We start from the raw sequence: 72,089 nt of genomic DNA, 5'->3' as shown, positions 1-72,089 counted from the left end.
GTTTAGTGCAACTTATCCCTTTTTCCTCCTGGTCAGGTTTCTCAGAAGTCAAGAATTTGTGACTTTTTGGTCTTTGGAAATTACTCTTGGGATACCCTAAAAGTTTTGGTCCTATTGCTTGCAAGCTTTCTTCATAGCTATACTTGACTCAATTTGGAGCTGTTTATCCAAAGTTAGAGCAATTTTAGTGAACTGCACTTGAAACAACACTCAAAACAGTTTTAGGACCAGAACACAGAATATTTGGCTTATATCTTGGTCTCCAGAAGGTATTTTTAGCTCAAACTTGAGATTTGGGATGTTCTCAAGTATGTCTACAAGATCATGAAGTCAAATACCCCCACTATGCTAAGGTACATGGATCGCGATCCATGTTCCTAGGTCAAAAAAAAATTCCAAATTTTGATTGTGTGTAGACAAGGTCATGTGCAAGCTCTGTGCCAATTTTCATAAAATTTTGAGGTTGAGGTACATGGATTGCGATCTTGTTTTGCTTCCTTTTGACCCAAATTTTCTCAATTTGTTTTTCAAAATTGGATTTGGTATGTTCCCTTATGTATACACTACTAATGTAGAAAGTTTTAGTTGAAGCTGTCACTATAGGTACATGGATCGCGATCAATGTTTGGAGCCCAAATTGACTTCTCTTGGTACCATCAGAATCAGCATGACTAGTAGGTCCTATGGTATCAAAATTTTTGAAAATGGACCTCTAGATTGGAAGTTAGATCTTCTGACACTTTGTCAGAGTACTTAGCAGTTCTAGGCTTTTGGTCTGGTTTTTGGTATCCAAATTCAATTTTGAAAAGTCAAAATTCAATTTTGAAAAGACTACTAGACTCCTTGTGATGTCCTCTAGCTAGGGTGTAAGTTTGGTATCAATCTGTGACAAAGGAACATGGATCATGATCCATGTATCTATGTGTCAAAAGGTACTAAAACTTGGCACACAGCTTGTCCTTGGTCTCCTGAAGCTAGCTATATGGTTTTTATGTGATTTGGATCACTTTAGGTCAAGCAAAAGTCACTTCATAGGTCTGTTTTAGGGTTTTCACCTTAAACTGTTTTTTGCCCTTTTGACCCATTTTTTGAACTTTTTTGACAATGCTTTTTTGGGGACTTTTGTTCACAATGGTCTATACTACATACTGGAAAAGCTTATGTCCAATAATTCCTCAAGGGTACATGGATCGCGATCCATGTTCCACCACTTTTGTACTTGATCTTTGGTGTGCTGATAGCTTATGATGTTTGTAGCTTGCTCCACAAAAAAAATTGGATTTGGATCAGTTTTGCCCAACCAAGACTGACTTCTACAATCTGATGTGACAGTTTTGAGAATGTTCTGTTTTTGGCTCTTTTGACCACTTTCTACACTTTTTTTGCAAATGGTTCTTTTGGAAAAAGTGTTTGTCTATGTCTCAGCTACCTACTACTCAAATCTCAGCCACAATTTTTTATGAGGTACATGGATTGCGATCCATGTTTGACCTCATTTTGACATGAAACTTGGTCATCTTCTAGTCCATGTTATGCTGGTATTGTTCCCCTAATCTTTTTGAATTTGAATCACTTTTTCCTAGTCAAAAGTGAGTTTTTTTGTTTGCCTTGCGGTTTTTGGCTATCTGGAAGAATTTTGGTGTTTTGATCAACCTTTTTTCAATTTTTTTTGTGGTTCCTTTTGGCAAATTTGTTCCACTAGTTATCAAGGATGTACTTGTCAAATATCAACCCCAAATGTCAAGGATCGCGATCCATGTTTGGAAGCAATTTTTCATGAATTTTGTTATGTTGGTTCTCTATTCCCTGTAGAAGCCAAATCTCACCCCTTTTTGAATTTGGATCTCAAAAAGTTGAAAAATCCCAAATTTTGTGTTTGAAATGCCTATTTTGCTGTTTTTGCCCTAACAATCAATTTTGATGTGATCTTTTAGTTTTTCTTTCAAGAAAACTTGATTACAGCACTATCCAACTGATACACACTGTCACTGATCACTTTTCCACCAAAATGGTATTTGGGGTATGGATCACGATCCATGTTCCTCTACAGATTCTTGCCAAACTTTCTGGATTGCTTCTAGAGAGTCTGCTAAAGCCCTTGATCTACAAATTTTTGAATTTGGATAACTTTTGAGGTCTCTACCATCAAATTTTAGATTTCAGAGCTATGGTCATTTCGACCAAAATATGGTTTTCATCCTCTTTTCCCTCAATCTTTTAGCCCAAATTTGATGGTTGTAGTTTCTACTTACCCTACTCCTAAGTACTGAAATGAAACATGAAACAAAAACAAACAAAACGATACAAAAAAAAAGTCAAAAAATGAAATTGGAACAGCACTCTGAAAGTAATGAGAAAATTGGAGAATGCGTGTCTAGTTGCTTCACTGCTAAAGTGTAAATGGAATGGAAGACAAATCTTTGAAAAAGAACGCTCTAAATACGCACTAGGTCACTCACCATCTAAGGATCGTATCCCCAGCAGCGGTGCCAATGTTAGCGGGTCGCTGCGATGGATGTCTGTAGCATAGTGATATGGCACTAACATAATGTCAATACGCAGGGAAGTGACTTGGATGGGGCATGGAGACTCTTTGAGATCGTCAATCTCAAGAAGTGAACCTTAACAAGCAAACATACTAACTCAAGAAGCAAACCAACACTCAATGATCAGGAAAATATGCCTATGTCCTTTCTCACAGCTCTAGCTCATCATGCCATTTTGGCACTCGAACGGACTCGAAATGCAATGAAACTTTAGGAGGAGGTCTAAGACACCTAGGGACACTATCCTACCAAGTATGGTCGCAATCTTACAAGGTACCAAAATCACAATCCATCATAAAAAAAGGTCCTGAAAACTGCAACAGAACTATCCAGAAAGGTCGCCCTATGGTCTAGGAACACTCTCCTATGATCAAAATGACTAAAAACTGTGATTTAAGCACTCAAATTTACAATTAAGTCTCACAGATGCATAGCCGCAAACCGCAGCAAAATTGACAATGCTTACACTTAATTGAAAGAGCAAAGAGAGAGGAACACAATGCAAGTTTCAGATTTGAAAACGGATTATCCAATCATTAAAAAAGTCGATTACAAGTTGGAGCAGCTTTGTAGCTTGAGCACACGTACATTAGAGCTATTTCTTCCTCTAAAGATATGCCTCCCTTTCACATTAAAGTTATTGACCTTTATACCTAGGGCTTTCTAAATGGCCAATGGCCAGTTCACATGGACCTTTACGAATATCATGACAACATTACAACTCAAGGAATTGATCCACTACTCTAGAATCAAGATTTACACAGAGTATTACTGCACTAGCTTGAAAAACTAATAGATTACAAATGTGGTGTCCGGCTACATGTCTGACTAGTTGGGCGCCTGTTCGGTCTGTCTCTTAACATTCGGGATCAAGTATGCAAACTTCATTGATCAAGAATGTATCTTATCATAGCTTGAACTAGACAAAGCGTACAACCAAATTGTTTGGTTGTACATAGAAAAAATAATGAAACCATTGGGCTATGATCCTCAGCTATGCTAGATAATTCATACCCTAGGAGCTAGAAGTCACTCAAATTTATTGTTTAGTAGAAAAAAATTGGAAGCCTTCAAAGTTCAAAGGCTGCCCACTAGCCCCTTTGCTAGTACAAGGCTATCCACTAGCCCCTCAGCTATTTGCTATCAAATATCATCCCATGGTCACCATGGTGGAGGTCAATGCTGCTAGAGGGAAAATTCAAGGGCTAGCTCTACCTAGTAGCCAATGACTCTTGGCAAATCTATTCACTGAAAACTCCCTCTTATTCTTGAAAGCTAACACAAAGTTACTAAGGAAGGTCTTGGAGATTATCCATATGTTTTCCATAGTCTCTTTATCTAAGTGCAATGTGGATAAATCATACTAATTTCACTATAAGAAAATGACTCATTTTATCCATATGAGTAGTAAAGAGAGATTGTCTCAAAAGGAAATGCCTTTTGCCATCTTGGAGTCCCCCCTAGGAGTGGGGATATCTCATAAGCAAAAGTTTCAATGGGCGATGGACAAAGTTTTGAGCAAGGTGGACATATGTCCTCCTCCCTTTCCAGGTGGACATATGTCCTCCTCCCTTTCCACAACAGAGTGAAAATGATCAACTCATTTATGATTCCAAAACTATCCTTCATTGGGCCTCTCTTAAATTTTCAAAAATGCAATTTAAAAGAATTTTTGAAACCGGTGAAAACATACCTATGGAAAAACAACACCAAAGATATAGCACTCTAGGAAGTGGCTAAATGGGAGTGTGTTTCTAGACCCAAGGAACAAGGAGGTCTTGGGATCCTCAACCCTATAGTTCATGTTGAGGCCCAATATGCTAAATTGTTGGTCTCCATCACCAAACAAGATCAGGTGTGGGCCATCACGACATGTGATGATCAACAAGGAGAAGCTAATCTCCCAAGGGAGCTCATGAAAAGAGGTCGGGCTTCATGACAAACTATTGGCACAGAGATGGGCTAACCTTAAACTAGGCATAACAACATAAGCGAGCTGGTACGTAAGTGCACAAAAGCAGTAGGGTCACTTGAATGGAGGGAGGCAGCTAGATATTTCAAAAACTTCATAAAACATTGGTCATCTTGGCTTTCAAAAGTGGGAAGTGATATGTTGAATCCATTTTGGAGAGAATTTTCCAGAAAAGTCAATAACAAAGGACTCAAGCACTTGACCACATTATGGGATAGAGGCAGCATGCGTTGGAAAGAAGTTGACCAATTGGCTACCTAGTACAATCTCAACAGAATTAAAACACTTCTAATCAATAGAGTTGTTGAAGTTCTTAGCAATGTTCTTAAGCCCACTTGTGAGGCTGAATTTGATTAAAAGGCATGGCACTGGCTTGAAAATAAAAATTAAGACAAACTACAAACTGAGGAGGTCTACAACAAGCTCAAGTTCAGAATAGGTTGGTTCTCCACACTCAATTAACAGTGGCAAAAACACCTGCCAGAATCCAGATGGGCATCAACAGCAAGAAACATAATGGACCCCCACTGGCCCCATCTAACTATGGAAGGTGCTATGGGGAGCTATTCGTACACACCCATCGGTAGTTGCTACTTGAGCAACGAGCTTGAGTGCAGAAGGCCTACTCTTTTGACAGGAAGGTATCGGTACCTTGAAGGTACTTGACAATTTTTGAAAATTCTTTGGCAAGGCCTGAGAATTTCAAGAATTTTTGGCTTAAAATTTATTTTCTTCAAGACTTCTTATCAAACAAGGCATGGAAGGTGACGGTTTTCAAACATCATTCTTAATGCAAATTCAACAAGTGTTTTGGGCAAACGGTGACTTTTAGTGTTTGCAATCAACATCGACAATTCATTACAAATTGACAATACCAATTTAGCAAGGCTAATCAAATTTTTTTGTGGTTGCTCATAGCCTGTTGCGGATTGTTTTTGATAGAAAAATGTTACTACTATATACACCTTTTCTCTTGCTACCACAATACATTACGCCATGGATTCAAATATTGACATGTAGTATATACATTTGATTTTGAGAACCCTACCCTTGATTCCACTTGTTGTTGCTGCCCCATGATTTTCCACTCTCATGGAGGGGCCCGCGTGGAAATGGGGCCAAATGATAGCATTGAATTGCTTGATATGCAAGAGTTTAGAGCATTGCAAACACGTGTGACTATTTGAGAGTCTAATTTCGCATAGTTGAATGCAAATTTCATTAAGATGTTTGTTATGCTTGCACAATTCATACAGCAGTTAGTCAAGGGCCATGTTAATGAGTAGAATAGGTATCTACGACATCCATGCCTGGTCTATAGGAGCAAGGCTCCAAACTACAAAGGCTGCACCTTCTCTCTCAAAAAGAGATGGATGGCTTGTCAAAGAATAACAAGCCACCAATTTTTTGAGGAGAGAAAAAGGAGTGCAACAAAGATGCTATGATATGGGATTCATGATCTTAGACACACTCCAGATACATTCAAGGCACTGCAAATAAGTTTGACACTAGAGGGTAAGGCCTACAAATGGTGGATGTCACTGAAGGAGAAGGGCATCATACCACAGACTTTGGAAGCCTTTGAGGATGTGTTTAGGAATTTCTACCCACAAATGAGTAGACAAAAAAGGGTCTACATAGGACAAGTGATCCATGTATCAGCATAAGGCACTGTTGGAGTATATCTTGCACTATTGTGATGTGATTCTCAAGCTCGAAGAAAAAAGTGCTCTATGTGTTATAAGACACTATTGGAGTATATCTCGCACCATTGTGATGTGATTCTCAAGTTGGAAGGTTTAGATACCTTTTAGCAAGTGCGTGGGTTCATCTCTGTGGGTTAACATGAGAGCTTAAGAAGCATGTTAAAACCCAAGACCCCAAGATGCTTGAGGAAGTCATAGTGCAAGTGCATGTGACATGACAATCTTGATGAAAAAACATTGCATAATACGTGTCTGACACTACACATGAAAATGCATGAACACGGCATAATAAGAGAAAATTTCCAGTAGCTACATCCAATGCTCCAAGAAGCCCAAGGGACCATTTGTCTAGTGAATAGTTTCAGAAAGCTAAAAAGAAAAAGATATGTTTTACATGTTTAGGGAGTGGACATGGAAAAAAGGATTATTCCAAGTAAAAATCTATTACCCAAGGTAAGGAGAAAGCAGTGCATATGGTGCAATTGATGCCTCTCAAGTCCTCCTCTTTCTTTTCCAATGCGGAAGTAACACACACCAAAGTAGTGCATGAGTGCTATATCATAGCCTCAATGTGGAAGTCAACCTTTGGTCCACACAAATTGGTGCACATGCATGGGTTTATCCAAGGTCACAAGGTGAGAATCTTGGTAGACGATGGTGCTTCACAAAATTTCATTAACTATAAGTTAGTGAAGTGGCTCAATTTTCCCCAGAATCCTAGTTCCCCACCATTGCAAGGTAGCAATGATTGATGACCATGATGCCAAGGTGTGGGATATTGATTAAAGGATGTATCATTGGAGATTCAAGGATGTCACACGTCCTTGAATCTCCAAGTCATGAATATGGATCAAGCAGGTGTGCTCCTTAGTCAAGAGTGGTTATATGGTTTAGGATCATAATTAATACGTAGCTATGAGCAAAATAGTTTGATGTTTGAATCCAATGGCATGCATGTGCTCCTGTGGGGGGGAAGGATATTCCTTCCTTGCCACTTATTTGTATAGTTGAGCTTATGAAGCTTTATTCTCAAGATAAAATAGAAGAACTCTTTTTGTGATACTGGCTAAGTCATTTTTTGTCAGAGGTTGGTAATGTTTTAAAGGGCATTTCCTCAATGCATCATTCTTCTCTCTCTTGTCTTCCAACTATGGCCACCAACTATGGCCACTTCTCTTTCACCAGAATAAGCAAATGTTGCTAACAAGTTAAAATAAATATTAATGGAATACAAAGATGTGTTTCCAAATGATTTTATCACCAAGCTTACAATTGACACGTGATGTGCAACAAGGCGTAGACGTGGTTGTAGGCAATAGGCTCGTAAGTAAACAACCCTCCAGAACGACTCATGTTGAGGTTATTGAGGTGGAATTTTAGCTTGCTAGCTACCTCAATAAAGGGTTTTACACAACCCGGTTCCTTCACCATGGTCCTCTATCATCTTGTTGGTGAAGAAAAAGGATGGTAGTATGTGCATGTGCATAGATTACCATGGCCAAAACACGGTTACTATTAAGAAAAGTTATATGCTAAGGAATCCAAGTGTGATTTTCTCAAGGAGGAAATTCATTATTTGGGGCATGTAATTTTAGTTCTTGGACTCCATATGGATAAATCCAAAGTGGATGTCATTTGGATATGGTCTTCTCCCAAAAATCTAGAAGAGCTACATATTTTCTTAGGATTTGCAGGTTTTTATCAATGGTACGTTAAAAACTATGCTCATGTTGTTTTGATGATGAACCAAATAAAAGCCAAGGAAAAAACCTTTCATTGGGGAGAAGCTCAATAGAAAAGTTATGACACTCTCAAGGTCGTATTAGCTACAGTTCCAATTTTAGCTAATGTGGACCCTATGAAACCGTTTATGTTAGAAAAGGGCAGAGGGTTATGTAGAGATGTATGGGATTGATTATGAAAAAACATTCAGCCTTGTAGCATTCATGTGTTTGTTGTAATGGGTGAAGCTTTAGGATGGGTGTTAAAACAAATGGATGTAAAGAATGCTTTCTTGAATGGAAACTTAAATGAGATTGTCTTTATGGATCAACCATAGGGTTATGTGAACATGCATCTACCTTGTATGAAGGTTAAAGAAAGAATTTTATGGAGTGAAGTAAGCACCTAGATCTTGGTATGAGAGGATTATGTCATTCCTCATCTCTTTGGTCTTTTGGATGTCTGATGCATATCACACTTTGTATGTGCAAAACAATGATGAGGGAATTGTGGTTATATGCATCTATATGAATGACTTGATTGTTGATGGTGATAATATGGCTAAAGTAGAGAGTTTACATGCTCTACTTATGTAGGAACTTGAGATGAAAGGTTTAGGAGATTTGCATTATTCTTTGGGCATTGAGATTATTTGCACACAAGAGGGTGTATGGCTATCACAAAGGCAATAGGCTTTGGGCATGTTAACAAAGTATGGTATGGGTGATTTCAAGCATACTTCAATGCCTTGGATTAAAATTTGAATTTGGGGAATGATGTAGGTCAAGTACTTGAGAATGATACTACGTACACAAAGATTGTGGGTAGTTTGATCTACATGACCATCTCACTTCTAGACTTGAGCTACACATTTGTGGATTGGTGAGGTAGTTTATGCAATTTCTCAAGAAGCCACATTTGTATGTAGTGAGAAAATGTGCTATGTGAGTGCTACTTCGGATCGTGCACTCTTTTATAGGACTGATGTTGAGTTGCAGCTCTATGGGTTACACAAATGCAGATTGGGTTAGTAGCACATGTGATTTGAGGTCTACTAGCAGATTCATGTTTCCACTTTGAGTCTTGCTATCACATGGAGTAGCAAGAAGAAAACTATAATTACTTTATCTAGTACAAAGTTAGAGTACATGGGTGCCGCAATGAAAACTAGTGAAGTAGCATGGTTGCAATTTCTACTTTAGGACTTTGGAGTATAGGTACAAAGGATGGTTGTCATCTACTGGGAAAACCTTAGCATGTGAGGGAGCATGGTTGTGATTGCTAATTCAAGACTTTGGAATATAGGTACTAAGGACGGTTCATCTATTGGTGGGACAAACTTAGCATCATACAGTTGGCTTGGAACACAATGTTTCATACGTGAGGATGAAGCACATTGAGGTGAATTATCACTTCATCAGAGAGGGCCTTGGCAGGTGACATCGACCTTAGCTTTGAGTGATTCTTGGCATACAAAAGATGACATTGAGCTTGAGGAGGAGTATTGAGATGTCAAACTTAGTATGTACTACTCTTGGATGACTATCACCAATAGTCATCATCACTGGTGCACTCTGGTGGTCACACATATCTTTGCCATTGATACCACAATTGGACTACACCAATTTGGTCTATCGACCATAGTGATGGCACACTTATCCATCTGAATCACTCACTAGTGGCTCACACTAGACCGTTGTACTAGTTTTCTCCATTTTTTTTATTTTCTCTTTTATGCATTGCAAGCTTCTTATCTTGATTTACTGAAGAAGAAAAAGAAGTAGTATTTGCCTCCATATTTGTGTGTGTGTGTGTGTGTGTGTGTGTGTGTGTGTGTGTGTGTGTGTGTGTGTGTGTGTGTGTGTGTGTGTGATTGCTCTCCTTCTTTATCTCTTAACACTTCTTTGTAGCAAGGGTTTTAGCCCTGACCCGTAGATTGCTTCTTGAGCTTTGGCATATTCAGAAGCCTTACTTGGACTTGAGCACTACTACTTGCTTCTCTATCTTTGGCTTTGTCGCATGCCTCACAATATTCTTCTCCATTGCACTTTGAGAACTAGAGGCTCCTTAAAGTTTTATACATCTCAAGTGAATGCCCAATGTGGTCATAGTTATTGATTTGTCTTTAGGTATTCATTTTATTTATTGACAAGATTCTAGACAGGGAAATCTCCTTTGGGTAGTATATAGCAAACCCAAGGTCCCCTTACACGTACACTCCCTTGCATGTTGCTACAAAATCTGGTAACTTGGTGGCACTATGGTAGTGACCGTCCTCTAACCTCTGGCAATAGGGGCCACCATTAGTTCAAGGTAATGCAAGTGCCATTTGTAGTCTATAATTCAAGGTAGCACAAGCACAGTTGGAAACTCACATTGGGAGAGGAAGTGGAATTGGAAACCCCATGTTGGCATCCTTCTTATTCTTAAATAATATAGAAGACTATATAGAGGTAGAGGCATCCATGGCTACAAGCCTTTGTAGCCACATGGAGGAGAAACCTATCTTTTTAATGTATATAGATAGATGGTGCAAGTTAAATGTAACAACTTTCCAGTAAGACCCCACAACCATGAAATATATAAAAAACTCAGCTCTTTGATAAACTTTTTGATAGTTGAAGACCTTAGGAGACAAAGCCTTAAGTAAAAGAGGAAAAGTCACTAGCATTCCTTTGGAAGGTCAGATAGTGAATCTAATAGTATTACAAAGTGATGTCTTCTAATTTACACATCCTATGAGTCTAGAGTCCATAGCCTTTCATAGCATATTAGGCTATTGAGCTTATGGCTGGCTAGAATGTGATGCACAAGAAATAGCCAAACAAGAAATCTCAACTCAATCCAACTCATAATTTTTGGGTCTTATCGTTCTTAGAGCACTTGTGGATGATTTTGTTGTGACATATAAGAGCTTCTTGTGGTAACTAATCGATTAGACTCATGTTGTCATGAAGGATTGAGCTTTTGATAAGTGACATCCTTAGTGCATGGCTCAATTCATTAGTAAAGGGAACACTATCTTAAAAGATAAACATTGTTACAAGCATGAAAAACCAATGATCATGTCCATATGATGATACCCCCAACATTTGGCATCATTGCCAAGGACGATGGCCTACACTAGTGTAATTATGGCATAATCGGATGTGTTTCCTCACTAATTTATTCATTAATTTCACTTGTGTGTTTATGATTTTGTGGATTTTGGATGTGTGTGCATGAAGCAATGTGTTCATTTTTCCCTAATTTGTCACCATATCTTGCCAATTGTGTGCCTACACACTCTAATTTCACACTAATCCCTTGCTAATTTCACTAATTTTTGCTAACTTACACACTAATTTTCTACTAAAGATTGGAGCTTCCAACCGTTCAACCGATCTTCATTGGAAAGGTAAACAAGGTGGTATTCTCAACCTCCATAGAATCTAAACATGTGTAGAGATGAGTAGAGATGCCATGATGATACTATGTTATGCTATGCTAATTAACACCATGTTGATGCTATGTTATGCTATGAAAATTTTTGAAATGTTCATTTTCATACCGTCGTAATGCCGAAATTTTTCAGATTTGGAGACGTATGAAATTGACAATTCAATTGTTAATTGGTGAATGTACATTGCTAGTTGTGTGCCTAATTGATCTAATTGCATGCTTGAATGGTCAATTGCAAGTGTGTGTGCACTAAAATCAAGTGTGTGTGCATTCTAATTGAGTGTGTGTATGCCTAATTTTAGGTGTGTGCACTATTTTGTCCTTGTTTGTGCACCTAAAAATCAATGTGTGCTTAATTATTTTTCAGTTGTGATGATTGATTTGTGTTGTGGTCATGCCCAAGTAGAGATTTGTGAATTCAAATTGCAATTTCGACAAGATTAACCCTTTTGTGTGCGCACCTAAAAATTGGTAAAAACTACCAACTATTAGTGTATATGTGTGTGTGTGCCTAAAACATGCTTAATGTGCATGATTAATTCAGTGTTTGATTGCATATTTGATGTGTGTAATGGTTAATTGCTGCATTTTTTAGCTCAAAACAAGGATTTACACACTCCAAATGCGCCAATTTTTTACCTAATTTTGCTGATTTTGATTGCCTAGTTTGGATTTTATTGATAAAATTATTTGCCAATTGAATCGATGTGATTATTGTGATTTGATTTGGTAGCACTAATTCCCTATAAGTAAAGAATTTTCAAAAAAAATCGGTATTTTTTTGGTAATTTTTGTATTAATTTTTGCTTAATTCCGTAAAAAATTAATATCTTGTGATCTTGACGAGTTATTTTGTGTGCGTATTTAAGCATCATTTTGAGCGCACTTGTACCCTCCCTAGTCAAGTTTTGAGCGTTTCGCTATTTCCGAGGGCCGGGTTGTTGATTTTGTTGTAAATTATATTTTCGTTAAAACTGCTATTTTTGGTGTGCTTATGCAAGTCAAAAGTGTTCGATCGTGATTGTTGATGATTTTTTGAGATTTCTAGAATTTTTTTGCTAATTTTTTGGATTTTCGGGTGATTTTTAACGTTTTCGGCTAATTTTTGGACGAAATTTGTCATTTTCGAGCATTTGAAAAATTTAAAATGGAAAGATTTTCTTCAACGTGAGCGCCGGTGGTTGATCTCGAGCTTGGGTGCACGTTCATGCAGATTTTGACAGTTGTGCAGACTCGGAGGTCAAATTTTGAGCTTCGGCTTTGGATAAAGCGAACCTATCTTTTCCAGAGCCCTTCTTTTCGGTGCATGAAAGCTCTCCCACTTGCTCTCTTGTCTTTTCCTCTCTCTCCTCTGTTGACAGTGGAAGTCACCAAGGGAGTGGACCCCTCTCTCTTGTCTCTCTCTCAACTCTCCTTGTCGGATAGATCTTTAAGGTCTCTTGGGATAGTTTCCTACGACGTTAAAATACTCTTCTTCTTCTTCTTCCTCTGACTGTTGCCAAGCCATACTCTCTCTCTTTGTCTTATTACGCACACACACACACACACTTATACTCTCTCTCTCTCTCTCTCTCTCTCTCTCTCTCTCTCTCTCTCTCTCTCTCTCTCTCTCTTTTCGTGGCGTGAACACACTCAACCACCACACTTACACACACACACACCCATTCTCACTCTCTCCATGTGCGTATCTCGGCTACCCTGCTACTATCAACGCTGACATCTCTCTCTCCGCCACGTGGTGAGTAACACACACACACACACACACACACACACCGACTCTCCCTTTGCCTCGATCAGCCCCGCTGCATAAACTATCTCTCTTCTCTCTCTCCACTGCGCCCCTCACCATCCACGGTCCACCTGCTGCCTCTGCTGCACGCCATGACCCCGTAATGAACGCCGCATCATCGTCATCATCGCCATCAGAGCTGCTGGTCAACCTGCCAGGTAAAAGGTTTTTTTTTTAAATTTTATTTAGTCAATTAATTTATGCTTTATTGTTTTTAGTCAATTTAAATTTAAACAAAAATATAAAAAAACCTTAAAAACTTACATAAAAACAATAAAAAACCAAAAATATATATATAAATTTATAAAAAAGACACCAAAAACTTATAAAAAATAAACTTTACACAAGATTCCTTTTTTTTTTAATTGACCAAATAAATCACAAAAAAATCGTAAAATTAATAAAACACTCAAAAAAATCTATAAAAAATAAAATAATTCATAAAAATACCAAAAAAAGTTAGAAAATTTAAAATTTTCCAAAAAATAATAGAAATAAGGAGAAGGGAGTCGGGAAAGAAAAAAAAGGGCAAAAAAGAAAAAAAGCCGCCAAAATTTCACACTGCAAGCAAGAAAGTTGAAAATCGAACGAGACGATTAGAGAAAGCTAGAAACAACAGAAAAACGTGAAAACCCGAGCGAAGCGAGCAATGGCCGGTCCTGAAATCCCAAAAGTTATCGAAAAAAGCAAAAATCAAGAAGTTGAAACCAAACGATTGAAAACTCGTCAAAATGGAATCGAGCACATAAAAGTGCAGTTCGAAACGGATTTTCAGTAAAATCAAGTCATTAGGGTAGTTTGACCTGTGAAAATTGCGACTTGGGGTTGAAAATACCAGATTTTGGGTGTAATTTAGCAAGTGCGAGTTGCAAAACTCGTGAGAGTTTCAAATTTGGACCTAGAAAAAGGGCAATCATCAACAAACAATTGGTAATCATTCGAGCCGAGATCATCACGATCTAGCCCAGTTTTGAAAGGTGTTGCCACAATTCAGTCAAGAAGCTAGAATTGATCGTGTACGCTAAAAATTGGCTAGTACAAGTAATTGCACTGCAAATTGAGCTTCCAGTTGGACAAACAGGAACACAAATCACGGTGGATTGCAGATTAGGCTATTCAAAACCCAGATTTCATCATTTCAAAGGCTACAATTCTAACACTTTTGAGCTAGAGTTAATCAACTCTTGTGAGTCTCAAGAGTATTGAATTGCCAACAATGCTTTGGCAAAATCAGACTTGTCAAGCTGAAGCAGGAGAAATTCTGCTAATCAACACCAAAATCTGCTAAAAGACAGTTTTTATAGATTGAGCTAACATGGACTCAAGTCAAGCCGAGAGTTCAAATGCACGAGAACCAAAGCTAACCAGTAGCAGTGGCACACAGGTACAAGTGCAACAGAGCAAATTTTACAACTATATGGCTACAATGGAGATAAAGTCTTATATGCAGATTTAGAAGGCCATAGATACTTGATAAGCAGCAAAAGCAACACAGGAGCCAAGATCCTATTGATCATAGTAAAGCAAGATTCACAGAACTCCTAGATGTTCACAAACTTCAGTGGAGCTAGGTATTGCAAGCTCAAAGATGAGGTGCAGATAGAAGTGCAAAAGATGGATCCAAGTGGTTATCCAAAAACTGCACAAGCCCGCAAAGCATCCATTTAGTGCATATGCAATCAGGGTCTTTGTACATGGATTATTGGTCAAATCTACAATCGAGAGCCAGTAATGGAAGATCCAACAGATCAACCAATTGAAGCCAATCTAATTGGAGAACCGAGTCAAAGACGATACAAAGATCAAGATGGAGCCGTCTACAGCTTGATGCTTAGTGTTCTAAAAGAAGATGCCGACAAATTGGCCAGCATAAAAGTAGAAACCCCTCTTAAAGAGGTTTACATGACAAAGCCAAATGAAATACCACCAGTCATGGCGTATTGCTCAAAATGTGGAAGAAAAAATGGATATTTTTTTTAAGATTGTCCAAGAAATCCAACCAATCGAGACACAGAAACCACAAAGCAAAGCATGGAGCAAATTGGAAATGCGAATCTCGATGTAAGTGCATCTAACTCATCACTTTTAATGCAATCAGATGATTCAGCATTACTACTAGAAGCACCGGTAAAAGCACTGCAAGTTCAAAATCAGCTGAAAAGCTTAAAATTGATTCTTTTAACAACAAACTCCTGCGTGAATTTGGTCAAGGTGTCCAAATATCACCGAATGTTGAAAAGATTGTTAGGTTTGCAAATGATTCTGCATCCACTGCCACAAGTGTGTAATCATTCACGAGTCTAAGGGACACATCAAGCAAATGATGCTAGCTTTGTATCGCACACATAATTCATATGCACACTATGTAGACCAAAAAGGGCAACTGTAACAAAAAGGATCAACCAGTGTTTGAACGGCCCATATCCCAACTCATAGAAGTGCGTCCAATGATAGATCAAAAAGGATGGTTCATTTCAGAGGAAAGAAACTATTATATCCCATCCTCTCTAGAGTTCAAAGATATTACTCGAGTGAACCCAAAAATATGTTCAAAGCCAAACTCTCCTCCATAGAAAATCAAGCTTCGACGTTGTGACCAATCGAGCACATACTTTGACCAAAACAATCGTAGAGATAGACGAGAGTCTAAGATCTTAGACGAGAGTCTAAGATCTTAAACGAGAGTCTAAGATCTATGATGCCTTGGGTCCTGAAACCATAGAAGCTCATATCATAGAAGACCCATGGGATAGACAATATTAGGGAAAATATAATGCTATATACAGCTTGACTTGGGGAATAATTTGTCATGTTTCACAGAGATCCATAGGAAACTATGCATAAACTTTACAGATGTCAAACATCAACAGTGCTACCCAAAGTGTGCCATCACATTCCCAAAAGATGAGACTAAACCAAAGCCAAATAGTTTTGAACTCTCATAATGAAGTAGGCTATAGTGATCACCCTAGCAAGGGGGAGCTGCAAATCCATCAAGCTCAGCTCTAGTGCTAGGAACTGCAATGTCAGTTAGAAGCCCTAGAACTTCTAGCCAACAGACCGCTTCAAAGCATAAACCATTGAAAGATCATATGGTTGTTGGAAGTTTCCAATTCACCCAGATTCCATCAGAGTCTACAGATAAATGCCTCTATGAAGATCATTATAGACAAAAGTTTCAACAGATCTCCACAACTTAGAGTCAAAAGCCGACAAATCCAATAGTGTTCAAACAGTTACATGTGACCAAGCTCACATATGCATATCGAGGCGCACATGGTAACAAATATCAACAAGATCATGACCTTCTACAAACCCATACGCATGGCCCGACTGAAGTCAAAGACTATCTGAAGATGATGCAAAGCCTCAAGCTGCCAGAACAGGTGACAAAAAAGTTAATGAATGAAAGCTAAAGTCCAGAAGGCTACACAAAGGTCACCACCAAAATCTCCTTCAAAGAGACAAATTCTGCCGACAGTACAATGGATCTTCTAAGATCAAAGGTTACTTAGATGCACACAGATAATGCTCATTAGTTGCAAACAAAAATTGCAATATTATAGCCAATGGAGTCAACATTGATTGAAGCAGGTGATCAAAGCAAATAAAATATTGATAAAGCTCAACCAAAGGACAACCACAACAAAGTTACTCATTTCAGAAAGAAATCTCGAGAAGATCAAGTGCAACATTACTGGTGAACACGAAGAAAAGTTGTCAAGTGAACTAAAGCAATATTTTCAGCTAGACAAGAACCTCATGTCTTTTTGCACTTTAAAAAAATGTGGCCAACCATAGCTAGAAGATGCTCTTGAATTTGTTAGCATATCAAGAAACAAACGAGCAGAATGTTGGGGAATCATCTCCACCACCATTGAAGTAAGTTTACATAACATTATAGCCCAATTCCATGTGATCACAATAAAATATGTACCTGATGGCCTCATATTGGGGAAGCCACTATCTCAGAAGGTTTTAGAGATACAGAATGCAAACAAGATGCAGTCTTCAGAGACAACGAAGAATGAAGACCGACAATGGTCACCTACAGACGACAGCACAAAGTCCTCAAGCACAGTTAAAGTGGAGACTGATATCAAAGCACGTCTTATTGAAGATGATTCATCTCCATCGAACAGAACTTCACAAGAGCTAGAAGCAGATCAGGCAACAATAGGTGCAGATCAAAAAGAGAAAAAAATACCATCAAAGCAAGAAGTAAAGAAGATCGAGACTCCAGACACCCAGAAAGCAATAGGAATTCCAAAGATCCAGACATTGCCATCCAAATCAGCTGATGAAAGCCAGATTGGAAAATAGAGTCTCAAGCCACCCTCCATAGAGACACATTTAGATCAAGATGAGACCATGACAAAAGTAGGACAGAATTCAAGAGCACCTCCAATGAAAATAGTTGTAGTTCTCAGCAGTACAAAAGGAGCAAGTGTTAGATGCAATGCTCTACTGGATAAAGAAGCAAAGTGCAATATGGTTGCAGACAACATCTAGAGCATTCTAGAGATTACTCAGGGCAAGCCAGATAATAGAGAAATCATGGGTAATGCGACAAGTCAAAAAGAAATGGTTGCTACTCTTAGCATCCAACATCATGAAGAGCAGGTAAAGTTTCAAGTAAAGCCTTCAAAAGAAATGATTGCAGATGTTATCCTTGGACATCAGTGGTTAGACCAGCACAAAGCATACAAAGAAGACATAATGCTATTACTTTCTTTTCCAAGTGGTAGCAAGCAATGGTTACAAATACCATTAATGATAGATTCAAAGTTGCAAAATTCACAAGAATCAAAGACAAATCTTGCAGACAAAGGTAAAGCTAAAGTGGACCTTCCACCGAGTAGCAAAGAAGGTGTGACAGCATATGCCTCTACATCAAAGAACCCTCATGGATCAGCTTCTTCAAGCAATTCAGGTTTTCAAAACTTCATGTCAATTTCCGACCCAACTGAAACCTCTAAGGAGACACCCAAAAAAGTAAAGATATTTCAGCCAAAGTACTCAAGAAAGAAAAATATAGTCAAGCAAGTGTTTGTTCTAAGTAGTTTAGTCAAAGTCAATGATCCGATTTGGATTAAGGACAAAAAATCAACACAAAAGTACAAACACATGGGGGAGCTTAAAAGAACAAGAGTACTATGGAGGTAACAGACAGATATGGGTACCAAAACCGCAGGTTAGAGCATATGAAGTGAAATCAAGACCCTCCCAAGAAAAAAGGCCCATTAGATATCAATCTTGACAACATCCTAGGATACCTAAATAGAAAGTATACAACTGAACAACATCGAGAGATTCTAAAGTCTACCACAACTCTCAAGAGGATACATAACAAAGACGGATCTCAAAGAATCTTTCTCTTGGACAAGGATTCTACACAGGTTATACAAAGATTTGCTACCAGTCAACCACAAGCCAACTGCAACTACACCAGACCTTCATGAAGATCTCAAAAACTCAACAAGACCTAGAGTGAAGCAAAGTCAACAAAGGAGTTACAAAGGTCCTCAAGAGATTTGGACTCCTAAGTCTTCCAATGAACCGAGTCAAAAGCCAAATATCGACAGCCAACAAAGGCCTACAACAACATCAAAGACTCCTATCAACATGCCTAATTGTAGAATCAAACAAATAATGGAATCTTCACAGTCAAAGAAGGACAACCCAAAACACACGAATGTAGATTCAAAGAAGATATAACAAGTATGGTAAAAGAAACCTTCAATGCCAACTTGGTTCTTCACTAATCCTCTTTTTCAGGATTCAAGCATACTTTTACTTGAAGAAATGTTTCTAGTAAGCACAAGAATGTAAAAAGTCAAGTTGCCAGGGTGTAAAAAACACTCTTTGGCATAGTCAGAGTCAGGTTGCTGAGCCAAAAAATGAGCAAAGCGTTAGTCCCGAAGCTTCATGTCTTAATAAACTATGTGCTAAGAGTCGTAGTTATTAGGCTTACGCTCAAGCTGGAATAGTTGAGCATATCTAAGTCATGTCGCTCATGCTGGATGAGATGAGCATAAGAGTCAAAGTCTATTAACTTACAATTGGTGGAGTGTCATAGAATCCAACACTCACGCATAGTGCACAGTAAGATGAGAGCACATATCCTCGACAACAAAAACCATTCTTAAAGGGGTGCCAGCTTGCAAAGCCATGTCATATGCTTTTATAGCTACAGCATCTTTCTGAAGAACCCCTCAAAATCTCTCTTGCACAGCATATTGTTTTCCATGCATTTTCGTGTATGCATATATAGGAAGTCCCACCATTGGACATATGCATTGGATACTCTTTTTTGCTTCCACCTATGCACCTTGAGTGGACTACAACAGGCAAACCAATGTTCCATCATGCTATCCTCTCATATTTGTTGCCTTTTTTAATTCCATATCTATCAGCAAATAATCCCTTGAGTGATTTATTAATATTTCCCATGCTAATAAGTACTCCAATAATGCGCGTATCCCAAAGGCACTTTTTTCCCATTGGGTTTTTTCCCTTTGGTCATCTAGGTATTAGACCCTAATCTAGATCCTCATTGTTCTACTTCCCTTGTACATACTTTTCATAAGTAAACAACAGCCTCATCGTTATGCTATTACAAGGGACAAATGCAACATCATCTCTCACATCAGACATATTTGGACCAATCAAGATGCTGCAGCAAATTGAACCTCAACAAATTCAACGACAAATGAAGACGATCATTCCATCAACAACTAATCAAAAACCTTCCACAGCCTCCACGGACACTTTTCAACAGTGCTCGAGGACGGGCACTAAACTCGAAGGGGGGAATTTTAACTAAGACGACATCAGTTAACAGAAGATGCTAAAGACCCGAGCCTTATGGATGCACATCGAAGATCAACATGAAGAAGTAGTGAAGATTTGGGTCACACATTTTTTACAATTTCCCAAAATGGTCATGTATTGTAAATTCTCAATTATTTCAAGCCATTTTAATATTTTTAATGTGTTACAAGCTCAATGGGAGTTCCAAGCTGTAAAGAACAGGTCAGTTAGTGTGTCTAGGTTACAGATTAAGTAAGTGGTGAAGCCCTAAAGGCCTTGGGCGCCCGGACATTGCATATTTTACGCTAGGTATATAAGGTAGTGTGTAAAAGAAATGAGGGTTCTCAAGCTCATTTGTTGAGACCACTCTTTGGTGAGAGCTCATGAGGTGTAAGGTGATGGAATCCTTGAGCTTCTCCTTGCTCATTTGACTTGATTAACACTAAACAATGCTTAATTCTCTTTCACTATGCCTCTCTCATACTTCTTGTGATTGCTAATGATGCTTTGATGATTGCCCTCTTTTGCTTGTGTGTGCATGTAGGTTTGATTGGAGTGTGGTGCTCAATACATCTATGTGTGGGTGCTTGTGATTAGTGTGTTGCATGATAGGATTAGTGATGTGTGCATCTTGCAATCGTTAGTGTGTGTGATTGGGTTGATTTGAGGTGAAGGGAAGTGGACGTGGAGATTGCCAATCATTGCGGCTTAGCTCTTCCATAAACCGAGAAGCTCACCTCATAGAGTCACCATTTGTGTTGCCATGATTAGCTCACTTATCGTGTGAGTGTTTCCATGCCCTAGCCGGGTAGCTCATCTCTTCGGATTGATAATTTTGGAGCTCTGCTACAATGGTATCCCCAACAATTGTTCATGAGGTTTGATGCACCAGAATCCACATAACAGACATTATCACAGACTTTGCCACATTTGTAGACATAGTATTTAATGTGTGTTGCACGCTCATCTACATTATAGCTCGTGGTCACATAATTACTTTGTTGTCGCTTGTCTAGATAGTCACATTCAATGTGACCATGTCTCTCACAACCCCAGCATATAGCATTCCCATGTTTCCTTATATCATTAGGTTGCACATTTCCACGTCCTCTTGTACTCCCCCTACCTTGAAAGCTTCCTTGACCACTTGTGTTCTATCTCTTGAAATTATTTTGTTGTTTCTCTTGGTGGTTACCTCTTCCTTGACCACCTCCATGAGTTGTACCACGTCCTCTTCCTCTTCTTGTATTGTTGAAAGGACCTATTCAAAATTATTTTCACCCTACATAGAGGACTCTTCCTTAAGTTCCTTCTCTTCCACAATCAGCAGGAATACTAAATATATAAATACGAGAATGTTCTCTCAAAGATGGATACCAGTCTTAAACTATTTGTATTTTGGATCTAAACCTTACAAACATTCTTCCACCTTATCATCATCATCAGCTATAACAATGATTGATGCAAGGGACTCATATATATTCTTTATCTTTAGCACATAGTTATTAATAGACAGGTTTTTCTTCTACATTGTATTCAGCTCGATCTTCAACTGCTTCCTTGCTTTTGTGTTGGTCGCATCCAATGATAGTAAAGTGTCACAAGCTTCCTTTAGGGCGGTGTAAATATATTGTATATGCCCAATCATAGTGTCCCGCAGTCTCATAAAAAGCCAATACGTGACCTTTCAAGGTCCCTTCTTCCAGTCCTTAAACTCATTTATCTATGTAGCTATTGCACCTTGCTTTGTTAACACTCGTGCGTTCTCATGATTTCCATCAGTGTACTCCTAGTAACCTTTATCCATAAGGAAATTAGTTATTCTGAACTTCCAAGCATGGAATTTTTGTTTTTGCCCAACTTTATGCTAACAATCTGGTCAAGTCCATCATTGTTAACAACATGTCTTCAACACTTCACCAAGTCTCTAAGCAGTCTGCTAAAAATAGTCAGTTACCATGTGTAACCACAATATGCGTACATACACCTATTTCAAAATACTAAATAGTATCTACAAGCATTTCACCCAAATTGGTGTTTTTTGCACCATTGAACAACAGATCTAGAGAAGCCCAAAACGCAGCGTTCCTCCATGCAAATGCACTTTAACTCCAAAAAAGGGATCAAAATGTGCGTGGAATGCAAATATGGCTACACATTTCAATTGGAGATCGTTTGGCAATGGCTCTTGAGAATCTTGAGATCGCTTCTTTTGTTGCTCTTGCTTGCTGCTCCAAGCTCCTCAAACACAACCAGCCTTTAATACCAAGTTAAGAGATAGAGAAGGTGAGAGCTTGATCAGCTCCAAGTGTGCACACGATGTTTAAACGCACTCACGCATGCACACACACACACACACACACACACACACACACACACACACACACACACACACACACACACACACACACACACACACACATGGAGGCAAAACCTACTCCTTCTTCTTCTTCACTAACTCAAGATAAGAAGTCTCCAATGCATAAAAGAGAAAATACAACAAAGGGAGAAAACTAGTACAATGATCTAGTGTGAACTGCTAGTGAGTGAGCTGGATGGATAAGTGTGTCATCACTCCGGTAGGTAGACCAAGTCAGTATCACTAGCAAAGATATGCCAGCAAGGCACGCCAATGATGATGACTGTCGGTGATAGTCATCTAAGAGTAATATATGTTGATCTCGACATCTCAATAAGAAGGCCAAAAAAACAGTATAACTATGTAAACATGCAATCTTGGATCTGTCTCTCTCTTAGTTATACCATACCATTCATAATTAATGCTTAGCTCAATAACGTTGTATAAGGGAGCCTACTTATTATTTTCTACGACATGCATTAATGACTTGGATTCTCACTAGCTACTGTTTTCCATTATGTGGTCTTGGCAGGGAGAAGGTGGTGGAGACAGCAACATTCGATATGGTGGGGTTGCAACTGCAGTGTGCAAAGAAGTGATAGTGATGATCTGTTGGATGCTGATGGTTGATTTCACACATTAGACGCACACACACACACACACACACACACACACACACAAGCATATAGTCAGCTGTTATCATGGAGCTTAGGTCATGGAAACACCTTGATGGTGCAGTATTAGAGGCATCTTTGTAGGTTACAAATCTCAACACAATCGGACCCACCCTCCATCTTTAGCTGTTAACATTGTCGCTTGCACAATGGATGTAGGCATGGCTTAATCACATATAGAGAGAGTGGATGAAGGTCCGCAAGATGAAACCTCCACGGTCTGCATCCAACCCAAGGCACACTCTATAGGAAGTAGTTGGATGCCATGCCTATCAACAGATGGGGAGAGAAGCCAAGAACGGGCTAAGATGGTGGGCTGATGATTTTCATATGCTTGGAAAAATTCTCTTAGGTAATTCTATTACTATGACTGCAAAGGTTACACATATCGAAGAAGAAGAAGAATAAAGAAGTGAACTTTTAATGTCGTTGGAACAATCCCAAGAGAACTTCAAGATTGATCTCGTGAGTCTTCAACTCAAGACTCAAAGAGAGAGAGAGAGAGAGAGAGAGAGAGAGAGAGAGAGAGAGAGAGAGAGAGAGAGATCTTGACGTTAGAGGAACAATCTCAATGGATCTCAATGCAAGGAGTCTTGAACGAGAGAGAGAGAGAGAGAGAGAGAGAGAGAGAGAGAGAGAGAGAGAGAGAGAGAGAGAGAGAGAGAACCAATTGAAACATGATGTTGCTATTGATGAAAATATAGATCTGAGTTCAAGGACATTGAGGCAAAAGCAAGAGCCGAGCCATGCTAATGGGATACAAGTTGCACTATAGATGAAGGGGAATCCGAGCCGATGAGAGTGAGACTTCAAGTGCTAGGAGTTGAAGAGGCAAGTAGTGCGGAAGTTGGATAGCCACTCTTCCTATCCCAAGCATTGACTCACAGGGCGAGAGAGAGAGAGAGAGAGGGACGGGGGGGGGGGGGGGGGGGGGGGGGGGGGGGGGGGGGGGGGGGGGCGTTTAGGTTCTATTCTAAGACTTGTAAGGCATTAGGAAATATTTGGACCTTGGGAGGGCCTTTTGGATTAAGGGAAGATTAAGAAATGGTCAATGAGAGGAGTGTGGTGATATCATCTATTAGCAAGAGATGGTAGAGGGGCCTCTATTTTGATCCCTTCATTATGTCATTTTCCTTAGAGAGAGATCAAGGGTGGGGGGAGGGAAGATTGCCATGATTGAGAGGACCTTTGAGGAAAAGGATCCACCTAGTCCTATTTAAAAAAGCAAATCGACGTAAAACAAAAAGCCCAAAAAAGTAAAAAATTTGAATAATGTCAAAAGTGACATTTTTCCGTCTCAAACTCCCCAAGCTATCCTAACATCAAAAAAGAAAATTTTTCCTCTAAAATCCTTTCCATCTCTCCTTTACACTACTCTCTCTCTCTCTCTCTCTCTCTCTCTCTCTCTCTCTCTCTCTACCATTCTCTCTCTATAAACCCAAGGTCTCCATTGCTATAGAGCAAAGGTGGTTAGTTCCACCACTCATAGAAGAACCCAATAGGAGATAGAAGAGATTCTATTCCACAATACCAAGGATCCCAATGATTGTTAGGTACGAGCAGATTTCAAGAAGGGTACCTGGGTGTTCATACATCCCTTTGCATTGAGACCACATAAAGTGCAATGTCAAGACATCTTGGACCTTCATTGGAAGGGAAGGCTTGTTGATCTCAAGCAAAAAGTAGGGCATGGTTGCTCTTTTGCAGCATGCCTAGAACCTTGCCAACATTCAATGTGTTCCCCTTACAACCTAAGTAAGAGACTTGCTCAAAATTGTTACTATCTTTTTGTGATCTTTGATCTTTGACTCATACCCACTTTGTATGTCTACCATGTTTTTACTACCATGGTTTTTGTTGCATAAATTTTTCCTTCAACCCTAGAAGGACAACCACTTCAATCCCTTTTCAATACCATGGTTGTGCATACCCACATTGGTGAGGATGTTTGCTAACGTGTCTACAAAGAAACTCACCGATTAACATATTTTCTTCTACTTTCAAAACTATGTGATACCCACTAGGGCAAGGGGCAGGATGTCTAATCATTTGGTTTGATTACATTCTCCAGTGAGAAAAGGATGGAGTTGAAGGTGCAAGATTCATGGAATGTAGAGGATCGTGTGCTTCAATAGTTTGCTAGAAGCATTTTAAATGCTAATGTTGGGTTGTATTACTTTTTGTGGAAAATTTTGAAGCAAACAAAAGATCGTCAAGTTTGATTTTGTCGACTACCTTTGTAATTTTTGTTTAATTTTTATATGCTGTTTTGATGTGGAATAGAGCTTAGCCACATCCTTGAATGGTTTCCAATAAGAGGCCAAGTACAAGGAACTTATTGAGTTCTTGTCGCATCTCTCCGACCTCGACAAAACCATCAACCTACATCAAGACACCTTTTGCCACATCCATGACTTCAACATGTATTTGGTAACATATGCATCCCCACTCAAACTAGCTATTGGATGCCATGCAAGCTCTCATCCATATTCTCAATGGTTCATCTTCTTGGTGGACCGAGGATGGCACTCCTCTTGAGGAAATCGAGCTACCCTACATGCAAATGGAAGGGTTGCTTAAAGATGGCCCCAATGCGCACCTTGGCTAGCGCGATATGCATGTCAAGCTAGCCCAACTTTTGATCATCCAATGGGTCTCAAAAGTGAGCTAGTACCATATACCCCTACACATCCAAGTGGTACTGTGGATGTGGTCGAACAAGCCACTAGCGATGCGATCTGAGAGGTAGAGATTGCAAGATTCTCTAGGTTCGTGCTCATGTACGACATAGAAAAGGGCACTATTATTTAAACATAAAATTTTCCTTGAATGGATTCCAACATACAAGATTAGAAATTTTCCCTCCTCTTGTGAATTGTAACTCTCCTGTGATGGTAGTCAATAGTGAAGGTAATTTTCACGCTTGGCCATTAGACAACAAAAATGTGGCTATCATATGTTTCCAATATGTTGTTAGCTTTGTTTCTAATCTAGAGAAGTATACCATTTTCTCTAAGATCCAACCTTGCACAAGGCCACTCTTTGGTACAAGGAGCAATTGATTTGTAGCGTGAGCCACTAACTTGTTGCACAATAGCTTATGCATTGGTAAGTTGTATTTCCTCAATGCCATGATAAATTCCCTTCATTCTCAGATGAGCTTTGTCCATGGAAAAGACCCTTTTACATTAATCCTTAAATGGTTCATAACATGAAGAACCTCCATGAGCATAGATTGTCCTTTTACAAAAGTGCATCTTCGATTGATTATAGATTGTCACTTGAAGGAAGTAGCAGTAATGCTTGCCCTCTCAACCAAATCAATCATGAGGGATGAGTCAATAGAACATTGGGAATGGTAAGGAATCACTAATATCTCGAATTCATTCACGGATGGACAATTGACTATGTCCTTGGAAAACTTCACTCGAGCTTGCATTCATTCACAAACAGTGTATAATGACAAACTAGCTCCCTCCACACAAGGATATAAGACACATCATCACATTGTTGGGGGGGAGGGGGGGGCGGGGGCGGGGGGGAGAGAGAGATCATGCAAGAATATCAACAACATTGCCCGATACATAATCGTATACTCAACTTTAAAGACCAAACACCATTGTATATTAATAGAAACACTCAAGTACTCTCCGATGTTCTAGCCTTGGATGAGATATCAAACACAAACTAAAATTTGTACATGAACAAGTGTGTTATCATGCATATCATGGACGCAGACACAAACTAGGTATGCACACACTACCTAATAGTCGAAAGGATAGTATAAGCCCAATCTAACTACTTGAGGTTCCACATGCAATGAAAGCTATGAAAAGATAGAGCATGAAAGCAATAGCCATTATACAAAAAAATATAGGCGGCTAGCATAGATACACCACCCTCTTTGAAACCATTAGGACACTTTGACACTTCTTTACTTTGTTATTAGTGACGAAAAACCAATAGATAACAGAATTTTCAGCAAATCAGAAGGTCCAATATGCAATGTCTTACCTTCTACAAGATAGGAAGCCTTATTACATCATAATAAGCAACGCCACATTCACATTGGAAGAAACCTACCACCATGCAAGAAGGATTCAATGCGGTCTCAAATCTTAAGATTTTTAGTTGAAAAGTGTAGAATTTTCCTTCTCTAATATCGTTTCCACCTTCTCATAAAGGGGGTAGAAAAGATCCTCCATTGACTGATGATAAAAACGCGGAATATTCCTGCCAAGCCGTTGGATAAATGACACATTATTGGCACTCATGTCAGCGCACATAATTGCGGGGCTGCAAAAAATCTGCCCCGCCGTCACTTCCGATGCTTGAATGGTCGTGCAATGACCATTCCCCGGAATAAAGGCTTCTAGGGTGGGGAATGGAATAAAGGGTCCTAGGGTGGGGAATCGAAAAGGAGATTTAGGAGTCACAAGTGGACTGCCTGATTGTCTTCACCTTACTCCTTATTTATGGAGCATCAAAAGTGAAAAAGGGAGGCCTACATTCAAGTGGTTGAAAGGGTAAATCTCACCAATTTAAATTCAGCCATTTGTCAGACACCTCTACCAGCCTAGTGCCACTAATTCCCTTGGACAGTGCATCTGCAAGACATTCCTTATAATTACAGCACAACTTCTGCTCAGTGTCCCAGGAAAGTGTCTCCGGAGGCCTACAATTCTACGGCTGATAGAATTCTATAATGCATGTTGATAGAGAGAGGAACATGAAATTTTCCACTCATAAACAATTAAAAAAACCGCTTGTGAATTCTTTAATGCTTGGAGTTCTTGCATCATTCACATCTCTTTTTAATGGAGGAGGCTCAATGTTTGGGAAAATACATTCCGGGGAACATACCCAGGTCCTTTCTGTGTTTTCCCCCACAAGGTATTGGTCTAAGTTTTCACAATTTTATGTACACTAGTTTTCTAATTGTTTGAGTGAGACCTCTCTCTATCAACAAGGAAAATCAGAGGTAAAAAACAAGTATGTCGGTGTTTAGATGCCCAAGCTGGAGTTCTAGTGGCATTAATGTCGAGCTGCCAACAAGGCGCCAGGAGACGAACATCAGCAACGCCTTCTATTCCAAGAGAGAGAGAGAGAGAGAGAGAGAGAGAGAGAGAGAGAGAGAGAGAGAGAGAGAGAGAAAGATGAAATGAAATGATATATATTTTTTGTAGCAGTACGAGCATCCCCGCTCGTTCACATACAAAGGATGTCCGAGGACACCATCATAGTCACTTGGCCGCATTCGAACCCATGACCCGGGTCACGGCGGTCACCAATCAAGCTAGCCCCTTTTGAGTCGTGAACTCCAAGGTACATAACTGAAACTCCCTCAGCATACGTAACGAGAAAGAATCAGGTAACAAAAAAGGATCAGCCGACGATAAAGGTTTAGGCATACTATCAGGTGTAAACGACATAGGATCGGACCATTAGATACAGAATCTGGCACTGACGATACAAGGATAGGCACTGGCAATACAGGATCAGGTGTAGATAAAGGATCTGGCACTGACGATACAGGGAGGTTTGGTTCCGAAACCGATTAAGGGATTGATACTTCAATAACATATTGGTTCACCCTCTCTTTCTACAGAAACAGAGTGCCAACAATCAAGAACTCTGATATGTTTAATGATAGTTCCCGTACGAATAACGCACAATTGACAATAACTTCTTGTTTGGAAATCAACTTTAAAAATTACCCTGCCAATCTCTAGCCAATAATTGCTTTCTCGAAAGACGGAAGAAGAGCTCCCAAGTCTTTGAAGAGGACACTGAATTTCAGCAAAAGCAAATGTGTGGAAGAACCTCAAAAAGAAGTTCAGGCAAGCATTCTGACTTCACCATGACACCTTCACGGAGTAAAATTTTTGCACACCCAGTTGATGCAAAGCCAGTGTAGTATCACCTTATCACACTCGCAACTTATTCTCTCCAAATGTACAGCTAGCATTCATCAACACCACAAAGAAAGCTATACCACCGCATAAAATACCATCTTGATTTGTAAATATAACAAGGTAAAAATCCACAATGGCCTACATAAGACGATAAGAAGGAATGAATTTGTGTGACCCACTACTGGAAGTCCTTTTTATAGAAATAGGAAAACAAATGTCAACTATCTCTCACATGGTTGACATATACATAAAACACTGCTTAATTAATGCCCTTATTACAAGAAAAAGGAAAAACAAACGCTTGTTGTCATTAGCCTGCCAATTGGAACTAACCGACAAGCTTTATCCAACAGCCCACAATTGCTCCCAAGAATTCCATGGTTTACTAAGGCCCCATGTAGCCGAAAAAGTGAACAAGCATGACCACTTTTATCGTATAACTTGATAAGCTACAGAGTGCCAACATGTCCAGCGTTGCCGCATAGCAGTGTACAGAAGATTGTCTCAAACAACAAATGAAAACAATGTTTTAAGAATTTCGAGTTCTAATCTAAAAAACAGCGAGACCAGGATCTAACAGCAAACTGGCCAAACATGATTGCAATGGCCAAAGAGCTCTTCTGTTTCTCCTTCGGAATAAATAACGAACTGTTCTTCTATAATCAAGGCCAACCACAATTAAATAAGCATAACCACCCACCGCCCAACCTCATGTATACTAGACTTCCAAGGAGCTTTTTCAAAGCATGCAACATGGTACAGGCCTGACTAAGCCAACATTAGTTTGTATCATTTCAAACTTATACTTCACTTTCTGTTTGCACCCACGTATAGCTTCACCAAAATTTGATGAGGTACTAAGAGACTCTGTTAAATCTTCTAATTCTGCTACATCATTAGCAACATCCGAGGATGTTTCTGGTGGGTGGAGCAAAAACTTCGTACAACTACTCTTGAGGCTCCTTTCAACCTTTAAAGAGAAGTGTTGCAGATTCGATTGAAGAGACTTGATGGTAGGAGGATTCTTCAGAACATCAGCGACTGCATCAGCAGCAACATTTGCCTGAAAAAAAACAGCCTATAAATCACCACAGTTGTCGAGTCTTTAATGAAGATACATCCACCATGTTTGTATAAGAAGACTAATTTATACGTTAAGAACGTCAAAAAATCTAAACATACAAACTAAAGAGCAGCTAACACACTAGCACAAAACACAAAATCAACAAAGAAAGTGCATAATGAAGCAAGACTATTTCAATACCAATCTTTAGTAAAAACAAATGAAAAGAAAAAGACACACACACACACACACACACCAAAAAAAAAAAAAGTCAAAAGATATGGCAAAAATAAATGAGCGTAGATTTCTTGAATGAACTTTGTCAACATCAAAGACATTCACTTAATTCCTACATTTCCAACTCATACAACAACACAAACATAAGACAAAAGACAAAATTCTTAAATCCTAAGACCAGTTAAAGACTAAAACGAGATTCTTAAATCCTAATATACGCACCTACCTGGAAGGAAGCGATACATAACCAAAATAAGCACAATCTTGAAAACTTGAGAAATAGCTCCTGGATGCTAAAAGCAATCCATACAGTAATTGCTAAGACAAGAAAGACAGCAAAAGCAACTTGTTCACTCAGTGCCCAAGTAGGTAGCATAAAAAAGCAATGGCATGTCACAAAAGTGCTGATGTGGCAACCTGCCGCAACGACAGGCAGGCTGTACGGATGAGTATATGAATGCAAGACTGCTGGTGTAGCATGCCGTACAGTGGCAGTGATCCTGTGGCGAACGCACCTGTCAAAACAGACATAGCACAGAGACCCAGTAGACACGGACACCATTCCAACAGTACATCCACACGTAGCATACACATCATAGAGCATGCAGAAATCGAGGTTCAACATTTCACATTGAACCATGCATCCTTGTCCAGCATTCCACATTAGACTCAAATGCACCTCCTGGCCATCACATCCTGGTCCAACATTTCACATTAGACTCGTCCAGATGTGACTGATGTACTAGGACGATCAAAGGACAATATAGCTTTGGGTTCTTTATGGCTTCTGCCCTGTAAGACAGAGTGATGAAGACAAGAGCGCGTCTGATGCGCGATGGACTAAGGGTGGAAGTAGCTAATAAGTCCGGGGTCAGGACACGAAGATTGTAAGGTGCAGCGGAAGTGAATGTTGAACTTTGCTCAAGATGAGTGCTCCGAACTGTGCTCAAGGGTTCCTTTTACTTATGCAAGGGAGAGCCTTCCGTTCCTTTAGTGAGAGAGTGCAAATGATCACAACAAAGTGGGTAAACACTGTGCATGAAAGTACTGAGACTGAGAGATAGAGAGAGAAGAATACGACACCAAAATGTTGTCAAACCCTCCTCCGAACGCCCCAGTCTCTATGGGGAGAGCGGTCTACTATTGATTGCACAAATCTCTACAATGCTTTGGACTTGCCAACGATGTCGACGACGATGAGACGGGCTGAAATCTGAAAACGCTAATGACTGAAATCTGTAAATCTGTATCTGCTGAATTCTAACTCTATGTCGATGACGACGATGCAACGACAACGCGCTGAAAACGCAGATGCTGAAATCTGCGTTTTCCGGACTAAATCTGCAAACTTCGTTGAATCTGACCGTGCGGCGAGGATCTGTTGCGGGAAGGTGAGATCTGCGAGGTGTGGGGGTTCTACTGCAGAATCTTGATGCTGAAAACTGAAAACGCTGGTGCATATGTTGAAGACATCGCGGAGAATCTGCAAAACGCTAGGGTTGTTGCATGATCCAAAACACTAGGGCTGATCTGTCTTGCTGTCACCAGATTGTCTTGCAAATGCAAAACGCCAAGCTGGTTGCTGGAACCTGCTACTGCAGAGCTGATCTGCTATCTAAAAATGCCAAGGCTTTGCTATTAATGAAAACGCTGGCTGATCTTGGCAAAAACGCTAGGCTGGTCTTGAGGGAGGGGAATCTTGCTGAGAAGGTGCCTGTTGAACAAGGTGTTCCTGTTGCCTCTTCTGCCAGAAAGTGCTAGCGCTAGGGTTTCTTATATACTGGCTTGCTAAATTGCCCTACCCAGTTTCCCAACAAAAGTCACTTGAAAATAGTAAGTGAAAATTGGCTAAAATAGGGAAAATAGGTCTATGCACTGTAAAAATGCTCCCGATGGGTTCTTACTGAAATCCGATGATCATGCAGAGGATATGCATCTAATCTAAGTGCCTGGACATGCGCGGTCTGCGAACAGACTCACAAAAGTGCCAAAACACTTCCTAAGCTAGGCTATCTGAACTGAAATGAACTCATGTCATGAAGTAGCTTGTCTACGTACACATAGGGTTAGATGTGCACATAACATCCCCTCCTTTTCAAAGTGAGGTACTGGTACCTGACTGTACGGCGTCGAGGGAGATCGCCAACAACTTCTAGAATCCTGGAAAGGACTCTTCGCCGGCCCACTCTGATGTGTGGGTCAAGTGATACTTGAACTTCATAAAGGTCTGCAATGCTTGCTTCTTTGGGCTGCGCCGAAAGCGACACAAAGTCATATGTGGCTCCTTCAATGGTCCAACTTCGTCTATAGGCATGCGTCTACCTTCTTCAAGAATCTCCGAGGATGAAAATTCATGAAACCACTTCCAACACAAAAATATGAACATACCCATTCCATGTAAAGTGACTAGAAAAATTATATTCCTTCGAAAAAACTATGCATGCAATGTAGATGAACAAAGTGTCGGAGTGCTAAACCGTTCATCAAACACACGCAAACAATGGAATCGAAACTTGTCTTTCTAATCTAAATCAATCAACTGTGGGAAATCACAATGGAAATGCCGATGCTTGATACTCAATCCTTCTTGTGCTCTTTCTGATACTGTGTCATGCCAAGGAAGAGACATGGAATGTGAATTCTTTGGATGCAAACATTTCATCTTTTCATGAGTAATCCGCATACATCCGTGCTCATTCATGAGTGGAGTGTGTTCATCGTGCAATATGTTATGCCTATGAAAAGGGATCACATAAGGACGGTGACGAAAATACAGGAAAGCATCACGAATGAAACACTCGAACAATGCGTGCTGACTAATCATTCGAGCACATAATACTTCCTGTGGCGGTTCTTTGGATTTCGACTAGAGAGCCAAGATCGGTTATTCGTGATCTATCGAATCTGCAATGAGGTTAGCTTCACTAGAAAAAGTATCAACTAAACCATCATCCTTGTGAGCAATCACATCTTTGTCATGCAAATCATCATGCTCGTGAATAATCACATCTTGATCGTGCAAATCATCATGCTCCTGAATAATCACATCTTAATCATGCAAATCATCATGCTTATCATTATCAAGCAACTCATCATGCAAATCTTGTGTGTCGTGCTTTGGAGAAGACGAGACTAAAAGAGTCTCCTTCTCCTAATTCTCTTCAAGCTTGGCCTGCACGAGAGATGAAGAATGAACAACTTGCTCGCGATCCAATTCTGCTTTTCTTTCTGTGGCCGCCAAGCGTATTTGCTCGCGCTCACACTCTATGGCTACCATTCGTGCTTTGTGGTTGCTCCATGGCTGCCATTCTTTCTTCGTGCCACGCTTCGTAATGTCTATTTTGTCGTATCATCCTGTCCACCTCCATAGGATTTGGTGCAAATCATGGCGTAGATGGGGAAGGGGGAGGGTCGAAAAAACCTACTGGTGGGGAAAATTCTTCTTCGCCTCTTCCATGCTCATCACCTCCATGCGAAGTATCCATTCCACTTCGGGTAATGACCGTACGATGAAGTCGTGGGTTCTTAATTTCACTAAAAACTTGGGTTCTTGTGGGTCTTGGTTCTTGAGGTTCTTGAGGATCTTGAGGTTCTTGAGGATCTTGAGGTTCTTGAGGTGCTTCTTTAGCTTGCAATCTGTGTTAGAGAAGGATCTTCTCTTACCCAAGCTCTTCTCTTTTCCACGGGCGCACCCCTTGGCGGCCTTGCACTCACACCAAGGTTGCTTTTTCCCACCTCACGTCGATTGGCCGGCCGCTAAGTGCACGGTGTGCTCTCAATGAGTGAAAAGAGAAACAAGGGTAGGCTGGACAAGCCCTTCTTTCTTGGGTTTCCTATCACTCTTCAAAAACACGATCCCCGTGCGACCGCAACAAGCAAAAAAATTCTTGTCGTTCTTTCCTTGAGTGATACAGAACACTGCCAAAGCTCTGATACCAATGTTAGGTGCAGCAGAAGTGAATGTTGCGAGGATCTGCTGCGGGAAGGTGAGATCTGTGAGGTTTGGGGATTCTACTGCGGAATCTTGATGCTGAAAACTGAAAACGCTGGTGCATATGTTGAAGCCGTCGCGGAGAATCTGCAAAACGCTAGGGTTGCTGCATGATCCAAAACGCTAGGGCTGAATCTGTCTTGCTGCCGCCAGATTGTCTTGCAAATGCAAAACGTTAGGCTGGTTGCTGGAACCTGCTACTACTGCCGGGCTGATCTGCTATCCAAAAACGCTAGGGCTTTGCTATTAATGAAAACGCTGGCTGATCTTGGCAAAAACGCTAGGCTGGTGTTGAGGGGGGGGAATCTTGTTGAATAGGTGCCTGTTGAACAAGGTGTTCCTGCTGCCTCTTCTTCCAGAAAGTGCTAGCGCTAGGGTTTCTTATATACTGGCTTGCTAAATTGCCCTACCCAGTTTCCCAACAAAAGTCACTTGAAAATAATAAGTGAAAATTGTCTAAAATAGGGAAAATAGGTCTATGCAGTGTAAAAATGCTCCTGATGGGTTCTTATTGAAATCCGATGATCATGCAGAGGATATGCATCTAATCTAAGTGCCTGGACATGCACGGTCTGCGAACAGACTCACAAAAGTGCCAAAACACTTCCTAAGCTAGGCTATCTGAACTGAACTGAACCCATGTCATGAAGTAGCTTGTCCACGTACACATAGGGTTAGATGTGCACGTGACAAAGATTCTTTAATAAAAAACACCAACTTGCTCTATCTGCTCTTTGGTAGGACCCGTATGCTTTCAAAAAAGCACACGCCTAAAGCCTTGATACCACTGCAACGGGAGTTACAGTGGGCGGACACCACGTGCCAACAGAAAAGAACAGACTGAACAACTTTAAGCACTTCAAATAACACTAAACTGAAAGAGATGCACACGAGACACGGATGGTAAGAGTGTCACATTTGCGCCACGTCGACAAGCTATTGCCACAATCTAGCATCAGTCTTAGCTTGGGACCTAGCTTGGCACTTTGTGAGCCTTTAGAAGGACGTGCATGTCCAGGCCAGTCATAGTTGCATACCCTCACTTGCACAGTTAAGTCACTTAAGCATATAGGCATATGAACAGTCACTTAAGTCATTTATTAATAAGTGACTTTGACATGACATTTATTAAAAGTAGGTAGGGCAAAATGCTAAAAGACCTATAAATGAAGCCCCTTGGGCACCAGTAGAAGGCAGAGGAGCAGTAGAAGAGCCTCTCAACAGTACCAACGCTTGGGCAGCCATCAGCCAGCGTTTCCTCCAGCAGCCATCAGCGTTTTCAGCCCTGTGATGATTGATCACCATTAGATTTCAGCGTTTTCAGCATAGCCTCGTCGTGGTTGCAATCCTTGCTGCATTGCCACCAACGTTTTCAGATTACAGCCATCTTCATCTTCAGCGTAGAAGGCAAAGAAGTAGTAGAAGAGCCTCTCAGCAGTACCAGCGCTTGGGCAGCCATCAGCCAGCGCTTCCTCCAGCAGCCATCAGCGTTTTCAGCCCTATGATCACCATTGAATTTCAGCCCTCAAGGCTTGGCGTTTTCAGCATAGCCTCGTCGCGGCTGCAATCCTTGCCGCATTGCCACCAGCGTTTTCAGATTTCAGCCATCTTCATCTTCAGTGTTTTCAGTTTTCAGCCCATCCTCATCCCTAGCGGTAGCAGATCAGCCCACAGCCTCCTCCTCCTCGTCGTTGTCATCGTCGCCGTCGCAATACCAAGCATCTCTAGCAGTACCCATTAGCACCTCAACAGCACCGCAGTACAAGTACCCCTCATCGTCGTCGCAGTACCCCAGCATCTAGTACCCCTTGCCTAGTTCAGCGTAGGGATCATCACGACCTCCGTGTCCTTAGCACCCAAGTACCTTCAGTACCCAGCAGTACCAGCACCTTCAGTACCTAGCAGTACCTGCAGTACCAAGTACCCGTAGTATGAAGCACCGCAGTACCCATCAACATTAGCAGTACCCAGCATCAGTAGCATTAAGCACCCATTAGCATCTCAGCATTTAGCATCATTGTATCATCATTTGTGCAAGTAATAAAGAAAGTACTTGCTCTGGCAACAGAGCAAGAGGACCCTTGAGGGTGGTTGGGAACCAACATGCCATGTTGTCTCACTCTCTCTCTCGCTCTTTGGGTCTCTCTCTTTCATTCAGTTCAGTTTAGTTCTTTTCAAGTGAAGTGAAGTAACCTTGTGTTTGTGTACGGAGTACTAGATCCGAGCAAAACCCCACTTCCGCTGCACTTGACACAAAGTTCCACCCCAAGAGAGCACTGACCCCAAAGAACCTAAACCCTGGCGCCCCTTTCGGTATTTCTTTATATGGCTTCAACTCAATACAAGCGGGTACTCTATCCTTTGCACTTCCACGCGGAGACGTGCTAGAGACTAAGCCCATGGCACATAATTAAAGGCCCTGGACCTATCCAAAAAGCAATACATGAAAAGCATCAAGCATCAAGCCTCCCAAAAGCAGCAATAGCTAATTATGGAAATCCGTACAACTGCCACGTCAGCATGCAACAACGTAAAACGTGAAAATCTGTACATGTTGCCACGTGGCACTGTTAGCACAAATCACAGGCGTCCGTACAACTGCCACGTCATCATCTTTTAAGCAATGAGTGCTTGTATGTGCCTGTTGGTACTGCTTTAACAGGCACTGCTTTATTTATCAAAGCGGTTGCAGATCCAAGCCACAGTACACCGCAGTAATGGCCAAAGCACGTAGCATTTTCAGTTTTCAGCCCTGACGCCATCGTCGTCGATGACATTGTCATCGTCATTGCAAATCCCTATCTTGACGACGACACCTTCGTCGCCATCGTCGTAGATCCCAGGACTTGACGACGACACCTTCATCGTCATCGTCACAATCTCCATCGTCGTCGTCGACATAGATATCATCAAGTACCACAACATCTAGAAGCATTGTACCAGACTTTGCGCAATCTAAAGCAAATACCTCTCTAGCAATAGAGAGGGGGGTATGTCACAAACTGGTGACGTGGAAACCCTATAAAAGTTGTCCCAACTTATGGCCAAGTAATGAGGGACTCCGGGGACACTAAAAATTAAGTAAAGCGGTTGCTGACGTGGCTGGCGTACCGATTTCCGCAAATTGCGTTGACTGTACGGATCTGTGCAAATCGCGCTGACTGTCGTACGGAATTTTCGGAAATTACGCTAACTGCTTTTGGCAATTTTTGGAAGACCGGTTGCTTTTGGAAACTTTTGCTTTTATTTTTAAAAGCTTTTGGGGCTCTACTTTTGGGGCATCCCTTGTAAGAATAAATAAGCCTTAGGGGCTCACTTCTCTGGGCATTTGGACGTAGAGCAGAGACTGAGAGTGAGCACCCGCGGGCTCTTGTACTTTGCACATAAATATAAAAAGAAATACCGAAAGGGGCACCAATCTTTGGGGCCAATACCTCTTGGCACAGAACTACGCCGGGCCGTGTCGTCTTTAGTGAACTATTTTGAAGTGAATCTCTGTTGTGTCGCGGTAGAATCTTGACTTGGGGTGTCCAAGTTTGTTACAATGGTATCAAAGCACGACCGATTTCTCTTCTGACAGTTCTTCTAACTCTTCTGACTTGAGCGAGGAGGACAGGAAAGGCAAAAAGCGAAGCAAAAATCAAAGCTTCGGAAAGGGCAAGAAAAAGGCGAAGAAACCCAGATTCCGCCCTATTTCTAACAGCTCTACAGAGGAGTCATCCTCTGATAGTTTGGACTCAGATGGCCATATGTTTTATGCAAAGAAGAAGCACTTCTACAGAGCCAACCAATATGACTCCCTCAAAGATAAAAGCAAGAAAGCAAAAGAGTTTAAAGAAGGTGGACAATCGATAAAATTTGAATCCTTTTCTGGATTCCGAGATGCTCCAAGGGCTTTGGCCTTCATCCAGCAGTTTGACATAGCCTTCTCTGGACGGCATTACTCGGAGCACTCCAAGATTAGGAGGGCTGCATCTTTTCTTAAAGGCAATGCTCGAACATGGTGGTCCACTCTTCTTCTCAGGAAGGAGGCTCCGATCAAGTGGTTGAAATTCAGAAGGCTCTTTATTTCTTCTTGGCTGACCTGCAAGTACGAACGGGATATACGAACCCCTTGGAACAATCTTTGGACAACCAAGGTAGATTCTCTAGACGCTTATTGCAAGAGGTTTTTGGGACTCTTTTCTACCAACCTCTTCATTTAAGAAGGTCTCTTTTAAGGAACAGATTGAGCACTTTTGTTGCGGCCTCCCTACAGAGATTCGAGACTACTGCCTTGAACAAAAGTCAAATTATATTCAAGAATTAATGGGTCATGCGAAATGGGGTTTCTCGATACATTCGGGAAACTTGACTTACTCCAGTGATGAGATTCTGACTCAGATAACCCAACAGACCTCCAACAATGAAAGTAGAAAGAAAAAGAGTTCCCAAGAAAAGAAGGATAAGGATACACAACCCCGGCTCACTCTTTGAGAGAGGGCCAATTATATCAGAGAGGGGAAGTGTTTTGGTTGCGGGGAACATGGCCACATCTCCGCAAAGTGCCCCAAAAAGGCACAGCAAGAACAGACTAAAGACAGGTCAGAGAGTTCTAGCGCAGCAGAGGAAAGCAAGACTGGTACCAGATTGCATGGGTACTGACGCAAGCCTGATAGAAGAAAGTACAGATCTTTGCCGAGCTTGGGGCAAAGGGAAAGATCAAGAAGCCCTGATTTTCTTCGATGGAGGAGCCAAGGCCAACTTCATTCACCTGAATTGGCGACGCGACTCGAGATCACACCTGACAGAATGGGACCACCAACAGAGGCAGTTCTAGCGGCACCCAGACGGGACATAGCCATTACACCTGCCATTGGCAAACTTCGGTTGCATTGTCAGGGATATTTAGGGCACGAGGACTTCTACATCATGGGCAATCTGGGAGAACATTGGCACACGGTTGCAGTTCTCGCCCTCGTTCCACCGGACATATGTGCAATTTGAGACGGTGGTTTTGGATTTGTTGAAGTCTTATATTTCGAATCAAGAGACTCAATGGGAAAGGTATTGGCCCTTGGTGCACTTCGCCTACAACAACACAGTTCATTCATCGACGGGGAAGGCACCATTTGAGGTAGTCGAGGGTGCTAAGAAGGTCCCACCATTTCTGGGCAGCAAAGACAAGATTTTTGAAGCGGAGAAAAAGTAAGAAAAGCAGATTTTTGAGAAAGTGTAGGCGGCACGGAAGGCCATCTAGCAGTTCAGAGCAGGAGAGCTTGTCCTTTTTTGACAGTGACCAGAATCCAGATGAGAAAGAAGACCAAGGAGTTCAAGGAAGGGAGTCAAGCCGTCATGTTTGAGACGTTTTTAGGCTACCAGGACACCCATCAAGCCCTTGAGTTTGTACGACAGTTTGACGTCGCCTTCCCTGGAGGTCGGTTCACAGAACACTCCAAGGTGCACAGGGCGGCATCTTACTTGAAGAGAATTGCATAGACATGGGGGTCTATTCTGTTGTTACGCATAGAAGCACTTGCGACGTGGTTGAAGTTCAAGAAAATTTTCACGTCAACTTGGATATCAGATGAATATGAAAGAAATGTCATCATGGCTTGGCATCACTTGAGAATGACTAAGAAAGATACATTGGATGACTATTGCCAAAGGTTTTGGGATACTTATTTGCCAGAGAGACCAAATTGAGCGGTTTTGCTGTGGTTTGCCAAAAGAGATTCGAGACTATTGTGTGAACCAGAAGCCTGACTCCATTTAGAGACTCGTGGGACATGATAAGCGACGATTTGGAATGCATGCCGGCTCATTGACTTACCCTATGGACAACATATTATCCACCTCAACGTCTGCCAGTGAAAAGAATGAATCAGGAGAACCGGATGACAGCTCATCACAAGATTCTGGAAAAAATCAGATGGTAGCACATCCGAAGATTCCGACGAACTAAGGGAACCAGATGCAAGTTCATCAGAGAATTATGGAGAAAGGGGATCAGATGATTGTCACGTGCGCACTTCGCTTGCGCTACGTGGACATGTTTTGCAAGAGTCTAGCATGATCCAGTAGCTTAGAACTGAGCATGGCACCTTTGTGAGCCTCTAGCAAGACGTGCATGTCCAAGCCGGTCACAATTGCATACCCTCTCTTGCACAAAACATGCATTTCATCATGCATGCATTTTACCGCCTAAACCACCTCTTAGTTGGGTCACTTAATTAATAAGTGACTTTAGCCGATTAATGGGATCGTGGGGGCTACGCTCGACCGAGTCTTTGGTGGGTATGAAGAGCAGCCCATGGCCAGCATTTCTAGGAAGAAGCAGAAAGGGGAGAATGCAAGCGTTTTCCTCTCAATTCTCCTCAGCGTTTTCAGCGAAGTTGCTCAGCGTTTTCAGCCAGAACAGCCAGCGATCTCGGCCCCTTGATAGCCAGCAGATTTCAGCCCCTAGCCTCGTCATGGTTGCAGATGCAAGCACTCGACAGAGCTAGCAGTTCGACATTCAGCCGTAGCCATTGTCGTCATTGCCACCGCTGTCGTCATCATCATCGTCATCATCGTCGTCATCGAGGGTTGGGACCCGACATCCCGTGTCGTCTTTCTCTTCTCTCTCTCATGTGTCTCTCTCTTTCTTTCAATTGAGTTCAGTACTTTCAAGTGAAGTAAAGTGTCCCTTGTGTTTGTGCAGAGTACTAGATCCGAGCTAAATCCATAAACACTTCCGTTGCACCTGACATTGGTAGAACCCCAAGAACCATCAAGGAACCAAGAACCCAAGGAACCTCTCCCAGTTTGTTTTTTCCCTGAAGGAATCTTTGAGTCCCGACCTTGGACTTACCAGATCCCATCTTCATTGCCATGTCTTTGAAGGAAGATCGACATCGGATACACGAAAACCCAGATGTTAGTACCAAGATCTACTTGCCTCTTATGCGGTTATGGAAGGGGTTGGAGACAGGATCCCTAACCTCTTCTGCATTCGCATTTGCATGTAGCGTGCATCCACTGCCGTCGACAAGAAACCCTTGGAATTACCTTTGAGCACACTTACCTTTCAGCTTCACCCACAATGTTTTCACAAGAAGACTATTCGAGTGGTCGTACTTGCTCGCAAGGCAGAGTCAACAAGAAGGCTGGACGTGCGACATTAGTAAGGCTACCTGATAACTCGTATGGTAGGTGTTATCGCACCAGATCTACATCCGCAGTATCCACCCGTTTAGAGGAATCTTCCTTGGTTATGCATTCATATGCATCAGACGCAGTCAGCATCAGAAGTACAGATAGAAGTTCGGCAGTTGTGCCTCACCTTTAACAGGGGGGGGATGTCACGTGCGCACTTCACTTGCGCTACGTGGACATGTTCTGCCACAGTCTAGCATGATCCATTTGCTTAGGACTGAACCTTGCACCTTTGTGAGCCTCTAGCAGGACGTGCATGTCCAGGCCGGTCACAGTTGCATACCCTCTCTTGCACAGAATACGCATTTCATCATGCAGGCATTTTACCGCCTGAACCACCTCTTAGTCGGGTCACTTAATTAATAAGTGACTTTAGCCAATTAAATTATTAATGGAATCGTGGGGGCTGCCTTTTGTCTGCTCGACCCAGCCTTTGGTGGGTGTAAAGGGCAGCCCATGGCTAGCATTTCCAGCACGAAGCAGAAAGTGGATAAGGCCAGCGTTATCCTCTCAATTCTCCTCGACGTTTTCAGCCAGGTTGCTCAGCATTTTCAGCAAGAACAATGATGTAGATAACGCCGATGCATTTGATTTGCTGTGAAATCCACCAACATATAGGTCTGAAATGTTGTTTTTGCGTTTTACTCAAATTTTGCCGCACCAAAAGTTATCAAACTGTCACAAACTACTGACGTGTCAAGCCACTAAAGAACGGAGTCAACCTGTAGATCCCGATCGAGGGGCCTAAACCCTAGAAGCTGTCACAAATTGCTCACGTGTCAAAGCCCTAAAGAATGGAGCCAACTTACAAATGCAAGCTCTTGGGTTAAAGGCCCAAATGGCCCCCTTTAATGTATATTTTAAAGGTTACTAACCTTTGGCCAGGTTCACATTGAACTTGGCCACTAACATTAAATTGGTCCTATACATAATAATAAAGGGAATGTGAGTTTTTCAACTCACTCACTTATTCCCCCCCGCTAACGAGTAGCGTGCTCTCTCTCTCCCTCTTCGTTCTGCTAGCGCTCTGCTTCTTGCTTGCACTCGCCCCTCTCCAAGGTGCACACCTTGCACTTCTTCGCGTGCTCTTTCACTTGCACACACCGCTCCGCACTCATCAACTAGTATCAGAGCCCAATTAGGGTTTGCTCCCAAACCTGCAAACGCTGATTTTCAGCCAAGGAGGTCAACTTTCACGTGAGATTTTGCAATTTCATCGCCAAAGGACTCGTCCCCGGACACTAGAGAGCTCCCAGTAAGTCAAATTGACCTTAAACAGACTGAAATAACGTCAAAGTCAGCAAATTACAGGTTATGACAGCAAAATACAGGTTTTGATGTATTAAGGTGTGGGAACACTTTTGCTAAGTCCCCGCTACCCGAAAACACTTAAATTGCCAATAAACAGGTCCAAAACAGGTGTTTTCAGCAAATTTCAGATTTACGCAGGTTTTTGCAAGTGTTTTTATGATGCGATTACATTGGGGAAAGTGCAAATTGATGCAATCTACGCATGTTTGACAAATTTTGGCTATGTATGACCATTTGTGGCTCAATTTCATGCAATTTGATGCTACAAATTGAGGCTTTTGCTCTTACATGCTTCTAAAGGCTGTGCATTAGCCTTATGTATGTTCTGTGAGGCTAAAAACAACTAAATTTGTTGTTTTTGAGCACAAATTCGCTCGCTGAAATTTCCTGCGCATAAATTTCAGAAATTGTTTTTTGTGCCCAAATCGACCTATTTTGCCCCAAATTGCTTTTGTAACCATTTGGAGCTGTAGTGCACACCTCTGTGAGTCTATACTCCGGTTTTTGTGCATTTTGCCCAAAAATTCAGCGTATTAGCCCTTTTATTCGTGCAACTATGGCCTCATCTTCTTCGGATGTGAAGAATCTCTTCGAGATTAGGAGGTTCGATGGAACAGGTTTCGACCTTTGGAAAGACGGGATCCAAGGAATCCTATTTCTTAAGGATTGTGAAGGGGCACTTGAACAGGTAAAGCCACAGAATATGACGGACGAAGCATGGGTTAGCCTGAACAGGAAGGCTGTTACATACATTAAAATGGCCATGACCGATGAGACAGTCGTTGATGTGAAAGGTCTCACAAGTGTTTTTGATGTGTGGGAGAAGTTAAAGGGAATGTATGAGAATACAACACCTGTCAACCAAGTGCATTTGATGCGAAAACTTGTTGGCATGCAACTAGATGAGTCCAAAAGCGCTGCAGAGCACTTGTCGTTGTTCGCAGGTACTTTGTCACAGTTACAGGATTCACGCTTGCCTCCTTTTGATGATAAGTTGAAAGCTATCTTCTTGCTTATGACCTTACCTGAGTCATGGGAAACATTGGTGGTTTCATTGTCAAATAACCCCAATTTGACCTTTGATTGTGTTAGGGGTTCTATCTTGAATGAGGAAATCAGGAGGAAAGCAAGTGGAGAGGGAGGCAGCTTTGCCAACATGGTTAGAGGCAGGACAGAAAAGAAGAATGTATATGCACAAAGGAGTAAGAGTAAGAGTAAGGAAAGGGGAAATGTCAGCAAAGGCTAGGGTGATGTGACTTGCTATTGTGGCAGGAAAGGTCACAAGAAACCCAATTGCAGGTACTATAAAGCCGAGTTAGAACGGAAAAAGAATGGCGGAGACAAAAAGAAAGCGAAGAAGGAAGTCAAGACATATGCACAGGATAGCTCAAAGGACAAAGAGAAGGCCAATGTGGCTTCTAGTCTTGTGATAGAGGAGTTGTCAGATGTAGAGGACATCTTGTGTGCCACTTTGTCAGATGATGATGCTTATGACTTTGATGCCTCTCTTAATGTTCATTCACAGGACATGCAGATCACCAAGAGTGATCTTATTGATGCTTTGTTGACTGTCAATGATGCATTATCCCAGACTTGGATAGTTGATTCCGGTGCTTCATTTCATGTGACTCCTAACAAGGAGTGTTTCTCTACTTTTGATGCAGGCAAGCACGGCCATGAATACCTTGGAAACAATCATGCATGTTCCATTGAGGGTATTGGCACTGTGCATCTCTCCATAGATGGCACAAATGAGCTTGTTTTGCATGATGTTAGATATGTGCCGGGAATCAAGAAGAGTCTGCTTTCTGTTGGTCAGATGGATATGCATGGTTATAGCATCTTGTTTGAGAGAGGATCATGGAAAATGACTAAAGGCTCAAAGCTGATTGTAAAGGGCACAAAGAAAGGGGACACTTTACTGCATGCATGAAAAGGCCGTGTTGGGCAAGTTTATCGCATTGGCTGAAATTAACTCTCACATGGAGTTGTGGCACAAGAGGCTTGGCCATATGAGCCAAAAGGGCCTTTCTAAGCTTTGTACTTTGAACAAGCTTGATGCTAAAGACACAAAGCTTGACTTTTGTAATGAATGTCAATATAGCAAACAAGCAAAGCGTTCTTATTACTCCGGTGTCTCTCGTAAATCTTGTGTGCTTGATCTTGTACATTCTGATGTATGTAGCATGCCTACTAAGTCTATGGGAGGTGCATGTTATTTTGTCTCCTTTGTTGATGATCATTCCAGGAAAATTTGCGTTTATTTGCTTAGATCTAAGGATGAAGCCTTTGCTGCATTTAAGAAATTTCATGCATTTGTGACCACCCAAACAGGTAGAAAGCTAAAATGCTTGCGTACGGACAATGGGGGGGAGTTCACAAGTGCTGAATTTAACAAATTTTGTGAAAATTTGGGTATTAAGAGGGAGCTTACTGTGCCATGCAACCCCTCTTCTAATGGTGTGGCTGAAAGATTTAATAGGACACTTTGTGAGAGGGTGAGATGCATGCTGTCCACAGCTAATCTCTCTCATGGATTTTGGGGAGAAGCTTTGAAAACTGCAGTGCATATATGCAATTGATCCCCTCACATGTCTTTGAAAGGTGACATCCCTGAAGAGGTTTGGTCTGGCAAGCCTGCTTTATATGATCACTTACGCATTTTTGGTTGCGAGGCTTTTGTGCATGTTAGACCTAAGTTGAGGAGCAAACTAGATGCCAACTCCATTAAAGGCCTCTCATGGGATATGGTGAAGAAGGCGAAATGGGTTACAGGATTTGGTTACCTCAGCTCAAAAGGGTTGTACGCAGCCGAGATGTTGTTTTTAATGAGGCAAGGCTGCTTCAAAACAATTGTGCCTCAAAGCATGACAATAAAAGGGTCAAATTTCAGCATGACCAGCCACCTGTTAGGCCTATTTTGACCCTCAGGATGCACCACATATGGCTGAAAATGTAGATGATTTAGTGGTGTTTGAGCCAGATGATGTTGGACAGCAAATTGAGGCTCCTGAAGGGCATTTGTAGCCACAAAACAATGCTGAAAATGGTGTTGAAAATGATGTACAACAGCCCATTGTTGATGATTTTATCATGCCACCACATGTAAACCCATTGCCAGATAATGTGGATCATTGGGTGAGGCGGTCTACTCGACAAAGACGGCCTGTGAGCAGATATGATCCCTCTTTACATTACATTATGTTGACAGATGAGGGAGAGCCTCTTACGTATAAAGAGGCAAAGACATATGAACACAACGACAAGTGGGAGCTTGCTATGCAGGAAGAGATTAAAGCTTTGCATGCTAATCATACTTGGGATTTGGTGGAATTGCCCAAAGGAAGGAAGGCTATTCCTAACAAATGGGTGTATAAAATCAAGACAATTGATGCAAAACCCAAGTATAAGGCAAGGCTAGTTGCAAAGGGATATGTTCAAACCAAGGGCATAGACTTTCTCTCCTGTTGTGAGATGACCACTTTGCGTGTATTGTTTGCCAAAGTGGCTGCTCTTGGTTTGGAAATGGACCAAACGGATGTACATACCGCTTTCTTGCATGGTGATGTGGAAGAAGAACTTTACATGAAGCAACCCGAGGGTTTTGTTATTCCTGGCAAGGAACATATGGTATGTATGCTCAATAGAAGCTTGTATGGGCTGAAACAATCATGTAGACAATGGTACAAGAAGTTTGATCGCTTCATGCTTAAACATGGTTACAAAAGAAGCCATGCATACCATTGTTTGTATACCAAACGTGATGAGGATGGCAGCCCTATCATTCTTGTGCTCTATGTTGATGATATGTTGATAGCTGCAAAGAAAAGAAGCATTGTTGATGCTCTTAAAGGGCAGTTGAAATCTGCATTTTCAATAAAAAACCTTGGGGCAGCTAAACATATACTTGGAGTGCGTGTTACAAGGCAAAGAGACAAGCGCCTATTGTATTTGTCGCAAGAAAAGTACATTGAAAAGGTGCTGGACAGATTTAACATGGCTGAAGCAAAGCCTCTTGGTGTGCCATTACAGCCATATGTCAAAATCTCCAAGGATGATTGTCCTAAGTCAAAGGAAGAAGCCAATGACATGCAAAGTGTGCCTTACGCTTCAGCTTGTGGTTCACTTATGTATGCTATGGTTGCTACTAGGCCTGACATAGCCCATGCAGCGGGAGTTGTGAGCCGATTTATGGCTAATCCAGGCAGGTTACATTGGGATGCAGTGAAGTCCATTATGAGGTACTTGAAAGGGGCTAAAAACAAATGCCTCTGCTATGGTAAAGGACCAATGGAGTTGAAGGGATTTTGTGACTCTGACATGGCTGGTGATGTGGATACACGGAAATCCACAAGTGGCTATGTATTTACTCTTGCGGGAGGTGCTGTTTCATGGTGTGTTCTAGATTGCAAAAGATCGTTGCATTGTCTACGACAGAGGCTGAATATATCTCAGCCACTGAAGCTTCTAAAGAAACTATTTGGTTAGCACGCCTATGCAGTGAGTTTGGTTTGCCTGCCAAGGCACCTATGCTTGGTTGTGATAGCCAAAGTGCCATATGCCTGGCAAAGAATACCATGTTTCATGCACGCACAAAGCATATTGATGTGCGGTATCACTTCATACGAGAAGTGCTTGAGGATGGCCTTATTACATTGGTTAGGTCCATACATCACAAAATCCAGCAGATGCTCTCACTAAGTGCTTATCCAAAGCACAACATCATCTATGCATAGAGATGGTGGGAGTCACGTAGCTTAAAGGCGCCATTTATGCCTTTAAGTGGGAGGTTGTTGGGTTAAAGGCCCAAATGGTCCCCTTTAATGTATATTTTAAAGGTTACTAACCTTTGGCCAAGTTCACATTGAACTTGGCCACTAACATTAAATTGGTCCTATACATATTAATAAAGGGAATGTGAGTTTTTCAACTCACTCACTTATTCCCCCCCAGCTAACGAGTAGTGTGCTCTCTCTCTCCCTCTTCGTTCTGCTAGCGCCCTGCTTCCTGCTTGCACTCGTCCCTCTCCAAGGTGCACACCCTGCACTTCTTCGCGTGCTCTTTCACTTGCACACACCGCTCCGCGCTCATCAACAAATGGCCCCCTTTAATGTATATTTTAAAGGTTACTAACCTTTGTGAACTTGGCCACTAACATTAAATTGGTCCTATACATATTAATAAAGGGAATGTGAGTTTTTCAACTCACTCACTTATTCCCCCAGCTAAGGAGTAGCGTGCTCTCTCTCTCTCCCTCTTCGTTCTGCTAGCGCCCTGCTTCCTGCTTGCACTCGCCCCTCTCCAAGGTGCATACCCTGCACTTCTTCGCGTGCTCTTTCACTTGCACACACCGCTCCGCGCTCATCAGCCGGCTGAGGGGCCTAAACCCTAAAAAGGCCAAGTAACAGAGGAAGAAGTCCTACCAACTTATGGGGACCCCGTTCGATGGGGCCCCAAGTGACATAAAGGATTAAAATAAAGCAAGACCCACACACACACATTGAAAGTTTTGCGTGGCAGCTGATGATGTGGCAGCTGTACGAAAATTCCAAAAAAATTTGTGTTGACATCATGACGTGGCAGACTATACGGATTTCCGTGTTTTGCGCTGACTGCTTACGTGGCAGCTGTACGGAATTCCATGATTTACGCTGGCAGCTTTTTGGCATTGCTTTTGGACCAGAAGCTTTTGAGTTTGAAGGCTTTTCATGTAAACTGCTTTTCATAGGCCAAGGGCCTTTAAATATGTGCTAAGGGCTCATTCTCTGGCATGCTTCCTGAAGAAGGTGCAGAGTCTGGAGTACCGGCTTGTACTATGTTGATGCAATATATAAAAAAATACTAAAAGGGGCGCCAAGGTTTGGGGCCAATGCTCTATGGGGTGGAATTCCGCCACTCCGTGTCATGTGTCGTCTCTCTCTTTCAGTCCCGTTGTTATTGAAGTGCTAAAAGCCTGTTCAGTCTGTTCTTTTCTATTGGCACGTGGTGCCCGTCTTGAGACAGAAGCAGCAAAAGAAGTTTTACCAACTTGCAAAGTCTTACCGAGTGGCTTATTTTTAAAGAGGAGTTCCCAATTAACTTATGGGTCCCCGTCCGATAAGGGCCCAAGTGGCTGCTGAAATCAAGTTGCTTCATTTTTAAATGCTTTTAAGTGAAAGCTTTTTGATTTTGAAGCTTTTGGGGCTCTGCTTTTAGAAACCCTTGTAACCTTTATAAGAAACCCAAGGGGGCACCCTCTGCAGAGCATCTGGACGCAGAGTGAGAGAGAGCACCCGCGGGAGTTGTACTTTGCTCGAAGATTAATATAAAAAGAAATACCGAAAGGGGCTCCAGTCTTTGGGGCCAATACCTCTAGGCACGGCACTCTGCCGAGCCGGTGTCAAATCTAATTATGAACTGTTTTGAAGTGAATTCCTGTCATGTCGCGGTAGATTCTTGACTTGGAGTGTCCAAGTTTATTACAGTGGTATCAGAGCGCGGCCGATTTCTCTTCTACCGGGAAATCCGATCCTTTTTATGCGGCACTTATGGATTCAAGCAAAGGACAGTCGCTTTCCTCTGCATCCGACGATGCGGGAAGAGATCACGAAGAAGATCCACGCGAGGAGTATGGCCCGCCTCGGCCTACTTAGGCAGAGCTTGAAGAGATGGAACATCGGAAATTGGTCGATAATGTGACAAAGTTCATGATAAATTTTGCAAAGGACCCGAAACTTGCGAAATTTTTGACCCAGACCTCATTCGACGAGGTGCACTCACAGTGGCGGCAAACCACGGAGCCACCCCTCAAACCGGCGCTCAACCAACCTCCTACTCCGAGGATGTTTACAGAGCAAGAATTGGAAGAGGTGGTTGATACACATATTAATCAGCTTTTTGACGTGCATAACAAAGCAAAAAGCACGACAAAAAGCAGAAGAAAGGAACTGACTTCCCGGGTTATTTGGGTCGTCAATCTACTTTTGCCTAAGCAAGAAAGCAGAAGAAGCGTGTGCGATTTGAAGGAGTACCCAGTTCTTCTTCTTCTTCTTCTGACAGTTCTTCTAGCTCTTTCGACTCGAGCGAAGAAGACAGAAAAGGGAAAAAGCGAAGCAAAAAGCAACGCTTCGGAAAGGGCAAGAAAAAGGCAAAGAAGCCTAAGTCTCGCCTAATTTCGGACAGTTCTACAGAGGACTCGTATTCGGATAGTTCGGACTCCGACGACAGCAGATTTTATGCAAGGAAGAGGAATTTTTATGAAGCCAACCAGTATGACTTTCTGAAAGATAAAAGCAAGAAAGTCCGAGAATTTAAAGGTGGACAGTCAATTAAATTTGACACTTTTTCTGGATTTCAAGATGCTTCGAAGGCTTTGGCCTTCATACAGCAGTTTGACATAGCTTTCTCTGGAGGGCATTACTCAGAGCACTCCAAGATTCGGAGGGCTATCTCTTACTTCAAGGGAAATGCTCGAACTTGGTGGTCCACTCTTCTATTGAACAAGAAAGCGCTAGTTAAATGGCTGAAATTTAAAAGGCTTTTTATATCTTCATGGCTGACTAGGGAGTACGAACGCGACATACGAACTGCTTGGAACCATCTTCGGATGACCAAGAAAGATACATTGGAAGCATATTGCGAGAGATTCTGGAGCTCTTTTCTACCAGCTTCTTCATTTAAGAAGATCTCGTTCAAAGAACAGATTGAGCGGCTTACCTTGGGACTTCCTACAAAGATCCGGGATCACTACTTAGAACAAAAGTCAGATTCTATTCAAGAACTGATGAGTCATGCGAAACGGGGTTTTATCATTCATTCAGGCAATTTGACTTACCCCACAGATGAGATCATGACGCAGAGAACCGAACCCCACAGATGAGATCATGACGCAGAGAACCGAACAGACTTCTAACAATGAAAGTAGAAAGAAGAAGAGCACCCCAGAAAAGAAAGAAAAGGATGCACGACCCCAGCTCACTCTTCAGGAGAAGATCAGCTACATCAAAGAGGGGAAGTGTTTTGAATGCGGAGGCATATCTCCGCGAAGTACCCTAAAAAGGCACCGAAAGAACAGGATGAAGAAAGGCCAGAGAGTTCGAAAGCAGCTGAGGAACGTGGCAGAAAAGGCAGATGAAAGCAGAACTGGTACCACATTGCGTGGGGCTCGAACCAAATCAAATGAATGAAAGTACAAAACTTTGCCGCTTTTAGGGAAAAGTGAGAGATCAAAAAGCCCTCTTTTTCTTGGATGGAGGAGCCGAGACCCACTTCTTTTCACTTGAATGGGCGGCTCGATTTGGAATTACACCCGACAGGCTGAGGCCACAGGCGAAAGTAGTTCTAGCGACACCCTGACAGGATGTTGCCATTACACCGATCATTGACAAACTTTGTTTGCAATGACGAGGGTGTTTAGGACACGAGGATTTCTCCGTAATTCCCTTGGGAGGTTGTGACGTCCAACTCGAAATCCCTTGGTACCACAAGAACAACGCCGCGGTTGACTACCGGGCCAAGAAAGCAACTTAGATAAATGAAGGGCACAGAGATTGTACTTTATGAAATTCAGTTTCTTTCCTCGATTTTCTGGAGAGAACTAAATGATGATTGAAGGTCGAATATGTTTTGACCTGAATAAAGAACACCACGATCTTTCTCAACACTCATCCCGATTGCTTTTCAGAGGGCCTGCCAAGCGAGTTGCCACCAGCTCGTCCTGAGGATCATACCATTGATCCGATACCTGGAACGACACCACCGAACCAGCCATCTTACCGTGTGAGCCGAGCCCAGAGATACACTTTTTGGGACACATTGTCTCAGTAGCAGGAGTGCAGATGGACCCGGCCAAGATAGAGACTATCCGTGATTGGCCCGACTTGAAGAATGTCCATGAAGTTGGAAGCTTCTTGGGCTTATGTTCTTACTACCGGCGGTTCATTAGAAAGTTTGCAGGGGTTGCTTACCCCTTTGCATTTGTTGACACAGAAAGGAGTCCTTTTCTCGTGGGGACCCACAGAGGTGACTACCTTTCAGAAATTGAAACAGAATTCAACTACAGGACAAGTGTTGAGTTTGCGGATTTGCAGAAGTCGTTTGAAGTATATTGTGATACTTGTGGACATAGCCTGGATGCGGTCTTAATGCAAGAAGGCCATGTCATTGCCTATGAGAACCGATTGTTTTCAAGGCTAGAATTAACAGTACAAAAATGTGAGAAAGAGCTTTTGGCAGTTATCCATGCTCTTACTCAGTGGCGACATTACCTACTCGGAGCCGATTTTACGGTTTTCACATATGGTTGGAGTTTACGCTAACAGAAGCAACTGTCGAAAAAGCAGATGCGGTCGGCAAACATCTTGTCACACTTTTACTTTCGGATTGTCCATGTGCAAGAACGGAAGAAATTGGTGGCAGATACTTTGTCCCGGAAGACGTTGGTTCTGGCTATTTCTACGATACATCATAGAAGCTTCGAGGATATGATCGGTCAATACGCCACAGATATAGATTTTGCAGATGTATATAGAATGGGGAGGTAGTAGCGGAATATTCCATTGGGGGTGGCTACTTAATAAAGAAAACGATGTTGTGCGCTACACAACCGTTGAGGGAAAATGTTCTACCAAATGCCACTGTCCACCTTTTACGAGTCACCGCGGCATTGTTACCACCTTGAAAGGTGTGGAGAGATACTTTTGTTTGGCCGAGACTCAAGAAGGACGTGGACGACTTTGTACGCAGTTGCTTGGTATGCCAAAATGTCAAGTTTTGACAGGCATAAAGCACAGGGATTGTTACAACCTTTACCCATATCCACCTGCCCTTGGAAAAGTATTGCAATGGAATTCATTTTTGATCTTCCGAAAACACAGTGTGGGCACGATTGTTTATTGCCCACATATTCAAATTGCATGGCATGCCTAAGACGATTGTCTCTGACAGAGACCCAGATTCACGAGTTTGTTGCTATTTGGGAGAACATTGGCACGCGGTTGCAATTCTCATCATCGTTCCACCCGCAAACTAACGGGCAATCACAGATTGCTAATTTAGTGGTACTGGATTTGTTGAAGTCTTCTTCTTTGCATCAGAAGACTGCATGGGAAAGGTTTTTACCTTTGGTGGAATATGCCTACAGAAACACGATTAACTCTTTGATGGGGAAGGTGCCATTTGAGATTATTGAAGGTTCCACCCTGCCTTAGCACGAAAGATACGATTTTTCTTTGAAGCCGATCAGTTCACGAGAGACTTGGACTTGGTCCGGAAGGCTTCAGAGGAATCTCAGAAAAAGGCAGCATATCAACATCGTCGCGATTTGAAATTGAAGGAGAACGATTGGGTGCTCTTACATTTTGGGAAGGCATGCCTAAGAAAGAAAAAGGGAAAGGTGCGGCTTTCTTGAAAGCTTAGCATGAGATAATATGGACCTTTCCAGATTTTTTGAAAAGATATACGATGTCTCCTTTAGACTAAAGCTGCCCGATACTTGGGAGGATTCACAATGCTTTTTACGTGAGTCTCCCGAAGCCTTTTAAAGGTGATGTGCCCGATGATGGGGAGCCTGATGAGCAACCCGAAGTGGAGGAAAACGAGGAGATACTCGTTCCAGAACAGATTTTAGCACATAAAGAACGAAAGGTAAAAGATAAAATGATAAGGCGGTTCTTGTTTAAATTCAAGAACTATCCCGCATTGGATGCGAACTTTGAAGTCGATGGAGCGGGAGGACCTGGCAGATACTCCTCAGATTGTGAACCTTTACCTTAAAGCATTTGGTTTAGCATATACCAAGATGAATCTAGGATAAGCCCAGATTCACCCTTGAAGGAAAGTGCAAGGTATAGACCCAGGGTAGTCACCCACAAGACAATATAACCATCATGCATAGTATTGACTAAATACCACGACATCCCCACTAACGTCGTTAGTGCCCAATAGTGGGTGTAGAACTAGGTACTAACATATGCTCCCCAACACAACACACACCACACGCACGCACACATGAGCATACATCAACACAAAGTTCAGCGTATTGAGTTTCTGTCATGACTCCGGAGATGAAAGGCAGACTCAGCCATAATGAAGCCTAGCACTAAAAGAAGCATTTACCTTAAAGCATTTTGGTTTAGCATAGTTTATTCCAAAATTAAACCCCGAACTCAGCTGGGCGGAATTTGGTGCAGTCGGTATGCACAAGAGGGGAGTCGCTCCACTCCTTTGTCAACAAATTGCCCCGATTTTGATACTAAAGTCACTGATGTCTCTTTTGAGTTTCAAGGATACTGTGAGCTAACAGTATTCTGCTGTATGACTTTATGAACTGGAATTCCTGATAATATGATACTGATTTGTTCTTGACTTGTCTAAGTGCAAGAACTGATAGACGAAATGACTGCAGCATTTCAGTCTGAAAGATCTCGATAGACGTGATTGCAATATGGATTAGTTAATCGGGTATCTATAAGGTCCCCAGTGGATCTAATCACAAACCGATGACGTGGCATGACCCGATACACCCCTAGAATGTGCAGCAGGACAACCTTGTGAAACGTGGAACAATTGCTGACGTGGCACCTCCCGGAAATTGCAAAAATCTGCTGATGTAGCATGTTGTACAGACTCGTAATTTGCGGCGCTGTAGTGCTGACGTGGCTGAGCTGTATGGACCTGCTTTTTCTACGCAAAAGAAAGGCTGAAAATGCGTGGCTGAATTTTGGCAGCTTTTGAGTCAAGTTGGTTTATTTTCAAATGCTTTTAAGTGGAAGCTTTTGATTTTGAAGCTTTTGGGGCTCTGCTTTTAGCAACCCTTGTAACCTTTATAAGAAACCCAAGGGGGCTCCCTCTGCAGAGCATCTAGACACAGAGTTTGAGAGAGAGCACCCGCGGGAGTTGTACTTTGCTCGAAGATTAATATAAAAAGAAATACCGAAAGGGGCGCCAGTCTTTAGGGCCGATACCTCTAGGCACGGAACTCCGACGGCCGAGTGTCGAATCTAATTGTGAACTGTTTTGAAGTGAATTCCTGTCGTGTCGCGGTAAATTCTTGACTTTGAGTGTCCAAGTTTGTTACAGCTGTCTTCTGCTTCTACTGAGTGCCCAATGTGTTTCATTTATAGGAATTATATGCTGGGTAGGGAAAGCTTCCCAACAAACTTACAAAAAGAATTCCAAAAGTCACTTTTGGATAAAAATGACTTATAAGAGGTGTTTCCCACACGAGGTCGGAAATGGAACCATGCGGTGGAAAATGCTCATGCTAGGTACTGGCTACTGATGCTAATAATCCTGGGTTATGCAATCAGAGGGTATGTAAGGATTCTAGGTACTAATTCTTGATTAAGTACTTAAACTCATGATTAAGACTTAAGAAACTTGAACTGAACTCAGAAACAAGACTTAGAAGACTCTGTGTTGATTAATTGAATGAACTGTTTGCTTGAAACTGAGTACAACAGGCTCCTTATATAGGAGACGAAGAGACACAAATGAAAAGACACGTCCCCTGGTGAAGAGACATGACTTTAGACGTAAAGACACCTCCTTTCGACAAAGAGCTGCAACCATTGGGCGAAGAGTCGCAGCCGGAGAGCGAATGGGTGTGTGTGACCAGTCGTCGAAGGAGTGTGGCTTTTAAAGAGGCACGTCTCTTGGGCGAAGGGGTGTGACCATCCAAGCGCAGGGGTCCTCCTTGGCATGGCACTTCGCGTATCTCCAACTAGGAGTAGATGTAATATTGCAACATAGTCACAATCGTGACATTCCCTCCCTCTTTAAATAAAACCCAGGATAGTTGAAGAAAACTCCAGGAGAAAGAAAAATATTTTTGTAGTGCTTCTGCATCCAAAGCTCTTTCTGTTAAGTCCCATGTCATGGCACTGTTATTGACCATGACTATTTTACCAAATTGAAAATTGATCATATCTGCAACTTGATAAGTACCTTTGTCAAAGTCATTTGTAACTTCGAGCTTTGTCCAAGAAAAGATTGAATCTGTATCTGCTTCAAGTGAAATTATTGGTAAACTGACTTGAGTTTTCTGTTGAGAGATGACCACTGGATGGAAATCTGTAAGGTATTCCATTGGTTTGTCTGGTACAGTAAAATCCTCCTACAGGGATGTCGTAGACTGAAATAGAGTAGTGTTTGGAGGTATATCCATCTGTAAAAGGTTTATCACTAGAGCAAGTTGTGTCCAAAGATTCAATTGCAACGACTGAAGTCGTGCTGCAAGATTCTATATCTGTTTTATCCTTTGTATCATTGAAGGTAAGAACTGGAGTCTTCAAGTTTGAAGAATTATCATTCACCATGGTATCTGTTTAGAGACAAAGATTGTATTCTGCAAGGGCGGTGACAAGACGAATTTTCCTGCCTGGATCACGGCCAAAGAAGGGGTTATGTGTTTGTTGGTTGTCACATAAGAACTGGAATCTTCTGAAACTTCAGCTTTCTCAGCGGGTATTAGGGCTTCCAATTGAGAAGGGGGAGGTTGAGGAAGTTGTTGCCTCTTAGACCTCTGAAGGATCCTCTTACACAAGGAAAGGATCAATAAATCTTCGACTTTACCACCATCAGATAAGAAAGACTTAAATGTAGGGCATGGCTCGCGAGGGGGAACTTGTCCAGCGTCGCGACAGTCACGACCGAATACTCGACTATGGTCGGATATATGTGCCACTAAGTAAGCCCATCTTGATATCGTTGATGATCCTTTGGAAGCTTCATATTGTTGCTTTTGTTGCTATTGATTCCGATAAGAAGTTGGGCGCTTAGAACTGTAACTTTTCCAAGAATATTCATGCTGAGACTTTTGTTGCTCGCACGAAGGTACTTTGTGTCTAGTTGTCTCTGAGAAACCATGCTTTGGATGAGAAAATTTGAGTTCCGAAGCCTTTAGTTTGAGTGATTCTTCCTGGTTGACCACTGAAGCGTCGGAAGAAGATGGCAGAGAAACTGCATGTGTAGTCCGAGAAGCAATTGGGACTCTGAGAAGAGGTTTGCATCTGCATCTGATCCAAGCGAGTGTGAATCGATGCGAGGCTTGTTGAAAGTGCTACCATCTGCTCTTTGAAAACTGCTATCGGATCCTCCGACATAATATGGTCGTTGCCATCTTGTGATTCGGAAATCCCGATTGCTTCGAGGGAATAATTGAACTGTGGCGTGACGATGTGTCACATACAACCTGTATTCCTGCTATATGAGATTGGCCTCTGGAGCGAGTAATTGGTGTTGTGGAACCGGTTCTGAAAGAGGGCTCTCTGCTGCAAGTGCCAATGCGGGAACAAATGCGGGTACTTGTTCTGAGAGAGGTTCCTGTTCTAGGAAAGGCTCTGGGTTTGGTTCCGGAGTGGGTGTATGGGGAGTAATGGTAACTTCGTGTGTAGGAAGAGGATTCTCCGGCAACGTTTCCTCAAGTATCTCGTCTAGCTACGAGATGTAAAGTGTAGGCATGCCAAAAGCATTGCCTGCCATGAGAAGGGTGAGAACTGCAACCAAGAGCCAGCATGCGTGGAGGAGAACGCTTGTGCAAATATGTAGATGGGCTGCCATTTCGTTGGTGATCTTTGGTTTTTTTTTAAATTTCAATGCCACGTCATCAGGAGGGTGTCCGCCCAATGAGTTGTCTGGTGGCCGCTTAATAAATTATGGCCGGTTAATAAAGTCCAGCATAACAAATTTCAGTAGCGTAACTTTCAGCCAGCGTTAAGTGAAACGGCAGCCCAGCGCAAATTCAGCCCAGTGTTTCAGAAATTTCAGCAGCCAGCGCTGGGAAGAGGGGTGACTCCTGGTGAAGGGGTGCGGGCAAAGACTGTGGTTGCCTGCAAGGTCAGTGCCTTTTCGCGTGAAGGGGTGCGAAACTCTTGGAACTGAAGGGGCACTTCCGCTTGAACCTCCTCATGAAGGGTCATTATCACCGGTACGCCCCCGCACACACATTTGTATTGTTGTACGTTATGTATAGAATTGGAACAAAATAAATTTAAGTTACCTCATATTGTCGTATGTGTATGTACCACCTTTCTTCTGCTTCCATACAACTCCCGGAAGGGGGAAGAGGGTAGCGAATGAGGGTGAGAGGCTCACAACCTTCTGGTCCCGGAAATTTTTTTGGCTCTGATACCACTGTAAGGATTCTAGGTACTAATCCTTAATTAAGTACTTAAACTCATGATTAAGACTTAAGAAACTTGAACTGAACTCAAAAACAAGACTTAGAAGACTCTATGTTGATTGATTGAATGAAATGTTTGCTTGAAACTGAGTACAATAGGCTCCTTATATAGGAAACGAAGAGACAAATGAAAAGACATGTCTCCTGGTGAAGAGACATGACTTTAGATGTAAAGACATATCCTTTCGGCGAAGAGCTGCAACCATTGGGCAAAGAGTCGCACCCGTAGAGCGAAGGGGTGTGACCAATCGTCGAAGGAGTGTGGCTTTGGCCGAAGAGGCACGTCTCTTGGGCGAAGGGGTGTGACCATCCAAGCACAGGGGTCCTCCTTGGCATGGCACTTCGCGTATCTGCAACTAGGAGTCGATGTAATGCTGCAACATAGTTACAATCGTGACAGGGTATGCAGCTACTCTAAGTGCCTGGACATGCACGACCTGCGCACAAGCTCACAAACTTCAAAGGTGCTAGAACACTTCCTAGGCTTCCTAAACTGTAGCAATAGGAACAGCTTGTCCACGTACACATAGGGTTAGATGTGCACGTGACACAAAAAAGGTGGACAATGGCACTCTGTCAAAACCTTTTCCCTCAAAGGTTGTGTGACACACAACATCGTTTTCCGCATCAAATAGCCGTCCCGTATGGAATAGCCTCCAACTAGCTCCGCATGCTGTATCCGGTGAAAGATATCTACAAAATCAGGATCGGTGGCGTACTCATCAATCATATCTTTAAAGCTTCGATGATGTATTGCAGAAATAGCCAGAACCAAGGGCTTTCTAGACACGCATCTGCCACTAAATTCTTCTGCCCCTAAACATGGACTATCCCGAAATGAAACTGTGACAAAATGTTAGTCCACCCCATCTACTGTTCCGAAAATTGCTTCTGCAACAAGAAGTAGCGTAAACTCTAATGATCTATGAAGACGGTAAGGTCAACTCCGAGTAGATAGTGTCTCCACTGCGTAAGAGCATGGATAATTGCCAAAAGCTCTTTCTCATAAATTTGTGCAACCCGTTCAGGAGGCGAAAACATCCTGCTCTCGTAATTTATGACATGGCCTTCTTGTATCAAGACTGCTCCCAGACTGCGACCACAAGCATCACAGTAAACTTTGAATGGCTTTTGCAAGTCTGGCAAGGCCAACACTCGTCCCGTAGTCAACTTTTTCTTGAGAGTCTGAAAGGATGCAGAGTCTGAAAGGATGCAATCTCTGTCGGGCCCCAAGTAGAAAGAACCTCTTTGTGAGTCAGTGCATGCAAAGGAGAAGCTATCTCTCCAATTTTTGAACGAACCACCGATAATATGAGCACAAGCCCCAAAAGCTTCGAACTTCATGAACATTCTTCAAATCAGGCCAATCAAGCATAGTCTCAATTTTGGTCGGGTCCCCTTCTGTTGAGACAATGTGTCCCAAGAAATTTATCTCAGACAAGAAAAAACTCGCACTTTTTCGCATTTATAACCAATTTATGCTTTTGCAGTGCCTAGAAAACCTACAATAGGTGGTGTATGTGTTCTACTTCATTCTTGGAGAATAAGATAATGTCGTCAAAGAAAGTGCCCACAAACAATCGGTACTCTCTGAAAATCCTTTTCATCATGCGGTTGAATGTAGCTGGAGCATTCATATGGCCAAATGGCATCACCAAATATTCATACAGAATCAAAAGTCGTCCTGAAAGCTGTCTTGTAGACGTCTCCAGGAGCAATTTGGATCTGATGATAAACACTCTTCGGATCAATTTGGCTTAAGCAAGTAGAACCCTTAAGCCTCTCGAGTTTATCATCAATCCTCGGAATGGGGAATCTCTTCTGGTTCATTATTTCTTCATTTTGGGCTCGGCTAACTTTGTAAGGTGGCCGGTTTGGTGGTGTACTACCGGGAATCAAATCAATCGTGTGATCTTCACGACGTGAAGGAGGCAACTCGCTTGGTAAGCCCTCAGAGAAACAATCAGCCTTAGCTTGCAGAAAATCTTGTCATTCTTTTTTTGAGATCTGACATATTCAACCTTTAATCATCTCTCAATTCTTTCAAGAATATCGAATAAACAAAAAGACTCGATTTCATCAAGTGGGACGGACTCGCCTTTCAGTTTTACATCAAGTACAATCTCTTTGCTTTTCTCATTCTTCAAGATGTCCTTCCTTGCTCTATAATCGACCACGGTATTGTTCTTGGGAAACCAAGGAATTCCTCGGAGGACGTCACACCCTTCCAAAGGCATGATGTAAAAGTCCTCGTGCCCTAAATACCCCTGACAATGCAAACATAATTTGCCAATGACAGGTGTAATGGCAACATCCCGTCCGAGTGCCTCTAGAACAGCCTCGGCCGGTGGCCCCATTTCCTTTAAGGCTTCCTGGTCTAGCACTTTGCCCCATGCTTTGCAAAGTTGAGTACTTTCGTTCAGTTGGTCAGGGTTGGCGGTCCCCACAAGATTTGGTACTAGTCCTACTTTCCTCTTTCCTTTTCTTCCGCGCTCGGCTGCTGCTCTTATCTGTTGGTGGTCCTCTCGTTCATCTTCTTTTCAAGAGTTCTGTCCAGCTCTTTCTACGAGTACAAATTCCGCCTTTTCTTTTCACTCGTTTGTTCTTCAGCTGGCCATCTCGAGTAAATCTCATCAATCGGGAAAATTCTTCAGGTATTTCGCAAATCTCGGATCTCTAGAGTACTTGATTTCACACACGTCTCAACCTGCAATTGACATTTGTACTCCGCTCTGACAAACTTTTCCGCCAAGAATTTGTCTAAATCTTCATTCTTTTCTTCAATTCCCGCGCCGGATTTCAACTTTTCTTTGCCTGCCCACCAAGAGGTGTTATCTCTGTCAGATTCTCCACGAAAACCCATGGCTTATGCCCTGTAAGACAAAGCGATGAAGATGGGAGCGCGTCCGATGCGCGATGAAGTAGGGTGGGAGTGGCTAATAAGTCCGGGGTCGGGGCACGAAGATTCTCTCTCAAAACCTGCGTGTGCTCCAAAAAGGATCGGACCCTCCATTAATGAAGAATCTTTCTGAGCTATGATACCACTGAAACAAGCTTGGACACTCCAAGCGAGAAACCAATAGCAACACACGAACAGACACTTCAAAATCACTGAACTTTAATACATAGAGAGAGAAGAAGAAGAAGAAGAGAGTTTTAACGTCGTAGGAAACTATCCCAAGAGACCTTAAAGATCTAGCCAACGAGGAGAGTTGAACTCAAGACCTCTTATTCAAGAGAGAATCGACACGGCCAGGCGTAGTTCCGTGCCCAGAGGTATCGGCCCCAAAGTCTGGCGCCCCTTTCGGTATTTCTTTATCATTAATCATTGCAAAGTACAACTCGCCAAGGACCTCTACTCTCAGACTCTGCAAAGTGAGGCCCAAAGGGCTCTTATAAATAGTACATGGGATGCCCAAAGGCAGAGCCCCAAAAGCAATCAATTCAAAAGCATTTTCACCCAAAAGCTAAGGTCCCCAAAAACTAGCGTTGGAGATTCTCAAAAGCAGCCAACGTAATTTGCAGAAATCCATACAGCCTACGATGTGGCACTTGCAACGTAAATCGCGGAAATTCCATACAGCCCTGCCACGTCAACATGTCAACGCATTTTTCGAAAATCCCTTTCAGGGTTCAAGCTTCTGTCTTTTAGGGTTTCGAGCCCCACAGCCGGTGCTTCATAAGTTCTTCAAGTTAGTCCGTTCAGTTTCTCTTGTCCACTTGGCCATTTCTCTGTCAGATGGTCATGCCACGTCATCACTTGTGACAGCAACATAAGAAGCGGAAGTAGCAGCAGAAGTCTTACCAACGTATGGAACCCCGTCTGAAGGGCCCAGGTGACATAAAGATATAAGTAGCAGCAGAAGTATTACCAACGTATAGAACCCCGTCTGAAGGGCCCAGGTGACATAAAGATATAAAGCAGAAACATACTCAGAAGAATGCGTGGCAGCTGATGATGTGGCAACAATACGGAATCCTCGAAATTTACGTTGGACTACTACGTGGCAACCTGTACAACTCCCAGATTTTGCGCTGACATGCTGACGTTGATGATTCTACGGATTTCCGCAGAACGTGATGGCAGCTTTTGGCGCTAGTGTTTTTGGGACCAGATGCTTTTGAGTTTGAAGCTTTTCATGTAACTGCTTTTCATAGGCCAAGGGCCTTTGAATATGTGAAGCGCTAAATCTCTGGCACTCTTCTGGGTGAAGGCGCAGAGCGTGAGTACCGGCATTGTATTGAGTTCAATCAATATAAAGAAATACCGAAAAGGGCGCCGGCGTTTTGGGCCAGTGCTCTCTTGGGGTGGAACTCCGCCTCATGTTGTGTCTCTCTTTTTGTTCAATTGTTATTTTAAGTGCTTAAAGTTGTTTAGTCCGTTCTTTCCCGTTGGCACGCGGTGCCCGTCCCTGTTACACCTAGGGGATCTGCAACATGCCCACAAAGATCAAAATGGGCTGCTCCAAGGTTGGATCTCTCCAAAGGAACGTACGAGAGAAACATCCAAATGCTGTTGACTACAAAAGTAGGAACTAGATGTCCCCACCAACAATTGACATTGTGCAAACCTGCCATTTAAAGGATCTCAACAAACCTATTATCAAACATCAAGAATACCGCCCATGAGAGATTGCAAACCTATCCCACAACTCGTGCTAACAGGGTCACAAAAGGGCATAGGAATGACCAAATCTGTAGGGTCGTAATACCATCGATTAAGAGAGAACATGAAGGTAGGAGTAATCCACACTCCAACAAAACTGTTATCATTGTCAGCTAAGCATCTGGCACCACATGCTCTACCACTAATCCCCTTCCTCTGAAATTAGATAATCATACAAGAAGTGGTATGTCACGTGACACATCCCAACCCTATGTGTCCGTGGACAAGCTAGACCACAGCAAGGTTCAGTCAGTCCAGTCAGTTTAGATTAGCAATGATCTGGCACTTTTGTGAGTCTATTCGTAGACCGTGCATGCCCAGTCACTTAGCATGGATGCATATCCTCCGGTTGCACACAGCATGATCATCAGTATTCCCTTCAGAACCCATCAGATTCAGTCAAGGGAATTTTCCAGTGCATTTAGCCTATTTTCCCTATTTTTGGTTATTTTCACTAAATTATTTTTAAGTGACTTTCCAACAAAAGTAGGTAGGGCAATTTTGCTAAGTTAATATATAAGCAAACCCAAGTTAGCACTTTCTCGCAAAAGAGGCAGCAGGAGCTTCTCGCTCAACAGGCAACTTCTCAGCAGTACCCCCTCAGACCCCCTAGCGTTTTTAGATCCCCCACACTCGCCACACCTCAGCCCAACGTTTTCAGTTGGTATCCTCGCCAGAAGTCTTCCAAGCCTGGCAGTTGCAGAATCGCTAGCAGCAGTACCATATGCCCTAGCGTTTTGCAGTGGCCATCGTCAGAAACCCCAAACCAAGCTAGCGTTTTTGCTGGCGTTTTTGCCTTGCTGCAGCGTTTTGACTTTCAGCCCCAACCTGCTACACTTGCACGCACAATATCCACTCACTTTGTTCGTGATCATAGCACTCTCCATAAAGACGGAAGGCTCTCTCCTTCTCTAAGAGCTAAAAGGAACCTTGAGCAAATATAGATCACTAATCTTGAGAAAATACAACATTCATTCCGTTGCACCTTACATTGGTATCAGAGCTTTGGAAGTATTCTGCATTACTCAAGGAAAGAACCACAAGATTTTTTTTTGCTTGTTGCGGTCGCACGAACCCAAGTTCACTTGGGCGTGTCGATTCCTAATCGTGTTTTTTTTAAGAGTGACAGGAATTCCAAGAAAGAAGGGCTTGTCCAGCCTCCCCTTGTGTCTCATTGAAAGCGGACCGTGCACTTAGCGGCCGGCCAATCGACATGAGGTGGGAAAAAGCAACCTTGGTGTGAGCGCAAGGACGCCAAGGGGTGCGCACGCAGAAAGGAGTAGAACTCGCGTGAAGAGAAGATCCTTCTCCAACGCGATTTGCAAGGGAAAGAAAACCTCAAGAACTTCAAGAACCCAAGACCCTCAAGAATCAAGAACCTCAAGAACCCAAGATTTTCACGAATCAAGGACCTCAAGAACCTCAAGACCCTCAAGAACCCAAGTTCCTCGCGAGCTTAAGAACCCAAGATCATAGTGCATGGTCGTCACCCAAAGCGGAATGGATACTTCGCATACGGGTGATGAGCATGAGAGAGGCGATAAAGACTCGTCCCCACCCGGAGATGATTTCTTCAACCCTCCCCCTTCGCCATCTACGCCACCAAGTGCACCAAACCCTATGGAGGCAATGGTCAAGCAGATGATGGCCATGATGGATAGACAAGAAGCAAATCGCCTTGCTCAAGACCGTGAGCGCGACGAAAGAAACGCAAAACTTGCCGCAAAACAAGAAGACAACCGACTTGCTTTAGAACGCGAGCGCAACGAACGCAAAGAACGGAAACAACTCAGAAAGGCGGAAGAGGCGGCAAGAAACGCGGCCTTGGAGGCCGATCGTACCGCTCAAAGATTGGCCTTGGAGACCGAGCGTGAAGCTCAACGAGAGCTACGCACTCAAGAATTGCTTCGACCAGCACTAGCCTCGAAAACCGAACCACCCAAAGATCGTGAGAGTTCATCAAGTGGCGCAAGCCACGATGCGGATTCCAACCATCCAATCACAAAAAAGTTGACTTTCAGTAAGTATGACGGTAAGATGGATGCTTCGGTTATTCATTCTTAGTTGCATCAATTTAATGCTTATTTTGCGACAACTAAGAAAACAAGAAATAGCAAAGTTTTGACGGCAGCTATGTACCTTCCCGGTGATGCCATCAATTGGTACCACGCTTGGCAAGAGGCACAGCTAGCCGCGCACCTAGAGGCGGCCGACAATTTCACGCCCCTCTCTTTTAGTTGGGCTGATTTCCAAGACAAGCTCAAGGCGCGGTTTGTGCCACCTCAGTACCTTGCACGGTTGAAGGACGATTGGCGCTCTCTCAAGCAAAATGGTATGCCGGTTATGTCTTTTTCAAATCGTGTTTTGCAGCTAGGTACCCAATTACGCAAATCGGATGATGAGCGCAAAGAGGCTTTTCTCTTTGGATTGGACGAGTATATGAAGTACGATGTCGAGGTACTCGATCCAATCGATCTCAACAAGGCGGTAGCGATTACTCTCGCTAGGGAGATGAACCACAACAAGGGAAAGCCTAAGGAGAACAAGACTTCCACAAGTACCTCGCAAACGTCTCAGAACCCTTAGAACGGTAAGAACGGTAAGAATGGTAAAAATGAAAACTCTTCTAACCAATCTTCCAACAGTATCTCATCAAAGAATTTTTCCAATGAATCCAACGGTAAGGCTAACATAATTGCTAAACCTAAGCTTACTCCAGATGAAAAGGTAGCACAAGGAAGTGTAGGAGGTTACATCACGTCGGAAGAACAAAGCACTTATTCTAAGGAAGGTCGTTGTTTTCATTGTCACATTAAGGATCACATAAAAAGAACATGTCCTAAGCTTGAATCGAATGAATCTAAAGAACCCATAGCACCCACTACATCTGTCAATGCAATGAATGATAACACGAGTGTGCCCCAAGTTTCTCAGGACCCTCCCATTGATGAATCTCTCATTAAATGTTATGGTCGTACGTCGAGGCACCGTTTTGTCATATTGTTTGACCCAAGTAGTATGCATGATGTGATCAGTTCCTCTCTTGTTGAGAGAGTCCGCCTCGAAGTTAGTCTGAGATCTCCTATCGAGGTCTCTGGCTTTCGTCCCGGTATGGACGCTCTCATCACGGAGGAGTGCCTTGATGTGTTGATTGCAATTCAACAGACTGCCTTCACTAGAAGATTTGTTGTTTCTCCTTTCTCAGGATGTGATATGATTTTGGGCATTCGATGGTTTCGTGAGACTAACGCTCTCATTGATTTTGAGGCTAACACTTTAACTCTCAATGCCAAAAGTGATTCTCCTATTGTCTTTCATGGAGAAGACATTGCTCATTCTCCATCTCTCATTGCTAATATGCAGGACAAGATTGCAAGGATTCAGGAGAAGGAGACTCTCTCAGTCTCTTCTTCTCCAAAGCATGATACACAGGATTTGCATGATTATGAGAAGCATGATGATTGGAAGGATAATGATTTGCATGATGATTTGGATGACAATGACAAGCATGATGATTTGCATGATCAAGATGTGATTTCTCACAAGCATGATGAGTTGCATGAAGATGATGTGATTGTTCACAAGGATGATGTGTTAGTTGATGCTTTCTCTAGCGAAGCTAACCTCGTTGTAGATTCGATCAATCACAAAGAACCGATTTTGGCTTTCAAGTCGAGGTCCAAAGAACCCCCACAAGACGATTCGATAATTCAAGGAGAACCGATCTTGGCTCTCGAGCCTAGGTCCAAGGAACCATCACAGGAAGTATTATGTGTTCGCATGATTGATACGCACGCATTGTTCGAATGTTTCATTCGTGATCATTTCCTGTATTTTAGTCAGCATCGTTATGTGGTCCCTTTTCCTAGGCATGACATATTGTATGTTGAGCACGTTTCTCTCATGGATGAGCACGAATGTATGTGGTTTTTTCAGGAAAAGCTAAAAGGTATGCATTCAAGGAATTCACATTCCATGTCTCTTCCTTGGCATGACACAGTTTCCGAAAGAGCACATAATAGTATGAGCACCAAGCATGGGCATTTCCATTGTGATTTGCCACAGTTGATTGATTTCGATCAAACAGAAAGGATTCGACCTCATTGTTTGCATGTGTTTGATGAACGGGTTGTCAATCCGTCTCTATGTCCATCTACATTGCATACACAATCTTTAGAGAAGACAAGATTTTTTTCCTTCACTTTACATAGAATGGGTATGTTCATGGTTTTGTGTTGGAGATGGTTTCAGGAATTTTCAGCCATGGAGATTCTTGAAGATGGAGGAAGCAGGACTCTAGACGCAGTTGAAGCATCGAAGGAGCCACAGGAAACTGTCGCTTTCGGCGCGACCCAAAGAAGCAAGCGTTGCAGACCTTTATGAAGTTCAAGTACCGCACGACCCACACATCAGAGTGGGCCGGCGAAGAGTCCCTTCCAGGATTCCAGATGCTATTGGCGATCTCCCTCGACGCCATACAGTTCGGTACCAGTACCTCACTTTGAAAAGGAGGGGATGTCACGTGACACATCCCAACCCTATGTGTCCGTGGACAAGCTACACCACAGCAGGGTTCAGTCAGTCCAGTCAATTTAGATTAGCAATGATCTGGCACTCTTGTGAGTCTATTCGTAGACCGTGCATGCCCAGTCACTTAGCATAGATGCGTATCCTCCGGTTGCACACAGCATGATCATCAGTATTCCCTTCAAAATCCATCAGATTCAGTCAAGGGAATTTTCCAGTGCATTTAGCCTATTTTCCCTATTTTTGGTTATTTTCACTTATTATTTTTAAGTGACTTTCCAACAAAAGTAGGTAGCGCAGTTTTGCTAAGTTAATATATAAGCAAACCCAAGTTAGCACTTTCTGGCAGAAGAGGCAGCAGGAGCTTCCCGCTAACAGGCAACTTCTCAGCAGTACCCCCTTAGACCCCCTAGCGTTTTTGGATCCCCCACACTCGCCACACCTCAGCCCAGTGTTTTCAGTTGGTATCCTCGCCACAAGTCTTCCAAGCCTAGCAGTTGCAGAATCACTAGCAGCAATACCATATGCCCTAGCGTTTTGCAGTGGCCATCGCCGGAAACCCCAAGCCAAGCTAGCGTTTTTACTGGCTTTTTTGCCTTGCTGCAGCGTTTTGACTTTAAGCCCCAACCTGCCGCAAATACACAGCATTTTCAGCCTTTAGCTGATACATCCCAGATTGGTTGCAGAAGTTCCCCCATCTCTAACCCAAGAAAACGCAGCCAAAACAATCATTTTCAGCCACCGAAACAGTCCCGAAATTCAGCGATTAGAAGATCTCAGATTTCAGCCACCAAGTCGTCGTCGTCATCACCGTCGTCGTCATCGGCATAGTCCAAGTTGCATCAGTCCATTGCATACGCATTGTACCACTTTGTGCAATCAAAAGTAGACCACTCTCGCCGACAAGTGGGGCCTCGGAGGAGGGTTTTACAACCTCTCCGGTGTCGTATCTCTTCTCTCTCCTTCTCCCAGTCTCATACACTTGCACGCACAATATCCACTCACTTTGTTTGTGATCATAGCACTCTCCATAAAGACGGAAGGCTCTCTCCTTCCCTAAGAGCTAAAAGGAACCTTGAGCAAATATAGATCACTAATCTTGAGAAAATACAACATTCATTCCGCTGCACCTTACATGGTACTAGAGATAGAAGAATCCCCCTTTGCCTATCAAAGCCAACTACAACTCATGCACCGGGACATGCACCTGGTCTATTGCATACCAGAGTCCACCCAACACCAACAATTATAGAAAAAAATACAGCAGGACAAGTCGATGAAGAGCACCAAGTCGTCGTACCAAACTTTGCACTCCAATTTGTATGACAAAACCACAAAAGAGAGTAGCTAAACCCCCAAACCACAGACCCCACAATTCTACCACCTAGAATACCCCACATACAAGGGAAAAAAACAACAAAACAAGCATGCAACCGTAGTCAGGCAAGCGCACAAACATACTCCCCCTAACAAGCAATCCACACACACTTGAGCACATAGAGACTCTCTCTCTCTCTCTCTCTCTCTCTCTCTCTCTCTCTCTCTCTCTCTCTCTCTCTCTACGTTAGGGTTCGCGAGCTCTCTCAGGTTGTCCTCCCCTGGGCGAAGGGCAGCCCTGTGGGAGGGTGTCTAGATCCAGCCCTGCCCTACACAAGCCTACAGACAAATCAGCAAGTCGTGGCCTCGCTCCACCTCTGCAGCAGGCTTTCAACAGCGCCCCATGGTGTAGGCGTGCAGGTCGTGGCTCAGCTTTTGGCAACCCTAGGGCCTCTGTAGGCGTGCAAGTCGTGGCGCTGCTTTCAACAAAAGGTCGTGGCCTCTATAGGTATGTCCACGGCAGGTCGTCAGGACCCTACGCAAAGAAGTTTACACAACATCTGTCAGAGGTCCTTGATCTTGCATTGAGCAAATCCGAAGGTTTTCTTTGGACTTTGCACTTTCCTGGTCTCATTGTCTTCCACAACCTATCAAGGGTTCTTGCATTACGCTCTCCTCGGATCTGCTGACCTTCCCAAGCATAGGGATGACTACCCCAAAGATCCCTACCACAACACGACCGAGTTTTCCAGCTGTGGTAGCAGACCCTGCAAACTCGATCGGATTACTAAGCTTCAAGCAGCTCTCGATCGAGTCTTGGAAGAGAACCTTGAGCTCAAATCTCGCCTCAGCAAGTTAAAAGAACGCTTCAATACTATGGTTGACCTCGCCACCAACAAGGTAAAGGAGGTTGAGGCAAAGGTTAGCCAAGCTCACTCAACAACCATCGCCAAAGTACAGACTTGTGTAACAAAGGAGCTCTGCGAACGAAGACTTCGAGAAAAGAATGCCCTCAAGGTACACATTGGTGGGCTCCCCACACAACAACATTCTCGAACCTATCAACATCAAGCCATCAACATCAAGCCACAGAGCGTCGCTTGAATCGATGATACACGACGACATGTGCGCCTTGAGCATTGTGTCCTTACTTTCAAGGATAAAAAGGAACGGGTGAAGCTTCTACATCCTCCTCAAAGGAACAAAGCTTTGGATTACAGAGGAGCTGACCAAAAATCAGCTCAAAATCAAAAAGGACGAGCTCAAGAAGATGTCCGAAGCCCGCAAGCAAGGGCAATGGGCAGTCTACCGAGGCGGTAAAACTATCATCCAGGAGTTTCGAACTTGAAAAGGGGCTCTCCCCTCAACTGCTCCCCCTTAGATTTTGTTCCCTCCCTCAGTCATTAACTGATATGTATCTCATGTCTTCACGTATAAGCATGCCGTTGTGAAGTTTTGCATCCGGTCCCATGGGTCATATTTTACCTCCGTGGACGATAATACAATCTATCTATCTATCTATCTATCTCTCGAAGTGGGCCTTGTGAGCCTTTGCATTACATAAAATCGACCATAGGTCTATATACAAGAGATATGGGAAAAACCCTGATAACATACAATAAGATCATGGAGGAAAATCCCAAAAAAATCCACAGGATACGTCAATGGATAAAGATGCTCTCTCTCTCTCTCTCTCTCTCTCTCTCTCTCTCTCTCTCTCTCCACCTTCAAGAAGCTTTGAGCAGCCCCAGCTTATGTTTAAGACTGGAAAGTAATATAAAGGTGGACTTCACATACCGTGCTGACTGTCTTCCTCAAGGCAGCTACAGTGATTGGGACGATTGAGAACCTGCAATATATGACACAGAGCCAAGGCCATCATAAGTACTGAAGGGGATACTCCAAGAACTGGCGTCCAAAAAAGAGATATCATTACATTCCTCTGCCACCATGATGCGCGATTGTAGCAGGTTCTCGCCACTCGTCATATCTAGCAGTTACACAATGCTTCAGAACAAAATATTCTAAGAATGAGACACTCTCTCTCTCTCTCTCTCTCTCTCTCTCTCTCTCAGCGTGCGTGTGCCCGCGCTTACATCCAGCCGTAGCGACAGTCGAAAACAAGCTGCTTGCCTGGGGAGGGCCGAGTGCTTGCCATCTCCATCGCCAGCCCCACGCTGACGTATGCGTAACTAAAGAAAAAATAGGGGGTACCGGCTGGAGAAAAACCGGATATTACCTAGTTTGAAATGGAAAAGGGAAAGGTTAAGAGGGGAAGACCAGGGGCCACGTGGAAACGGTCTCTCTCTCTCTCTCTCTCTCTCTCTCTCTCTCTCTCAACCTGACAAAGTGGGCAACCTCTCTCTCTCTCTATTGTCCTCGTCCTCGTTTGCACGAGGCAAGGCCCCAATCCCTCAGGGCGTTGGTTTGATGCCTCTGTCCGCACGCAGTAGGGCGCCTCTCTTTGTCTCAATCTACCCAAGGCATGCGACAAGGTATTGCTGGCGTAGGGCGCCTCTGTCTCCATCTACACAAGGCAAAGGCAGAACGAGAAGGGGGGCAGAGAGAGAGGACGGGAGAGCCAAGAAAGACAAGGGAAATAACTTCTTGTAGGTCTTCTCAGGTGCTGTGAGGGGAAGCGACGCAAGAAATGGCAAAGCAGGGGAGGTGCAGGAGGCAAAGCAGGGGAGGTGCAAGAAATGGCAAAGCAGGGGAGGTGCAGGAAATAACTTCTTGTAGGTCTTCTCAGGTGCTGTGAGGGGAAGCGACGCAAGAAATGGCAAAGCAGGGTAGGTAGAGAGAAGGAATTTTGGGCAGTAATAGATGATTTCATTTTTTGGGGAGCCAGTAGGGGGTACCAATTTGTGAAAAATGAAAAAATCCTCTTATTAGATAGCTAGCAAAAAAGTGAAAAGGCAAAAAGCCTTCTAGAGTGGATAAAAAATGAAAAAAAAATATTAGATAGCTAGTCGAAATTCAAAAGGCAAAAAGCCTTCTAAAGTGGAGATAACTGAGCATGCATGCGAGGAGATATTCCTTGTTGAAGGTCTCCTTGTAATGGAAATGGTGTATGAACTTTGAGAATAGCGTAATTAAGAGAATTTGAGTAAGCATTTTCATAAGACTACTTTGAGAACATAGAGGGTGAACTTAATTAGCGGAAGCAACATAACCATTATACTTAATTAACTTGGCATGAACAATACTTTTGCAAGAGAGAGAGCTAGAGAACTTAACAACATTTGAGGACCGGATTTATGTGGAGCCGGTCCCCCCTCCAATAGGCTTTTGTATTATAGATTTTCCCATCAAGAGAGACTTGGTACAATACAATCTTTGTGTTCCTGGTGACCTAGGTGATGCAATGAAAATGGAAAACTTAATGCATCACAAGTATAATATAAACTTTGTAAAAGCATTAACCATCCCCGGCCTCAGTCCCAAGGCCTCAAACACCTTCAAAGGTGGAGAGAGCTAGCGGGGAATGAGGGTAGGGAAGAGGAAGAAGAGACATTCATAGGAGAAAGAAATAGTTCCTCACTTATCATCACTCTTGTTGCTTAGCATAGCATAGTAATGAAGAGGAAGAAGATGGCAAGCTTAAGCATTGAAGCATGGCTCTTGGTTGGATTTGCATTCCATAGCCAAGAGTGTTGGTGTAGCCACTCAACTTCTCAACAAGCTTGGAGAAGGAGATGGAGCTC

At 42.6% G+C, this 72,089-nt stretch overlaps 1 protein-coding gene across 1 annotated transcript; it reads right to left on the bottom strand.

The window, feature by feature from the left end:
• Nucleotides 1–29,347: 29,347 nt before the first annotated feature.
• Nucleotides 29,348–70,626, bottom strand: LOC147435345 (uncharacterized). The gene is made up of 5 exons (XM_086487941.1): nt 70,482–70,626; nt 70,322–70,375; nt 70,183–70,234; nt 29,716–30,000; nt 29,348–29,593 (listed from the first exon to the last, which is right to left on the bottom strand). Exons 1-5 carry the CDS (start codon nt 70,547–70,549, stop codon nt 29,483–29,485), a joined length of 570 nt encoding a protein of 189 aa, XP_086344067.1. The 5' UTR covers nt 70,550–70,626; the 3' UTR covers nt 29,348–29,482.
• Between the last annotated feature and the right edge of the window lie 1,463 nt (nt 70,627–72,089).

Source organism: Adiantum capillus-veneris, chromosome 18 (assembly GCF_014529385.1).
Source record: "Adiantum capillus-veneris isolate H3 chromosome 18, ASM1452938v2, whole genome shotgun sequence".
In the NCBI taxonomy this organism is placed as follows: domain Eukaryota; kingdom Viridiplantae; phylum Streptophyta; class Polypodiopsida; order Polypodiales; family Pteridaceae; genus Adiantum; species Adiantum capillus-veneris.
This window is presented reverse-complemented; position numbering and strand designations above follow the sequence as displayed.

Excerpts from the sequence above, each read along its gene's own strand:
- LOC147435345 (XM_086487941.1), bottom strand. The coding sequence starts at position 70,549 with ATGGAGATGGCAAGCACTCGGCCCTCCCCAGGCAAGCAGCTTGTTTTC. Across the intron at positions 70,235-70,321 it reads CATCATGGTGGCAGAGGAAT|GTTCTCAATCGTCCCAATCA; the intron begins GTAATGATATCT and ends CATATATTGCAG. Across the intron at positions 29,594-29,715 it reads TTGAAATGATACAAACTAAT|AAGAACAGTTCGTTATTTAT; the intron begins GTTGGCTTAGTC and ends CCTTGATTATAG.